The 60,948-nt window shown below is 48.1% G+C and overlaps 1 long non-coding RNA gene across 1 annotated transcript; it reads left to right on the top strand.

Annotated features, from left to right (window-relative positions):
• The first annotated feature begins 14,095 nt into the window (after positions 1-14,095).
• On the top strand, positions 14,096-42,247 carry LOC144577149 (uncharacterized). Its single transcript, XR_013520459.1, has 3 exons — positions 14,096-16,017; positions 17,670-20,744; positions 41,017-42,247. It is a non-coding gene; the product is annotated as an uncharacterized LOC144577149 (long non-coding RNA).
• The last annotated feature ends 18,701 nt before the right edge of the window (positions 42,248-60,948 follow it).

Raw genomic sequence — 60,948 nt, 5'->3', positions numbered from 1 at the left:
TACTGAGGTAGAAGCTCCCTGAATTTTAGTCAGATTTTGTTCCCATTTTGTGGCACACAGATATCTCACCAGTAAGTCTGGTGTGTTTGCTACTTCTTGCTCACTGAATGCCATCAGCAAAATGTCATAAATGTAATAGGCCAATGTGGTATCTTATATATGTGAAGAGCGATCACAGCCTCTCTGCATAAGATTATGACACAAAGCCAGGAAGTTGATATACCCCTGAGGTAGGACGGTAAGGTATACTGTTGGCCTTACCAGCTGATGACAAATTGCTTCTGGTGGGCCTTATGGACAGGAATGGAGAAAAAGGCATTTGCCAAGTCAATGGCTGCATACCGGGCACCAGGAGATGTGTTAACTTGCTCAAGCAATGAAAGCACATCTGGTGCAGCAGCTGCAATTGGAGTCACCACTTGGTTAAGCTTATGATAATCCGCTGTCATTCTCCAAGATCCACCTGTCTTCTGCACAGGCCAAATAGGAGATGTAGTGGGAATCACCAACCCTGCATCCTTCAAGTCCTTGATGGTGGCACTAATCTCCGCAATCCCTACAAGGATGCAATCTTGTTTTTGATTCACTACTTTTCTAGGTAGAGACAGCTCTAATGGCTTCCATTTGGCCTTTCCCATCATGATAGCCCTCACCCTACAAGTCAGGGAGCCAATGTGGGGAGTCTACCAGCTGCTAAGAATATCTATGCCAATTATGCATTCCGGCACTGGGGAAATGACCACAGGATGAGTCTGGGGACCCACTGGACCCACCGTAAGTTGGACCTGAGCTAAAACTCCATTAATTACCTGACCTCCATAAGCCCCTACTTTAACTGGAGGACCACAGTGACGTTTTGGGTCCCCTGGAATCAACATCAGCTCAGAGTCAGTGCCCTGTAGTCCCTGAAATGTCTGATCATTTCCCTTTCCCCAGTGCACAGTTACCCTGGTAAGAGGCTGGAGTTGTTCTTGGGGAAGGATGAGAGAAAGATTCACTGCATTAATTGTCAGTAATGCAGTGGAGTCTTTCCTCAAGGGGACCCAGCCTTCCCTTCATTCAAAGTGTTCTAGGTCTCTAAACTGGCTCAAATCTTGAAATTGAGTGAGGGACCGTGATTCTCTGTTTCTATAATTAGTCTTTTTTCCATTCAACCTAGAATTTTTCTGCCTGTATAAATTAAGTAGAAATGCAGTAGGCTTTCTATCAATTTCATTTATAGGAACACCATGATTAATTAACCAATGCCAGAGCTCTACACGAGTCAGACTATTCTGATTGCTGCTTTGCCTCTGCTTTCCATTATGATAGCTATGTCCACCATGCCTTTGATGGTTGAGTGCTGCCACTTGGCCCCCACCACCTCAGGATCTAATTATTCCCATTGTATTTAAATTTTGTAGTTGAGTGACTGCGGTTCCCACCATTAGTTCTGACATACAAAGAAGAGCAATTACAGGGCTCTTCAAAGATGCAGTTGCTGCCTCACAAATTTATTTTGCAAGGCAATGGTCCAGGGTGTATCTTCTGGATCCTCCCAGCTGGGATGAGTAGGTCTAAAGTGACTCATCCACTCCACCATCCCAATCTCCCTAAGTCTTTGGATCTCTTCCTCTACATTAAGGGAGATCAGGCATTTCCACCTCGCTCACAGTGGGCCGTCTTTTAATTCATGTTTCAGCTAACAAAGCAAATAAACTATTAGAACCTTTTTTTAATTCTCTGAGCTGCAACATTAAATGCTGAGTCCCTGCCTAGTGGGCCCAAATCAATAAATTCAGCCTGATCCAACTCTGTTTCTTCCACCATTATCACATACCCTTAACATCCATTCCCATGCCTGTTCTCCAGATTGCTGTTTATATAAATTAGCTCAAACAGTTCTTTTTGAGTGTAGTGCATTTATTCATGGGTCACACTCTCAACCTCACCTCCAGGGGCCCGCCGGGACTTTAGTCTAGTTATAGGTCTAGCAGCAAACAGGGGTGTTGGGGGTGGCTCCTGAGGAGAATCAATATTATTGCCTGGCAATTCCTCAGGGGAGGCCATCCCTGTTGCCTCAGGCAGCACAGGGTTTATCTCCTCAGGCAAAGGTGGAAAGGTTGATGGCAGTGGGTCCGGGCGGGGATGTGGCCACTACTGGAGGTGGTGAAGCTGTTCCTTCTGGCTGAAAGGGTTCATCGGAGTTTACAAACTCAGTGTCTCCGGCTTCATCAGGTTCTCCCACACATCCCCATTCCAAGTTGCAGGGTCCCATTCTCTTCCAATCAATGCCCTCACTTCAATAGTAGACACCTGGAAAGGCTGTGCATGCATCTTTCATTGCAGGTGAGCCACTCACATGATTTAAGAGTTGGTGTCTGTTTTTCCAAAATTTCAGTTCTTTCTCTACAGGAGATAAGACTCTCACTCAGGGCAACCTTAGCAGATTTGAGGCTCAGTATCTGCTTTTGAAGCCAGAATCTCTGAGTTCATCATTTTCTTTCATCGCTTTGTCCACTGAACTTAGGAGCAACCAACCAGCTTCATTATTTTCTTTGGTTCTTCACATAGGGTTAAAGGTATTATGTATAGAGTCACCGAACTCTTTGCCTCTCACAAACGGTGAATCAGGAATGTCAAATGCATTTATTTTGCCTAATTCTCTAAACCATTTATACCAAGGACTATAAGTGTTCTCTGTACTATTAAAAGTAGAGTCCTTAGAATTTTTGGGTCTAATCATATTAAGCAGCTACCTCCAGAAACCCCAAAACCAATGAAAGAACTTCATCCTTAATATCCCATTTCTCTAGAACCACTCCTGGTATCAAAATCTGTATTAAGTTCTCTTAGAGAGACAGAACTAATAGAACCTACATTATATATATATAAAGTTTATTAAGTATTAACTCACATGATCACAGCGTCCCAAAATAGGCTGTTTATAAGCTGAGGAGCAAGGAGAGCCAGTCTGAGTCCCAAAATGAGTCTGATGTTTGAGGGCAGAAAGCATCCAGCTCAGGAGAAAAGATGCAACCAGTCTCTCCTTTTCGTGCTTTTTCTGCCTGCTTTGTATTTTCTGGCAGCCGATTAGATTGTGCCCACCAGATTAAAGGTGGATCTGCCTTCCACAGCCCACTGACTCAAATGTTAATCTCTTTTGGCAATACCCACACAGACACCAGGATTAATATTCTGTATCCCTCAATCCAATCAAGTTGACACTCGGTATTAATCATCACGCCATGTTTGAGGATTCTTCTAGCTTTTGATTCTTGGTGGGAACCAGACAGCCTCAGCAGAGAACCTGAAAACTCACTTTCCCAACCTTCTTTGAAGTTGGGGCCTAGGCTCAGAAACTTGGCTCTGCTTAGCAGATAAACCCATCTTAGACTTTGACTAGGGAGTCAAGAAGCAGGTACCTACAGAGGCCATTCCCATGAGATGGCAGCAAAAGCAGCAGCTGCAACTTGTTTCTAGAGGCATCCATGGACGAGGTGCTAGAAAACCTGAAATATGGAAATATGAAAATCGGGGCTGCTGGTGGTAGTGTGGGATAGAGGCCAGTGGGACTCTCCTCCACACCCAGGGATGACAGAGTCACATCTGTGTTTTGCTGCAGTGAGGCACCTAAGAAGTTATCCCTAGGAACCCAGATGTGCACCCACCATGGGGTTGGGAGAGACTTGGCAATGTACTCTGTAGGATGAGTAAAGCAAGTGGTTACTGAAGAGAAGTATAGCAGGAAAGAGATGAGCTCTGGTCCCAGTTTACTGCAGGGTGAGGCAAAAAAAGTAGAAATCATGTAATTCTGCCGCAGAAAGCTTTTTCTGCCAGCTGCTCGTTCTCTGAGGTCCCTGAGGGCCAGGTCTGAAAGAGAATGCAGGTTTTTTAGTGGCAGCTTTGGCCAAGTTCTCCGCTGGGCCCTGCCAGGGTCAAGGCTCAGGGGATCCCCACTTCCTGCTCTTGCTCCTTTGAAGCTCTTCCTATGCAGTGTTCCTACTGGACATGGAAGAGCTGTTTCTCTCTCTCTCATGTGTCTGTATATGTCTGTGTGTGTCTGTGTCTAGGACTTTAGCCCAGTGTGGGTGTCTGCCCAACATGCAAGGACAGATTAGGGCTTCCCATTGCTTTTAGAGGTAAAACCCAAACTCTGTATGACCCAAAAAATCCTATGGGTTTGGTTGTTACTCACTTCTCTAGCCTGAAGTCTGGCTACAGTTTGCTTTCTCTCCTCAAGCCATGCTGGCCTTTCTCACAGGTCTTTAGAAAGAGGTAGCATTTGTCCTGCAGATGCTTTACATATATTTTCCTGTGGTCTGGAACACTTTTCTTGCCCTTTCATTGGCTAACTCTGGCCTTTCTCCATTCTTAAGACCTCTGCACAAAATCCAGTTTGTCTTTCTGAACCTAGTTCTTTGATTGTGTGGTTTTCTGTGCATTGAACAGATGTATTACCTTCTTTTGTGTAGGTGCTGTACTTCTATTCACACAGCCTCTGAACACTAAATTATTTTTGGTAGTAGTTTCATGGGATTGACTCAGGCATCCTTACAGATGTTGGATGTCCCTGGAGCTGTCCTCACTTTCTTTTTTTGAGTTGGAGTCTTGCTCTGTCGCCAGGCTGGAGTGCAGTGTCACCATCTTGGCTCACTGCAGCCTCTGCCTCCCAGGTTCAAGCAATTCTCCTACCTCAGCCTCCCGAGTAGCTGGGACTACAGGCGGGCGCCACCACACCCAGCTAATTTTTGTATTTTAGTAGAGATGGGGTTTCACCATGTTGGCCAGGATAGTCTTGATCTCTTGACCTCATGATCCACCTGTCTCGGCCTCCCAAAGAGCTGGGATTACAGGCATGAGCCACTGTACCTGGCCAGAACTGTCCTCTCTTTCATGGGCTATGAATTCATGTTTGCTCATGTGCAGCTCGCCTCTGAAAACAGCTGGATCTGGCTTCAAGGCTGGTCCCCATTCTGCTTGCTCTTCTTCCAGGCTCTTTGGCTTATCAAATGCAAAGCTGCTGTTTTGTGCTTCTTGCAGCTTACTCTGGCTCTCCTTGTGAATATAATTGAAATTTCACAGTCATCAGTTTTTAAAATGATTTTCTGCACTTTGGAAGTCAGTGCAAGCCACAAAATGTCTTCAGAATATTCTTCTCAAAGCTTCTTGCAGAAGTGAATCTGTTTTCTTCCTGCCTTTCCACAAGCATTTGCTAAGCCCCTACTGTGTGGCAGGCTCTGAGCTCAGTGCCTGGAGGGGGAGGGGAATGGGAGGCAAAGGAGGATGGGGCAGGGCCCCACCCTTGCTGCAGTCTTTTGGGGAACTCAGACAAGCATGGCTGCATCCAGTAGCAGAGGCCGCTGTGATAAATACCAGGCAGAGTGTGTAAGTGCAGTGGGAACACAGATCGGCAGACGGTGGGGAGAGGTGTGGGATGCTCTGCTGGCTTGATCTTGCCCTGTCTGGAAATCACTGCTCTGAGTTTCTAGGTTACAGATGTGGAGGTGTTTCCAAGCGACTGGAAAGGTTTTAGAGTTATTCTGCCTGGAGACAGGGAGATGGCTATGACGACCTTTGTGTGATTTTAGTCCGGCCGCTGCCTTCTTATCTAGACCTTGTCCGTGCTCTTGTCTCCTTGTGAGTGTGTCCACACTGGTGCTGGTTCCCCTGCAGTAGCTGTCCCTCCCTGTCACCTAGACATATCCCTCCTTAGTCCCGCCGTCTCTGGGAAGCCTTTCTTGACGGCTCCAGCTGTAGGGAGAATGCCTTTCCTAATGCTCTGGGTGCCCTAGGGGCCACTGGTCCTTTAGCTCCGGAATCCGTTTGCACTGGGCTCTGGGCTGAAACCCCCTGTTCAGCCAGGCATCATTCTTTTCCACATCAGCGACATTGACTGAGAGTCTAATTAGAGTGTGGTAGTTAAAAGCAAATGCAGTCAGATAGTAACACCTCAGTGGAGACACCTGGAAATGCCAGCTTAACCATGTGGTCAAGGTGACAAGTCATGCTGGTGTCATGCGGCCCCTGGTATGATGTGAGGAGAAGGGTGCCTCACCTCTGTGGTAGGCTTCCCTAAATCTGTAACCTCAGACTATTCATGAGGACATATCCATCAAACCTAGACAGAGGAATATCCTGTAAGATACCTGATGCTGCTCTTTAAAAGTATCAGGGTGGCTGGGCATGGTGACTCCTGCCTGTAATTCCAGCACTTCAGGAGGCCCAAGTGGGCGGATCACCTAAGGACAGGAGTTTGAGACCAACCCGACCAACATGGTGAGACCTTGTCTCTACCAAAAAAAAAACCAAAAACAAAAACGAAAAACAAAATTAGCCAGGCATGGTGGCGCATGACTGTAAGCCCAGCTACTCTGGAGGCTGAGGCAGGAGAATCACTTGAACCCAGGAGGCAGAGGTTGCAGTGAGCTGAGATTGCAGAGACAAGACTGAAACTCTGTTAAAAAAAAAAAAGTGTCAAGGTCATGAAAGACAATGAAAGACTGAGAAATGGTCACAGATCAGAGGAGACAAAGTGACATGATGCCTGAATGCAATGCGGGATGCTGGATTAGGTCCTGAAACAGAAAAAGGGTGTAAGTGGAGACACTGGGAAAATCATAATAGTATCTGTAGTTTGGTTGATAACAGTGTAGCATGTTAATTTTTAAATTTTGACAGGTGTGGTGGCTCACACCTGTAATCTCAGCACTTTGGGAGGCTGAGGCAGGTGGATCATGAGGTCAGGAGTTCAAGACCAGCCTGGCCAATATAGTGAAACCTTGTCTCTACTAAAAATATATTAAAAAAAATTAGCTGGGGATGGTGGCAAGAGCCTGTAATCCCAGCTATTTGGGAGGCACTCACTTGAACCTGGGAGGCTGAGGTTGCAGTGAGCAGAGATCGCACCACTGCGCTCTGGCCTGGGTGACAGAGTGAGACTGTTTCAAAAAATTAAAAAAAAAAAATTGATGAAATACCGGGGCTAGATGAGAGCTGAATATTAGAGGAAGAGGGTGAAAAGCATGTGAGAACTCTCTGCCCTGTCTTCGCAACTTTTCCATAAACTTAAAATTATTTCAAAATAAAAAGCTATAAAAGGGCTGGTGTTCTGAACTAATACATGTGAGGTCAAATCCAGCCCCTCCACTTTCTGGCTGTTGGACTTTAGACATGAAATGCAACTCCCTAAGCCTCTGTTTCCTCATGATGAAGCAAAGGCTATTTTTCCTCATTTGGAAACAGTGCGTCTCTCAGTAGGGTTGTTGTAAGGATTAACTGAGCTAATTATGAGATACGCACCTAGAAGTGCCTGGCACAGGAGAAGCAATCAATAAGGTTTTGCTATTATTATTGTTATTGATGAAGAAGCAAGTCCAACTTCTACCAGGTGGGAGGGATGGGGAATACGCTGGGTGACAGAATTCAATAAGGTATGAATAATTCAACGTGATTCAATTAAATAAACATCTACGAACTTTGTCTGTGTGCCAGACCTTGCACGGAGGAGAGAGAAGCCAGACCTGGTCCTTGCCCTGGTGGGTCTCAGCCATGAGTTTGGGGAGGCAGATCTGGATGCAGACAATGACACTGTCGGGCATGTGGAGTCGATCAGAGGCAGATTGAAGGGGCCATGAGGTCAGAGGCAGGAGCTCTTTTGGAGTCTGAGACTGGGTGAGGAATCTGAGAAGGGTTCATGGATGTGGCAGCACTTGAACTGGGTTTTGATATATGAATAGGAATTTTCTAGTGACACGCATGTGGGCGTAGAGTCCTATTAAGTACATTATGGGTAACTTGAGGCATGTGCTTGATACCTGACCCAAGTTATTTCAAATCCTCTTGACTATGCTGCTAAGTGGGTACTTTTATTACCTATTTATAGTTGGGGCAACAGAAGCCCAGGGAGGGAATGGGGTTTCTCCGGGTTATAGACCACTAGATTCCAACTCTGTCCATCTGACTCCCAAGCCACCTGCCATGAGGAAGGAGCAGTGTGCCGCAAAGCATGGCACCACTAGGAGAACAAGTGCTGGGTGTGGTGTGATGTCATCTTCCAGGGGAGGAGGAGGAGGAGGAGGAGTCGGAGTGGGGGGGGGAGGTGGGGGGAGACAGGCTGGTGAGACAGGGCTGGGCAGCGCCTGGGGGACCCCTGCTGTTCCCAAGAGTTTGACTTTCTGATAGGTCTGGGGAGCCACATAAGGGTTTCCCTGGGGTCACAGATCTGTGTTTTAGGCAGCACACCTTGGCATCAGTATGGTGTGCTAGGAGGCAGAGCGGAGGCAGGGACACCAGGGAAGAAGGGGAGTGAGCTGATGGAGAGGAACAGGCGATAAGAAGGCAGCATCCCAAGAGACTCACCCCAGTGACATGAAGGAACGTGAGAAAAATGTGGCTTTACAAAAACAACCGTGAAAAAACACAGGGGCCTTAGGAGACTGTGAGCTTTGTGTGATCCAGCCGAGTGAGAGGCAGAGGGACCTCTCATAAACAGAAGAGGAGGGAGGTGCTGGTCCTCTCTTTCTTGTCACCGGCCACTTCTAGCTCTTGAGCTCAGTGCGCCTCGCTGTATTCTGCTGCTCTACTCCAAAGGGTCCAGAGACACAATGGGGGCTGTTTCACTTGGGGGTGGCCTTCCAAATCACACCCAGAAGGGGAAGTTAAAGAACTTGAGTGTTAAAAGCAGAAGAGAAACAAGTTAGCAGAAACAGAGCAGGGGGTCTGCCCCAGAGGACCAGCGAGGGGTGCGACAGTGAGTCTGATTTGGGATTTCTCTGAACTCACCTCTGTTCCTTCCACTTCATGCTGCTTTCTCTGAAGCTGGAAGTCCTTTGCTTCTGTGGTCTACGGGGCAGGTGGAAGAGGCCCCGTCCCACAGTTTCTGAGCTCCAGGTGCCCAGTGGGACTTGGCCTCCACACCACTCCACCTCCAGTTTCCCATAGTCCTCAGGGAAGGGACTCATCGGTGCAGCTGGAAATGGGACTGGAGAGAGGACCCAGCAGGTGTGACATAGCTCCCCTATCTGAACCCCTATATGTGAACCCCTCCCTCTGGGCTCTTACTGAGTTCATAAAGTCTAATCACCAACCCGAAGTGGTTTTGCAGGAGGAGGTCTGGAAGCAGAGGGTACATCATTCCCTGAAGATCTGTCCTGCTTAGAGAAGTTGAGACTTCTCTTACTTTACATCAACATTAGATAACAGTTACTCATTATGTGCTCATTTTCCAGGACTGGAGACATTTCCGATGATCAGATACTGGGACTCTGTGTCTCGAGAGTCAGGGCTCATGTTTGGGGAGCCACTGTAAGCCACTGGCTCTGTGGCTCCTGTGCTCCTGGCCTCTCCAGGGTATGGGGTTGTGATGCTAATTAACTATAACGAGTGGGCTTGAAATTGGAATTTTTCTAGGCCCCCAGGTCCCTGGTCACGGCATCTGATGCTCATTAAACCACAGGTAGATGAATTGGCTCTGTGGATGCTGACTGTGCAACCTTAGGGAGGTGGCGGCAGCAGCTGGGATTCCAGCTCCGTGAGGTGCTGACAGAGTAGCTGGCACAGGCATGGCATGGTCTCTTGGTCTCATACAATGGGCCCAGATCCTGATCTCTCTCTGTTTCTCCTCCCTGCCCCCACCCCCAGCCCCCAACACATACACATACAGTCCTGGGAACTGGGCATGAGGGATCCTGGCTCTCACTGTTCTCTAGCTAACTAGCTGTGTGTCCTTGGGTAGCCTAAACTCTTGGGGCTTCAGTTTCTACAAGCTGAGGAGTTGCATGGGAGGATTCCAGAGCCTTCTCAGGCTAGGGCTTCCCATGAGATGGAGATGCCAAACATCAGACCAGTCATGTGGAGGAGGTTCCAGAACCCGAACCATCCAGACTGTATCAGCTGAGGAACACAGCCACCCTATCATTAGTTTTTGGTTCTAAGAGCTGCAAGCTCTATCTGCTTTTGGGGAGGGCTCCCCTTCCCCCTGAAGTCTCTCCTAGTTGGACAAGATTGCTCTGTTGGGTTGCTGGGGGCAGCAGGCTCTTCGATCTATGCGTTTTCTTTAACTCTGTTCTTCCTGGAGAAGCCTTCTGTGCACTGCCATTTGCATGTGGTAATTGGCCTCTGCTACTGTGGCTCCCTTCTCAGTGTGAAGATCACTTCCAGGGCACTCTGCCTGGCACAGCTGGCCCTGCTTCTGCTTCACCTCTGCTCCATGTCCCTTAGACTCTGCCGCAGGGTACCAGAGCCATGGTGGAGAGAAGGCCCACCTCTCCTCTCCTCCTGTGTCAAATCTTGCTGCACGGGCACCAAAGCAGCCCAGCCTGGGCCCAAAGTCTCACACAGTCCTTCATGAAAACAGATCCTTCATCTTCTGGGTCTTCGCCCCTCTCCACTGAATTCAACCTCAGCCCAGCAGGCGGGGCTAGGGCAACGGATGCCATCTCACCCCATGCCTCTGCTGTCTTCTCAAACTTCCTACCAATTCAGAAAAACACTAGACGCTCCGAGGCAGATCAGCCAGCGGTGGGAAGGGAAGAGGTGATCAGCGGAGCTGCTGCACTCACTTCCAGTATCCTGCCCTAGCTCAGCCCTGCCTGGTCACCGCTAGTCTCTCTATTCAATTTCTGTCCCAGTGTTTACCTCAATCAGAATTAACCAATGTTTATCGAGTGCTTATTGTGTAGCCAGCATGGGGGAAATTACTCTTTTCTTTAAAAAACAAAAAATTTTTTTTCTTCTCTCTGATTTTTTTTCTCCAAGATTTCTCAGCTTTTTGGAAGGGCTGCCTTGAATTATTCAACCTGCAGTACAGATCTCTGGAGAACATAGCCTCGCGGCTACTTTAATCACTAGAAAGGTTCGGAGTCAGTTATAATCAGCTGGAGTCAACGTGGAAATGCTCATCTCTAGCTTGAAAATAAGATCAAAAGGAAGACCAAGGAGCAGATAAAATCTCAGGGGAGAAATGAATGTTGGTTTCCAGAGGCTCTTAGGTCCTTCTCCTATTTCCAAAGGGGGTTGCAGACCTGAAACCCCAGCCCCTGGGAAGTCTGCTTTCCTCGAGGCGTATCACTGTGGATTTCTCTGACCTTTTCATATGTCATTGGGAAGCCAGTACAGCATTGCCAATTCAGGAACACATTGAGTGAGATGGGACCTTTCTTTGATGGGGGTTTGGTGGACAGCTGTTATCTTCTAAGCAAGGGTCAGTAGAGGGAGGTGGAGATGAAGATGGGGACGAGCAGCAGACGGCTCTTTCTACCTTGAGCTAACCTGGGATCGGTGTGTTCAGGCAAGGGCTCAGGGCTGGAGGGCTGGAGGGCTGGAGGGCTGGAGGGCTGGCTGGAGGGAATCTGGAGGCATTTCCAGGGTGGGAAAGCATCCCAAGGGAGGGGAGCATGCCAGCTTGCTCTTAGGGGAGGGGCAATTCTGGGTGCTCACCTGAGTTCCTGTCTGAGTCCTGGGAAAGTGATGGCGGAAAGGCCTGAAAAGAGAAACAAGGAAGTGTGTGTTAGTCCATTTTCACACCACTATAAAGATGTAGCCAAGACTGGGTAATTTATAAAGAAAAGAGGTTTAATTGACTCATAGTTCCATATGGCTGCAGTGGCCTCAGGAAACTTACAATCACTGTGGAAGGGGAAGAGGCATGTCTTACATGGTGGCAGGCAAGAGAGCTAGCAAAGGCAGGGAAAACTGGCTTATACAACTAACAGATTTTGTGAAAAATTCCTCACTATCATGAGAACAGCATGGGGGAAACAGCCCCTATGACCCCATCACCTCTCACTGAGTCCCTCCCTCAACACTTGGGGATTATGGGAATTACAATTCAAGATGAGATTTGGGTGGGCATATAGCCAAACCATATTGAGGTGTTTTGGCAAAATCTCTTAGGCTCAGGACAGTCTGCTTATGTAATCTGTGTCTGACAGTGTGGGTGCTGTGGTCCCCAGCTTATCTTGAGGGCTTCAGAGAATGCAGAGCAGCACTGGTGGGTTGAGGGCCCAGGTTGTTTGTCCCACTGATGGCTTAATGGTGACAGGCCATCACCTGCAGCAGCTGGGGAGGGGGGACCTGCAACAGCTGGGGGGGGCACTGAAGCAGCTCAGGTGGGACTCAAGGAGACCTCTCCCCTTCCCCCCCATTGCCCACCATACTCCTCCCTAAGATGGGTCAGCATTGAGGGCAAGAAACTGTGCCCCCTCTGCTGCCTCCAAAAGAGAAAGGATGCTTGTCACTTCAGTGAAGGAGCCCCTGGAGGCCACAGCCCTCTTCTCTCTTGAAGAAGATAGGATGGAGTGCTGGGCAGTGCTGTTTCCAGTGGACGATCCAGTTCTCTGCCTCTGTTTCTCTTCCCTCCACTCTCCCAACTATCAGGTCTTATGGGGGTGGAGTGGGGGTACTCTCCCTTACCCCCATCTCACTTCTGCTTTCTCTCTGGTCCTTGAGGGCAGGGTGGGATGGGGCTTGTGCTGGAGCCAGGTCTTGTCTCATAGTAGTGAGGTCTGAGGTTAGGTTGGGAAGCAGTGACTTAGCCTAATTTAGGGAAAGGGGTCCTGGGTGGGTCCAGCCCAGTGTGCTTGCTTTAGGGGTTGGGACTGGAGCCCTAGGAAGGTGCTGGCTCTGGGTTTTCCTTTGTATGTCTCTTTTCCCTAAGGACCTTTCAGAGGGAAGTAGCCAGGCCAAGGCAGGATTTGGGAATTCTGGACTGGCTTTGGTGTCATCCTAATAATTCAATCTCAGGAGCACTCTACCCCAACCCAGTGGTGGTAGAGGGTGCTGGCAGCCTTGGCAACCTGGGGCAGCAGCATTCTCGGCCCCCATATCTGTTCCCTCTGTAGTGGATATTGGCCATGGTCACAGAGTGTGGGCAGCAGAGGTGTGGTGGCAGTGCTAACTGATGGAATCAGGTCAGAAAAGGTGGCAAATGGCAGCTGTAAGGTGGCAGCAAAGAGGGTGTGTCTGTAGGCACATGTGAGTCGCCCATGGGGTGACCCCAGGCTGTCTGGGGTCAGTCTCACTCAGCTCTGTCTCTGACCAGCTGTGTAACCCTATCCTCTCAGTGCCTCAGTCTCTTCATCTGTAAAGTGGACAGAGGATTGGACTCTGGATTAACAAGCGAATGCATGCAAAAGCACTTGGCAGAGTGCCTGGGTTGTAGAAAACCCACAGCGAACAGCTCTTCAAGCTCAGTTGTTTCTCTGTGTCCTCTTAGAGACTGACAGCCCCGAAGCAGCAGATGGAAGTTAGGGCCAGAGGGATGCTGCTTGTTGCTATGATTGTAGACTCCTTTGTACCCTACAGGCTTGGGGGTTGGCTAGGAAATATTGAGTAATTAGAAAAACATTTTTTTCTTTTGCAGAGCAGTGAAGCCACAGCAAACGAATGGGCCTTGCCCTCAGCATTTCCCCATTTCAGTAGAATCAGCAAAAAGCCAATTAGATCTTATTATAAACATGTACTGCACAAATGAAACAATGAACGCTACAGAAGGGTATAGATTCCTCCACCTTGGGAGGCTGTTGACAGTTTGATGCATTCCCTTCAGACCTACCCTTACATGTATGCAAACGTATGTCATATGCAATCACCATGCCTCTGTTCCTCCCTCTTTTCCTTCCTCCTTCCCCTCCCTCCTTCCTCCTTTCTCTCCCTCTCTCTTTCCTTCTTTCTCCCGCTTTTTTTCTCTCTCTCCCTTTTCTCTTCTTTCAGGGAGGGCTCATACCACAATCATATTATTGACATTGCTCAGTAATGTGTTCCCCCACCATTATTGTGTCAGGCATATCTTAATACAGATATTTCTATCAAAATCACCCCCACCCCCGTATATACTGCCATTCTCAGAAGATTTAAGGAATAAAAAGGGGCCACAGATTTTCTTAGCCTTCAAGGGACAATCTAAGAAAGAAATCACTTTTATAAGTCTTTAAAAATTATTTTCCCTGGTGAAAACATTAATGTACCTTTAACCCCCCTCCTGGAAAAACCATGTGTGTCTTATAATCTCACCACTCTGACACTGTCATCAACATTCTGGTCTTTTTTCTATGTACACTTTTTTTGTGTGCTTGTGTGTGTGTGCGTGCTTGTGTATGTATTTAAACAGATTACAATCACACCATAACATTTGTAATTTGTGTTTTCTACTTAACATTATTTCATAGATGTTTTCCCACACAGCTGTATATTATATGGGCCCAAATATCTGGCAGCCAAGCATTTAAGGGCCCAGTTTTCCAGTCTGGAAAATTTAATAAAAAGTGTTAAGGCTAACTTCAATATATGAATATTTAGCGGCAGAGATGAAATCATCAAATGCTAACTGACAATGTTTAATTGACAAATTCAGTTACACATAGGCATTTAAAACCACATATAGAATATATTAAATTGAGAAAGATTCATTTTTTCCATTTCACATTTCACCAGCTCTGCTAGTGTCTTTGACATCTGTGCTTCCATCTTCCCTGCGGCTGCTTTATGAATTACCCAACATAGCTGTCCAGAGAGCACATCGTTTTCCCCTTTGTCTTACTTGCTCAAGATTAGGATGCAATGCTTTATAAATTTGTGTACAATGTTGCCTCTGGCAATTGTGTTTTAAGCTACGAGTACCTATTTGCATAACATTAGGGCAGTCTTTTCATACTTCCCATAAGTGTGTATTAGCGATACCCACAACATAACTGCTGACTGGATTGCTTCTAAAAGTGATCTTTAAAGGCTTGTTTACAACCACAGCCAACACTTGCAATTGTGAGGTTGTAACCCTAAGAATAATTACTAAATTTCTGTTAAATTCCTTTGTCTCCTTTTAACCAGTTCCGGCAGGTAACCTCTATAAACATCCTACACTAGCACTGATTGAGGTCAGGTGCGGCTAATGTGATTTCCCCAAACAGTACTTCGTTGTTTAAAACAAGAAAGAGTAGGTTTAATAGGAAAGTCATTGTAAGAATTTGAATTTAAAGAGATTTTTGTTTTTCTGAGATAATTATGGGAAGAATCCCCATGTTGCATTTGGAAATACGTGATGTATTTTTAAAGACAAGATTAATGGAAACGTGGCTTTCCATCTTGTGGCTGCATCCTAATTTATTTAATCGTTTCTCTATTGTTGGACAGTTCAATTATTCCCACTTTTTTGCTGTTATAAATAACAGGGCACGTTCTTGTACTTATATCTCTGGCACATTACAGATTATTTCCTCAGGACAAATTCCCACAGGGTCAAATGGTGTGGATATTTTTAAGAATCTTGATACGTCATGTCAAACTGCCCTTCAGAAAGGTTGTGTCAATTTATAATCCCATCAGCAGTGAATAGCGGTGGGCATATTATAATAAATATGGAACATTTCTGAAATTAATGGGAAAATGCCTCTTCAAAAACTCATTGGACTTTTCTGTAAAGTCAATTTATTGGAACTATTGGAGTCCTTAGAATTTACCTGGTCCAGCTGATTTTCCAATGGGCTCGTGTGCCTCTTGTAAGGGGAAACTCTTGACTCCAAGGGAGCCCCTGCTAGAATTGGATGGTTATGCCCTTCTTTAGTTCAGCCAAAGTATGCTTCCCTATAACTTGCACAATTAAACAGATATTTACTGTGCTCCTCCAATGTGCACCCAGCCTAGCTCAATGTTGGGTGCACCCACTCACTGGAGATGGGGGATAGGGAAACTGAATCTAATAGATACCAGCTCTGGAGCCAGGCACAAGAGCAGGCACAACTCCATGAAACTGAGGTTATTGTCCCGTATTTTAGGGATGGAGAAATTAAGATTCAGAGATGTTAGGCAACTTGTCCAAACTCACACAGCTGGTAAGTGAACGAGCTGGGATTAAACCCAGATCTGTCTTATTTTCTAAGACCCCATGTTGGCTTTTCTAGGTCTTCTGTTTTGGAGCTGCTGGAAACAAGTTTGCACTGTAGGATAGAGCCTCCTTACCCCCACTTTCTGCCATAACCAGAGAGCATACATGCCACTGTTGTCAGGACAGTCCTGATTTCAAATCTCCTGCCATGTTGTCCCGTAAGTACTCCAGCTGTTGTGGTTTGTACTGAGTCATCTTGGTTAATCTGCACTTCCCCTTTCCTGTACAGACTCAGGTTAGAGCTGGCCAGAGAGGACTGGAAGGTGGGAGGGAAGCAGCAGCCATCCCTCTCTGAGGTCACCACAGTCAGATGGAGTGACAGATGAAGAGATACCCCGTGGGTCCCAGATTGTCCTCACTCCTCCATTTGTCTCCAGCTCTTCTCCCTGGAAACCTACTCTGTTGGCCCATGGTGGCTTATGCTCATCACCAGGTGTGTGGTTGCAGACACACAGAGCTGGGAGCCTTGCAGAGGCCCGGGCTCTTCGCGACCCTCTCTGCCAGCACCTGTTTCATGGTCCTCCTTTGACACTGGGTGTGCTTGGCTTCTCTAAGTGATGGGTTAGTGGCTCCCTGGGCCTCCAACTGACCTTCCAGACCTTTGCTTCCTCAGCTTCCCTCAACTGTGCAAACTCTAGGTCTGGTTCCTAGAATAAGAACTGGATCTTAGAGCATTCACAGGATTCTGCTTCCCTGGCAGAACCCTGGTGGAAGTGATGTCATATGACTTCAAAACTAGGCCTTAAAAGACCTTGCAGTTTTCCCTGTCCTGAGGCCACATCATGCTATGAAAAGACCCAGCTTAGCGGAGGAAGCTACGTGGAGGAGAGTGGAAGAGCCCTGGTCAATACAAACAATTGTGAAAAAAGAAATAACTCACTGTAGGCATTTTTTTTTAGGTTGAGAAGATATTTTTCTCTTAACTGGTTGATCTGCCATTATATTCCATTGCATAGTCAGTGAAAATACACTAAGTAAAGTTTAGTGTAACCGTATTAGAATAATCTAAATGTGAAGATATTTATTAGCTTTATTAAGTTACACAAAATAAAATTCACTGCCTTTTTATAATGGTAAAATATAGACAGCAAACAATTGACCATTTTAGCTGCTTTGCTGCGTGCAGGTCAGTGGCATTAGGTGCAGTCACATTGTTATATAGCTATCATTGCTATCTATCTCCAGAACTTTCCATCATTTCAGATGGAAACTCTGTAGCTATTACACAACAATTCCCCATTCCCCCTCCCCTTAGAGTAGAGTTTCTTTTTTCCATTTTTTTTGAGACAGGGTCTCGCTCTGTCACCTAGGCTAGAGTGCAGTGGCAGGATCATAGCTCACTGTAACCTCCAAATCCTGGGTTCAAGCGATTCTCCCACCTCAGCCTCCTGAGTAGCTAGGACTACAGATGTGTGCCACCAAGCATAGCTTTTTATTTTATTTTGTAGAGATGGGAGGGAGTCTGGCTATGCTACCCAGGTACCCTCAGTGCAGTTTTAGACCACTAAATTTTGGGGTGCATTGTTACACAGCAGTGGATAACAGAACACTCATACTTGGTGAGGTCATATGCTCTAATTTTCTAGTTTAAAAAATAGTTTCTCAGGCAAAACTACAGAGACAGTGAAAAAATTCATGTTTGCCAGGGGTCCTGGGGGTGAGGGTGGGAAGGAATGAGTAGGTAGAGCATAGAAGATCTTTAGTGCAATGAACATGCTCCATATGATACTATAATGGTACAACACCTAGAGTGAACCATGATGCAAACTGTGGACTGTGGACTCTTGGTGGTAATGATATATCCTTGTAGGTTCATTAATGGCAACAAATCAAATTCCTCTATACCAAATGAGTTACAGAGGAATGCTGGCCTAACAGAGGAGAAAGGTGCCCAGAGAGAGGGTCCTAGGAAAAGCATCTGCAGAAGGAGTTGGGTCCAGTCCTCTTAGCTTTGAGGAGGACAAGATACACAGGTGAGCCTTGGATGTCAACACAAGGATTCAATAACCCATTCATTCAGTATTTCTGTCACATTCATTCACCATTCACAAGGATTCACTAACCCATTCATTCACCATTGCAATTCACATTTATTCACCATTCATAAGGATTCACTAACCCATTCATTCACCATTGCAATTCACATTCATTCACCATTCACAAGGATTCACTAATCCATTCATTCACCATTGCAATTCACATTCATTCACCATTCACAAGGATTCACTAATCCGTTCATTCACCATTGCCTTGTGCAATGTTTGTTTCCTTCTGAGCTATTTGCAGAATGCTTACTGAGCCCAGAGTCTTCTAACCCTCTGGTACCCTGGTGGGGGGCATTGATAATGGAAGAGGCCATGCATGTGTGGGGGCAGAGGGCATATGGGAAATCTCTACACCTTCCTCTCAACCTGGCTGTGAATGTAAAAAAATAAGTCTTAAAAAAATAACAACAACTAAAACATAGTTGCCCAGACTCTGTGTCTCCTCTTCACCAGCCCGAATAGCACGGGAGTATTTTCTTCAGCTACTTCCCACATGGTGAGCTTTCTGATCCCCTCTGCCCTGGTCCTGGGCCTCATCGATTTGCCTTAATGTGGGGCCTGCAGAAGGAACATGAGCCTCTAAGGAGTGCGTGCTGGAGCAGCACAGTCCAGGGTAGTTTGTAAACTGATGGCCTGAGGCCTTGTCAAGCCCACAGATATGTTTTATTTAGCAAACGCTGTTGACATGCATAATGGCTGAAAATAATTTGAATTTGTTTTTGATGTTTAAAACTCTAGAGATTCAGATACACATCTGGATTTCTCGTTTCTCTTAAAAATAAGAAGATTGGGCCACACTGGACATTCCCATAAGATAGAGCTCTTGGCTAGCTGAGTAGAGGTGGCACCTGTTGGGGTAGAGTTGTGCCCTCTAGGCTTTTCTAATCTAGACCGGGCCTAGCTGTGTTGGCTTCCCAACCCCTTATACCAGCTCCTTTACTCCTGTGCTCTACGTGCTGCTTGGCACTTGGGCATTTGACTTTCAGCATCTAGTCTAGAGGAATAATCACCTCCCATGAGTGGGCCTGTGCTTCTGTTAATATGGCCTTAGGGTTCTAGCTGTTTGGTCTCTACGCTCTGAGCTCAGAGTCTCCTGACCTCTGAATTTTTCTTGGAAACTTGTCCTGTGACATCTTGGGCACTGTATTAGTCCATTTTCACGCTGCTGATAAAGACCTACCTATCTGAGCCTGGGTAATTTACTAAAGAAAGAGGTTTATTGGCCGGGGAGGCCTCACAATCATGGTGGAAGGTGAAAGCCATGTCTCACATGGTGGTGGCAAGAGAGAGAATGAGAGCCACATGAAACAGGTTTCCTCTTATCAAACCATCAGATCTCGTGAGACTTACTCACGACCATGAGAACAGTATGGGGGAAACTGCCTCCATGATTCATTTATCTCCCACAGGTGGAGTTATGGGAATACAATTCAAGATGAATTGATGTATTGAATTATGGGAGTACAATTCAAGATGAGATTTGAGTGGGGACACAGAGCGAAACTATATCTGGTACCTGCTTAAGGGTGGACATAGGGGAATTATTGAGGTTTCCACTTTTTCTTGGAACTGAAGGAGAAAAAGGGATTGTGGCAAGCAAGTGCCTGGTTGAGGTTTTGTGATGAAGGCAGGGCTTTGATTTCAGGACCAGACTCTGGCCTAGATCCTGGCCTGACAGCTCCTCCCACAGCGTGTCTAGGCTTTACTCTAGGCGCTGATCCTGGTTTGGGATGAGTTACTGTTACCACGTCCAGGGCTCCCCACTGCCCATTGCACTGTGAGCTCCAGGAAGGCATTATGGTTTGTGGTTTATCTTTGATTTCCTAGAGGCTGCCATGCAGTAGAGTTGTTTTCTCTTTTTATATTTTTATTTTTATCTTTTGAGATGGAGTCTGTCTCTGTCACCCAGGCTGGAATGCAATGGTGAGATCTTGGCTCACTGCAACCTCTGCCTGAGTTCAAGAGATTCTCCTGCCTCACCCTCCTGATAGCTGCGATTACAGGCATATGCCACCACACCCAGCTAATTTTTGTATTTTTAGTAGAGATGGGATTTCACTATGTTGGGCAGGCTGGTCTTGAACTCTTGACCTCAGGTGATCCACCTGCCTCAACCTTCCAAAGTGCTGGGATAACAGGCATGAGCCACCGTGCCCAGCCATTGTAGTGTTTTAATAAGTGCCCAAGTCACATGTTCAAAAGGGGAAACACCTGAAAAGTCACCAGTTCTCTTAGCATTGAGGGGGTTGGGATACACAGGTGAACTTGGGACGTAAACACAGGCTTCACAAACCCTTTCCTGCATTTGTTTTCAGCTATGTGCAGAGACACCACTGCTCCTGTACGTGGGCACTGACACTCAGTGATGGGCAGGGAAGGTCCACTTTGACTGAAATGAAAGGTCTAACAGAGCAGGAGGCTTCAGACCCATGGAAATGCCCACACCTTCTCTTGGGAGCTTAGGGCATTGATGGGCATCTAGCCAAGTGTTCTGAGTCCTGCCTTCAGAGTTAAACATTCACGAGTAAGAATCCTTGTTCTGTCACTTTTTAGCTGTGTGACTTTTGGCATATCTGTGAGCCACAGTTTTCTCACCTGTAAAATGGGGGAAGTACTCACTTTCTGGGTAATCGGGATGATTTTCTGAGATATTTATTTAAAACACTCTGCAGGGTGCCTGGCCTGTCCCAGCCCTTCCATCAATGATGGCTTTTTGTTTTCCCTGCTGCCATTGGAAGGCAGGGGGAAGATGATGAGGAACCATGGCTGAGTGGTGGGTCCCAGCCTGCTGGGGAAGATGAAGGATGTGTCCTGGTGCAAATCATCACACAAGCCCAAAGGTGGGTGACCAGAAGATGGGAACAGCAAAGCCTGGACACTTGCTGGGCATCTCATTTGGTTGGACAGAGAGGCCTGAAGAGGTCTTGCTGTTTTTAGTTTCTCTGAGAGGAGAGGGAGTGGCCAGGAGGAGCTGCAACTCTGGTCTAATTCTATCCAAGATGAGTGGAATTAGCGATGTGGAAAAGGCACGAACTTGGAAAAACAGGAACAAGTCAAAATGTCTTCTGGAAAGGGGAAGGTCAGACCTACGAGGGGGCTGCTGGGAAGCTCAGAGACAGGTTGCACGCAAGCCTAAGGCTGAGGCACGAGAGGGAGGACCAAGTGAGACAGCACATGGGTCAAGAATGGGATCCTGGGCTGGGCATGGTGGCACATGCCTGTGGTCTTAGCTACTCAGGAGGCTGAGGCAAGAGGATGGCTTCAGCTCAGGAGGTTGAGGCTGCAGTGAGCCATGATTGCACCACTGCACTTCAGCCTGGGTGACAGAACCAGACTCTGTCTCTATTTAAAAAAAGAATGGGATTCTGCTCACACAATGGAGGATGATCTCATGAGTGTCAGGGTGATCAGTGGTGTCCGTGCCATGGGGCTCGGCTGTCTCGTTATTGACCCCTCATGGGCATTGCTCAGTGGGGAATACGTGCCACAGCCCTCACTACGTAGACCTCTGGGCCTTCCCATTTACACAGCTAGAGGGAGATCACAAATAATCCTATTACTCAGCATCTCCTTAATCTGCACCTGCCGGTTGATAATCCCTCTCCAAGTGGGCACTTTGCTCAGGCACAGCTCAGGATCCACTCATGCAGAGAAAGCATGGTTCTAGCCCTGCCTGCCTCACTAAGCATGCATTCACTCCTCAGGTTTGGGAGAAACTCTGGCACCAGGGCTGGCATTTCCCAGATGAGGCACATGAAGAACGAGAGCAGGGGTTGTCCTCTCTTCTTCCCAGGATGGCCTTTTTTCCCCCCCATATTTTCCTAAATTGTATTTTAAAATCTTATTTATGTTATTATACGTTTGCATCATGAAGTCTTAAACTTTTTTATTTCCATACATTTCTAAGGAACAGGTGGTTATTTGGTTTCATGGGTAAGTTCTTTAGTGGTGATTTCTGAGATTTTGGTGCATCCATTACCCAAGCAGTATACACTGAACCCAAAGCGTCAGAATGATACAATGGACTTTGGAGACTCAGGGGAAAGGGTGGGCAGGGGGTGAGGCCTGAAGGACAAGAATGACCTTCTACAAAGTGTGGCACCCACTGTTTGGGAAATGAAGGAAGTACACAAACAGGGTGTCCAGCTCTCTCCCTGTACTCAGGAACTCTGCAGGGGACTCTCCTATCCCTCCACCTTCTCAGGGGATCCTGCCAGCTGTCAGCAGCTGTGTCTGCCTCTTCCCTTGCTCCTGTCTCCTGCCCTAGACCCCCTTTGTAGAGGGATAAGGAGCAGGTGTTCACAGTAGAAACCATGATGCTTGTGCGTCTCCCCTCTCTGGCCCTGCAGAGCACAGCCTCTCTACCTCGCTGATCTCCCGATTGTCTCAGGTCCCTACCAACCTGGGGGAAGAGTAACCAGGCTGCTCACTGAGCAGATTCTTCGTTAGTGGCTGCAGCATGTCTCCCCGCCCTCCCCATCTTGACTGCGGAGTTTGGGGCTGAGGGGTGGTGTGGTGTTCCTAGGCTGATCCTGCTCTGTGTTGGACCCTGTGGCTTAGCTCTTTGGGATGAGCTTGGATATTTCCACTCCCAGGAGCCATGTGGATATGACCTTAATGGATGGGCGAAGCTATGTGAACCCCTATGCCAAGGCCTGGACCAGGCCTTCTTGCTGACTCTCTTTCTTTCCAAGCCATTATGCCAGCTCCTTTCTGCCCTCCTCCCCAATTAACACCATTAGCAGTGAGAACGGAGGAGGTCCTCCTGGCCTTCTGTGCAGCCTGATCGTTCACAGCAGCTTTTCAATGAAACCCCCTCCTACCCCACCCCACACTCTGTCTTGCTTCTGCTGAGACTGTTCCGCCAGTTTTCCTTCTAAACACAGTAAGGATGCTACAGTTTTCTCCTGCCTTTTGATGCATTTTCAGAAATTCAACTTCCAAGTCTCTGCTACTATCCACAAGAAAAAAATACCCATTCAGGTGCTCTAAAGCAGCTGCCACAGGTGAGGAGGAAGTGGCTTGAGCCCACGGGTAGGCTCTGCTCCAGAGTTTGAGAGAGTTTCTTTTATTTCCACCAATTCTCAATCTCAGGAGCGCACTCCTCTTACATCAGGTGCACAGTAGGGACTTCCTTTTCTAGGGATTGTCCGCCTCAGTTATGAGTACACTTAGCTTTCATTACCTTTGGGTGCCATTGTGGCCTTATTATTTCTCTTTCTGGAGTCACTCTTTGGGTCCAAACCCATAGAATGTATGACACCAAGTCAAGTCTCTTTCTGGACTTTTCCTGGAATCTTCCCAACATCCTGGAGAGAGTCACCCTAACTGAAAACACCTTCCAGTCACTTGAGCCTCTGGCCTGCATTCCTGTCTCCATACTCTCTGGCGGTGCCTCTGGGATTCTCTCCCCCTCCACCAGCACCAGCACTCCATTACCCCTGTGAATTCTTTCCTGAAGAAGGCTCACGCATGCTTCTGTCTTCTTTCAGCCTCTGAGATCACAAGACTCTAATGCTGCCTTCTTTCTCCTTTAACCTCTCTCCCCGACACGGAGCCTTTTGGCTCCAGAATGTTCCCCTAAATCCCACCCTCAACTTAAAAAAAATAGCGACAGAGTCTTGCTCTGTCACCCAGGATGGAGTGCAATTGTGTAATCATAGTTCACAGCAGCCTTGAACTCCTGGGCTCTAGCAACCCTCCTGCGTCAGTCTTCCATGTAGCCAGGACTACAGGTATGCACCACACACCTAGCTAATTACAAAGGTTTTTTTTTTTTTTTTTTTTTAAATAGGTAGAGACAAGTTCTTGCTATGTTGCCCAAGTTGGTCTCCAACTCCTGGCTTCATGCAATTCTCCTGCCTCAAACCCCCAAAGAGCTGGAGTTATAGGTGCGAGCCACTGCACTTGGCTCTAAATGCCCTTTTAATCGCCAAGTTCAAATTCCCCCAGAGATGACTGTGGCCACCTCCTAGGATGGCTGGCTGGCTGGTGGAGTCAGGCATTTCCTCTCTGACCAGACAGCTGTGGCTAGATGGTGATGATATCATGTGATACAGAACATGGCTGGTCCCACTCAGTAGAAGCATGGGAGGCCAGTGATGATGAAAAGGAACCAAGGCCAAGCATGCCCTCCAAAACCCACCAAATAGCCAGGGCACATCCTGGCTCCTTCCCCCTTTCTGCTGACAGAGATAGGGCCTGAACACTTCCATGCTCCCAAGATAGGATGGTAGCAGAGCTGAGAAGGATCAGGCGTGTTTCCCCCAGGCCTCAGAAGGGGACACGGAGGAGTGATTCCAGGAGATCCTGAGCATATTCACCCTGCAGACAGGGACTTTCTGGTAGGCTTGTGGCCATGGTCTTCCAGTGTCCGTGCAGGACACCTGCAAAGGCCCAAGGCCTGATTTAGTCCTGGAAACCAGAGGCACCTACTGGGAGGCCTGAGTAGAAAAGGGCTGGCTTCTGGAATGGACTTTAACAAGGTGGCAACTGTCTTATTTGCTGAGTAGGGTTGAGTTGCAGAGCCGATGACCCACCCAAATCTCCTCCTGCCAGCGTCTCTAGGAATGGAGGTGTCTGATTCCCTCCAACACATCCTACTTTCTAGTAACCACTTCCTTCTACAGAGGGGCTGAGGCAGATCCCAGCCCTTAGGGCAACTGAGCGGGAACTCCAGGTTGGCTGTGGAGTAGGACATCCCAGGCTTTGCTTATTTCAGGCCTGGTTTTCTTAATATAACTCACAAGGCGGTTGGAATACTTTTTTTCTTTCTTTCTTTTTTTGAGACGGAGTTTCGCTTTTGTTACCCAGGCTGGAGTGCAATGGCGCGATCTTGGCTCACCACAACCTCCGCCTCCTGCAACCACCGCAACCCATTCAGGCAATTCTCCTGCCTCAGCCTCCTGAGTAGCTGGGATTACAGGCATGCGCCACCGTGCCCAGCTAATTTTTTGTATTTTTAGTAGAGATGGGGTTTCACCATGTTGACCAGGATGGTCTTGATCTCTTGACCTCATGATCCACCCACCTCTGCACCCGGCCCTGGAATACTTTTTACATTTCTAAGCTATTCTTGGAATGTGACTGGTGGTTGCATGAAGAAAACCTTGGTCCGAGGAACACGGACATGGGTTCTAGTCCCTGATCTTTCAACTCGTGTGATCCTGGGAAAGTCCCTTCCTCTCTCTGAGCTTCCATTTTCCCATCTGGATAATGAAGGGTTTGCATGAGATAAATCTGTAAGAACCTCGCTAGTGCTCAAGTGAGCATCATCACAAAATCATTTGTGATTATTGAATGTTTCCACGTGCTATATATGTGTTTACCTGCCTTATCTCACTGAATCCTGTAATAATTTGCCCATCTTTTTTCAGAGGAGACAGTGATGGCTCAGAGATGTTAGGTAACACACCTAGGATGACACACAGCCGGGACATGGTGGACCCTTCTAGAGGAAAGGGACTGAAGACCTGGTGTCTCACTCTTGAAGGCATCAACGGCTTTTGGGGCTGCTCACTGGGCTCCAGTGCTGTCCTTGCCACTTACAGTAGGATGGAGTCAGTGCATTTAATAAAACGCTGAGGGTTTTGAATCATCTTGCCCTGTCGTCAGATAATGGATAGTCCACAGGCCTGACAGTCAGACGTCATGCCGTCCCTGAACCTCGTTGAAGTCCTCTAAATGCTAGAGCTGGATGAGGTCCTGTTTCTTTCATGGGGATGCCCAGCATCCTAAGGAACTGCAGTCAGACGAGTCTTGCAGGCAGCAGTTTCTTCATAATCCTCCAACATGTGAAATGGCCCTTTCACCACATGCTGGTGCCGGGGATGTTTTCTTAAATTAAGAATTTGATACATTCCTTCAGTTCCCCTCTAGGGGTTACAGAGAGCAGAGAAAGTGATGCCTTGTGTTAATGTGCAGGTGTGGTTATGCATTTTGAAGGAGCTCTTGACAATCTCCAAGAAAAAAAAATGTCCCTAAATGACCCTCGGTTTTTGGTGAAAATTGCTAACTTGTATAAGTGCTGAAGGGACATGCAAAGCCTGTCAGTTTAAGGGTCAAAAGACAAAATAGAAGCGTGTGTGTGTGTGTGTGTGTGTGTGTGTGTGTGTATGTACATCCCTGTCTGTGTGTAACCGTGTTATTAAATGTACACGAGTGTGTTCTTGTGTATGTGTATGCACATGTGTACACACCAATGCATGTGTTTGCAAGCTTGTGTGTGCACTGGGGGGTGTAGTGGCATTGGGACTGATCTATTCCTGGTGAGTGCTCTGCAGAGGAGGGCGCACTACACAGGGAATCTGGTTTGCTGGGTCAATGACCTTGCAGCCTCCCATAGGGCTGTTGTGAGCCATCTTTGTCATGGCTCATGTGCAGAGGTGTCTGCCATACGGTACCCTGCTGGCTGCTCTGGGCTGGGGAATGAGTCACCCTTCCTTGGTGAGGGCAAACATTCAGGGAAGGTAGAAGAAGAAAAAGCTGGTCCTGGGGAGGGCGAGTGGCATGAAGTAAAACAAATGCGAGCTTTCTCCTGGCTTTGGCAAATTACATGGCCTCTTCATGCCTCAGTTTCCCCATCTGAAAATGGGATATCACTAGTCCCTACGTCTCGGTTGTTAGGAAGATTAAGTGAGTGCTGATGGAAGTGTCTGGCATGTGGAAAAACATTATTAATTTTTTCCATGCATGAGTTTTTTTAATTGAAACTATATATATATTCATATATATATGAATTAATGTGAATTAATTAGGAATTAATAGGCTTTATTGTTTAGAATGCTTTTAGGTTTACAGACAAATTGATCAGAAAGTAAGGAGAGTTCTCATGTCTCCCCTCCCCACCAGTTTCCCCTGTTACTCACATCTCGTATTAGTGCAGTACATTTGTTACAGTGGATGAACCAAGATTGATACCCAGTTATTAACTTAAGTGCTTAGTTTACACCAGGGTTCACCCTTTGTGCTGCACATTCTACAGGTTTTGACAAATGCATAATGCCATGTCTCTACCATTAAGGTTTCACTGCCTTAAACATCCTCTGTGTCCTTTGTAAATCCAAGCAGCCTAAAAAATTAAGGAAAAAAAGAAAAATAAGGAAAACAATCCTCTGTGTTCTACCTATTCATTCCTCCTTGCCTCCAACCCTTGTAACCCTTGGCAACCATTGATCTTTCTACTATCTTATAGTTTTGCCTTTTCCAGAATGCCGTAGAGTTGGAATCATACAGTATGTAGCTGGTTGGGACTGGCTTCTTTCACTTAGCAGTGTGCATTTAAGATTCCTCCATGTCTTTTCATGGTTCACTAGTTCATTTGTCTCCATTACTGAATAATATTCCACTGTATGGATATACTATGGTTTGTTTATCCCTTCATGCCAAAAGACATATTGATGGCTCCAAGTTTTGTCATTATTAATTTTATAACGTCTGGCAGGCCAGTGTCCTGGTTTGAGGGCAGGGACTTTAGAATCAGACTGAATGTCTTCACACTCTGCCTGTGCTACTAGCTGGGTGATCTAGGGAGTTACTTAATCCTTTTGACTTCCTTCCTCTGAAAAATAGGGATATGATAAGGCTACATTGGCGTTGCACAGACACCTACACTGAGATGGCTCAAGCCTGATGGACATTTTTTCTGTCTCAGTTAATAGTACAGGTGGGGTGGACTCCAGGTCAGCAGGGGCCACTGCCCACACTGGGTCAATTCAGGGACCCACGGCCTACGTTTCAGCTTCAGGCTTCCACAGTAGCTCTGACGGTCGCAGTCCCAGCCAGAGGGCAGGAGGTTAGAGGGTGGGGAATTCACCCACACTCTCAGCTGCCCTTGCCTGGAAGTGGTGCACATCACCCTTGCTCACACGCTTTGGGCAGAACTTGGTTACGTGGCCTCACCACACAGCAAAGGAAGCTGGGAAATGTAGTCATGTGTCCAGCTTTAATCGTCATTAAAGGAAGGAGAGAGTAGCATTTGGTGGGCAGCTGGCAATCTCTGCCGTGTAATAAAACCTACTTTGTAGGTTTGTGATGAGGATTAAAGGAGGGAATTTGTATAAAGCTCCTACTTTAGTGCCTGGTGCATAGTTAATACTCAATACGTGTTAGTTTTTTCTGTGATTGTTCGGTAGGAATTAAAGGGTCACAGCATTTCTGAGCTGGGGGCCTGTTTCAGTCTGTTCAGGCTGCTGTAACAGACACTCCTTGACTTATGATAGGGTTATATCCTGATAAATCCATTGTAAGTTGAAAATATAATAAGTTGAAAATGCATTTAATGCCCCAACCTACTGAACAGCACCGCTTAGCCCAGCCAAACTTAAAAGTGCTCAGAACATTTACGTTTGCCTGTAGTAAAACAAAATCATCCAACACAAAGCCGATTTTATTAAAAAGTATCGAATATCTCATGTAATTTATTGAATACTGCACTGAAAGTGAAAACCAGAATGGTTGTACAGGTACTCAAGTAGAGTTTCTACTGAATGCATATTGCTTTTGTGCTACTGTAAACTCAAAAAAGTAATAAGTTGTACCCTTGTAAGTTGGGAACTGCCTGTATCCTGGACGGGGTGGCTTATAGTCAACAGAAGTTTATTTCTCACAGTTCTGGAGGCTGCGAGGTCCAAGATCAAGGCGTTGGCAGATTCAGTGTTGGGTGAGGGCCCGCCTCCTGGTTTCTAGATGCCGCCCTCTTGCTGTGTCTTCACGTGGTGGAAGGGGTAGGGAGCTCTGTAGGGTCCCTTTTATAAGGGCGCTGATCCCATTTATGAGGCCTCTGTGCAAACCGTTCAGTCTACTGGGGCCTTTTGAAGTGATCTAGCTGGGTGGGCTTCACACTGTGTTCAGATGACGCCTTACAGACCTCTCAGAGACTCCCTGGGGGTTGCTGGAAGACCAGTGAGAGTCCAACCGCCACCTGGTCTCAACCAGAGATGCTCCTACCTTACCTATTTCACACACTGGGTTCTGTGTAAGATATAAACGAAAGAAAAGGGTCAGCAGCTTAAGAAAATGTAAAAACACTGGCCTAGGGCACTTTTCGGAAGTTAAGCAGTGGCCTCTCCCACCTACCTGTGGGCCCCAGCCTCACTTCAACCTTGCCTCTTGGTTGGGATGGTTAAGGGCTGGCTCCAGCTTCATCAGGACCACTAGGGGAGACAGGAGTTGGGGACAGTGATGAGGACAGAAGACACAGGAGAACAACAGTCCTCCAAGGCTACAGGCTGAAATCAGCTTGGAATTCATCTCCAGTTCCCAGCTGCCCAGCCCCCAGGTGGGATGAGGACTTATTAACCTGATTCTCCTGGCCCAGGGCCAGGGCAGGCAGGCCCAGGCTCTGGAAGCCGCAGAGTGCTCAAGGCCCCGGGCAAGCCACACATTTCCTGCCTGTCTTTGGGGAGGGCTTTCCTCCCAAGTCCAGGACTTCACATCTGTGCCTGATACATTCTGCCCTGGCATGCTGGCCCCATGCCCAGGGCACCAGCCTATCCAGATGGCTTGAATCAGCTCGACTGTCCTGAATATTTGCTTTGTCTTCCAGCCTCATGGCATCTGTGAAAGTGATGAACTTGCCTCCCTGTCATCTGTGCTAACCAGAAGGCCGCAGGGCGCAGTGGTTAGGAGCATGGGCTTTGGGGTCAGGCAGACTCCGTTTCAGATTTTGGCTTGCCCGCCTCTTTGTGTGTATGACCCTGGGCCTTCAATTCCTCATCTGGGAAATGGGGGTAACGCTACCGTTCCCAGAGGGTTTGTGATTAAATGAGATAACCTGTTTGAAGCCTTCAGAGTAAGTGCTCAGTAAATGGCAGTTCTTGTCAGTGATTTATGAGCCTTGCCAAGAGAGATGCCTTAAAATACTAAAAACTATATTATAATAAAAGTACAGACTTGCCGTAAGATACCCGGAGGACATAAGTAAAAGTCTCACCCCCGTCTTGTCTTTTCTTATCCACCCACCTCTCTCTGCATGCCTCTCTAGAGGTTACACTTCTTAAATCATCTTTAATGAGCCAAAACCCCTTGGTGACTGTCCAAGAACCTCGATACACTTTACCTTATAAACTCCCTCACCTCTGGCCCTGGCCTACCTTTCCTCTCTCACTTCCTGCCAATCCTGTCCCCTCCCTTCTCCGCATCTTCCTTCAAGTTCCAGCTACCTCGAACTGCTGTTCCAGATGCTATGTCTTTGCACGTGCTGTTGCCTCTGCTTAAAATGCCTGTCCTCCCTTTTCAGCAAACTCCTACTCACTCTTCAAAACCCCGTCCATGTGTCTCCTCCTCGTTGTGAAACCATTCTCCACCTCCCTTAGGCCCCCTACTATGCTGTTCTGGAATGGTCCGATATAGACCTCTTGACCCCCACTTGGCCAGGGGCTGCTCCAAGGCAGGGAGCTGGGTCTAAGCCTCTTCCCTTCCCCAGCTTGGAGCCAACCCAGAGGAGATGATCAGGGAGAGCCTCTGAAGGACGAGTTTTCTTGAGGTTTGTGTTTACATACTTACCAAAAGCCTTGTTGGGTTCTGCCCCGTAGTTCTAATTTTTGTTTTGTTGGAGGGACTGCTGAGCTAAGGCCAGCCCCAGCCCTGTGGCTCTGATGAAGCCAGTTCTTTCTGGAGATGGATTGGGGTAAATTTAGAGAAGTTAATGGCCAGGGAGATATAAAGGACTTTGCTCCACAGAACAACTGGAGTGTGGACTCTGTCTCTGTGATGAATGGAGGGCCCCCTTCAGTGGAGCCATGAAGGAAATGTTGGTGTTTCTCCTTCCATTGCCTTTGGGTAGACTTAGCTGGGCGGGATTGCCCTGGCCCTTAGAATGGGACTTGTGCTTGTGACTCTGGAGTTTGGAAGCAGTGCGTGGAGATGCAAAGGTCTAGAACTTTCTTCCAGAGACCCTGAGGGCTCAGTTGCAGCTGACTCCTCCCTTACAGCCCCTCTTACATGGGTCTGGAGAAAGCCAGGTAGGCACACCCCAGGTTGCTCTGGACACCTCGGCTGAATGCCTGTGCTCTGTCAGCTTCTTTGGCCCTGGGACAGTGAGCTTGCCATCTGGTGTGTTCTTCTCTTCCAGGTCATTCCTGCCATTTCTGCGTGTCCTAATCCACTCATATTTTAAGACCCACTTCAAACAGTCTCCACTGTGAAGGGCTTCCCTGATTTTCCTACCTCTCTACCCAGACTGGGATAGGTTTTTTCCTTCTATCAATTCTTAGGTGACTATACTTTGGGTATTTATGACCCCAAATCTACCTATGTTTTTAAGTTATAAAATTAATGGCAACTTATTTAAAAAGTCAAACAAAATAGAGATTTATATAATACATTTTCTCCTCCCACTTTTCCTGCCTCTTCAATTCCTCACACCTCAGCCAAGTCCCTGGTAACCTTATTAAGGATTTTGAGTGTTTCTTACATATCTTTCTCCATGATTCACATGCATTTGCACATGCTTGTGGACACACACACACAGTGGCCAGCAGCTTCTGATGTGGCTCCCAGTGATCCGCACCTCCTGGTATCCATTCCCTTGTGTTATCCCCTCTTCTTGCATGTGAGCTGGACCTAGTGACTTGCTTCTAATGAACTGAACACTGCAAAATTCATAGGATGTCACCACTGTGATTAGGTTACAAAAATCTGTGACTTCTGTCATCTGGTATCTTCTCCCTGGCTCTTCTCATGTGCTTACTCTGACAGAGAGGGCTACTTGGCATGGAGCTGAGGGGATCCCCAAGCCAACCATCAGAAAGGAACTGAGTACTTCCATCCAAAGGCCCTTGAGGAGCTGAATCCTGCCAACGACCACATGAGTGAGCTTGGAATCAGATCCTTCCCCAGTCAAGCCTTCAGATGACTGCAGCCCCAGCAGAAATGTTGAGTGCAGCCTGTGAGAGACCCTGAGCTAGGGGACTCAGCTAAGTTGTTCCTGGGTTCCTTACCCAGGGAAGCCAGGAGATAATAAATGTGTGTTGTTCCAAGCTACCAAGCTTTGTGTTTTTTTTTTTTTTTCCATGTGTGTGACAGAGTCTTACTCTGTCACCCAGCCTGGAGTGTGGTGGTGTGATCTCAACTCACTTCAACCTCTGCCTTCTAGGTTCAAGAGATCCTCCCACCTTGGCCTCCCAGATAGCTGGGACTACAGGCATCTGCCACCATGCCTGGCTAATTTTTGTATTTTTTTGGGTATAGATAGGGTTTCACTATGTTGCTCAGGCTGGTCACAAACTCCTGTGCTCCAGTGATCCTCCTGCCTCAGCCTCCAAAGTGATGGAATTACAGGTGTGAGCCACCACCCCAGGCCTGGTGTGATTTATTAAGCAACAATAGATTACTAATATATCTTCTATGCTGGTGCTTTTATTTCTATAGGAAAAATTCATAACAGTGGGATTGAAGAGTCAACATGTATGTATTCTATTAACAGATGGCATAATATTTCCTTCCAAAAATGTTAGCAATTCCTGTTTTCACCGGTTCATGCCTTTACATCTTCCTCAAAACAGAATATTATCAATCTTTTATACTTTTTGCTAATCCAGTGGGTTTCATGACACCTTACCATTGCTGTAGTTTGAATTTCCCTTACTACTAGGGAAGTTGAGCATTGGGAGCATAGAGAGATGGACAACAATTATTTTTTTGTTATTTTTTGTCCATATATATAGTCCAACTATTTATATATATATATATATCTGTTTTTCTTTTTCTAAAAAAAGAAAATAGGATCTATGTGCTGAATGTGCAGGTTTGTTCACAGGTACACATGTGCCATGGTGGTGTGCTGTACCTACTGACCCATCTTCTAAGTTTCCTCTCCTTGCCCCCCACCCCCCACCAGTCTGTGGTGTGTGTTGTTCCTCTCTGTGTCCATGCATTCTCAGTGTTCAGTTCCCACTTATAAGTGAGAACATGTGGTGTTTGGTTTTCTGTTCCTGTTAGTTTGCTAAGGATAGTGGCTTCCAGCTTCATCCATGTCCCTGCAAAGGACATGATCTCATTCCTTTTTTATGGCTGCATAGTATTCTATGGTGTCTATGTACCACATTTTCTTTATCCAGTCTATCACTGATGGGCATTTGGGTTGGTGTCCAACTATATTTTATTAGACAAACATTTGTTGAGCCCTTACTCTGTGCCAGGTACTGTTATACAATTGACATATTACTAAGACACGGACCTTGCCCTCAATGCTTAATGGGAAGATGAACATATAAAATATATGAAATATCATAATTGCTGAAATACACTTTTGCAGCCACTGTTCTGGGAACACAGAAATCAAAAAGACCAAAAATGTCTGGGCTTGCTTAAAAAGACAGGTGGAGGAATGGGCATTTGAACAGGGTACGGAGGGAAATGTAGGAGTCTGTCAAATGGGGAAGAATTCAGAGCATGGGCAAAGACCCAGAGGCATGAACATGTTGATGTTCAACATGGCTGGAATGGAGGAGGCAGGGTGATGGGAGAAAAGGATAAATGGGGCAGCAGTGAGATGGAACAGGTCAGTTATGGCTGATGGGGAGAGGACCTGGATGCTAGGCTTGGGGATTTGAACACTGTCACACAGGTTGTGGGGAGCCCCTGAAGACTGTTCAGCAGAAGAATGACATGACGGATTGACATGACTTGGGTTTATTTGTGCACATGCCACCTCTCACTGCCTAGAGGATGTGTACGTCCCGTTCTCTGACTGCCCCCAGGGTCTACATTGGTTTCACCTCTACCTCTCCCAGCACGCAGCAGTCATCTGCGCAGACTTGTGGACTGGATGAAAAATCAGGTCCTGACCCATGGATGGGACTGTTCAATGTGGGCTGAAAACATCAGTGTGGCTATGAGTTAAGAGCCATCAGCTGGGACATGAGGGAGAAAAGGAGTCTGGAACCAAAAGATGGTGGAGAGCTTGGAAAGAAACCCTGTCGTCCGGGGCTCACGTGGGCCTCCTGCAGCTGAGCACAGGCTGGAGTACTCTTGCTGCTTTTCACATGCACACACATGGGCTTCTGTCCTTGGAGCTCCTTAGGGGTGTCCTGCGGTCTTGGCCCCAACAGACAGATGACTTCCTTCTTCTCCTTTGCCTTGGCATCTTCTCTCCCCAGCCAGCCCCGATGAAGGTGAGAACCACCCTTTTTGTTATATCCTTAATAAGACTAGATGTTCACGAGGAGGAAAGAGGATGAGCTGAAAGACGCCCTTCACATTTCTCTTATGCAAAAATCCTCCCCTGACAAATACAGTTCTTTCCCCTGTACATGAACCCCATTCGATTTTCCTGTCATCAGAATCCCTCAGGTGTTGCCAGCCTCCTAGTGGTAACTGCTGAGGACACACTGGGCTCCTGTTAGTGGGACTGCTGATGGCCCTGGCTGTGTTTGTGACCTGCTGCTGCATCATAACAATTCTGCCAGCAATGAAAAAGCTCTTATTTCAAGAGCGCCCACTGCATGCCGGGCACTGTGCTCAGTGCTTTACATTGGTGACCTGGTTCGGTCTTCTTGATAGTCCTGCAACATTTGTATTATGATGATCAGCACTCCCACTTCACAGGTGAGGAAAGAGAGGTGCAAGGAAGTTAAGTAACGAGGCCAGGGTGATGCTGCTTCCAGTGAGCAGGTCAGGACCCATGCTGGTCATGTCACCTTGCTGTACAGAAGCCCAGTGCTCTGTAGATTCACACAGAGGCTTTAACCAATTCAGACTCTCCATGGTTGGGTCTCATCAGTTGCCTTAAAAAAATCTGTTTGCAGATGGCAACAAGCTGGCCATTGGTGCAGTGTTTTTGCATGAGTCTCCCCTTACAGGGACCAGGGGTAAGGGATTGGGTTCTTGCCCTGCTGTTTTGTTCAAAGAAAGATGAACGAAAGAGGTTGGTCTGAGCCAACAGCCTTGATGGTTACTCTACCCTTCAGCCAGAAGCAGGGTGGGATCGTGATCCAGAGGTTTAGCTGAGCCTTAGACACCAGAAGAAAGCTGGGGTCCCAGAGGAGTGAGCCACAGGCAGGAGAGCAGGGTCTGAGGTGAGTCCTGGAATCACAGTCAGGGGTCTGTCTGGGGCAGTGGGCATGGATAAGGGCTTACAGATTCCAGGTTGGAGGAGCAGCTCAGAGCATCTTGTGGAGCAGTTATCTTCATCTTCATGTTTCTGATTTAGCTTTTCTTTCTCCTTCTGTCGTCCTCTCTGCTCTCTTCTTCCTCCTTCTCTTCTTTCAATATGGAAATATTGTTTTTCTGAACATAAAAGTTCATGCTCTTTGTAAGAAAAACCCCAGACAGTATAAAAGTTGAAAGACAGATGTAAAAATAATCCATACTCCCCACCATCCAGAAATAGGCCCCATGGCATTTGAGTGTGCAGTCATTCAGACTTTCCCTGTTTGCCAGAATGGTGTCAGATCACACAAACTGGATTCCATCCTAACTTCTCACTTTGCAACAGACTGTGATTGCCCCAGCAGTATCTGTCGATGTACCTTGTCATTCCATGGTGTATGGGCTTCCATTTTTGGATGCATCGTTGTTTATTTAGATATTGCTGGATCTAAAATACAGATGCATGTGTTTCAAGGAGCTTGGTATGGAAACTACTCATGTCCTCCAGCCCCACACATTTCATCTTCCTCCTCTCTGAACTGTCCCTGGATAGGGGTCTCCAGGGTTCGAGGTGGACAAAGAGAGGAGAGAGAGGCTCAATGTCTTCACTGAGCAGGGGAGAGGGATAATGAGAGAGTATTCCGAGCACCCAGCTGGCAGGATGACTGGGTGTAGGCGAGGGGGACATTGGGAGGCGTTACTTGAGTGGGCAGCAGAGCTGGGGCGATGCCCGGGCTTTCTTGGGCAACTTGACATTCTAGATGAAAAAAATTCCTGGGCCATGAGGGAATGAGATGCCAAACTTCGCTTCATCCATCAAATATGCATCTACATCCATCCAGGCTCGGCGCCAGGCACCAGAGATATGGAATCGAATAAATCATGGTCTGTACAAAGTGCCGCATGGGAATGGAGAGAAGGGATGAATTGTGACCTCCCTGGGGTGTTAGGGAGAACAGCGTTTGAAGGAAGGTGTGGAGTGGAGAGGGCTGGAAATTCCAGACTAGAAGACCAGCCTAGATTGGCAGTTAGATGGAAAAGCAGAACTCATGACAGATGTGGGTGAGGGTGAGGAGGATAGTGGTGGATGGCAGTTAATCAATTTGGGCTGATTAGGACTAGGTCTAAAAGGGCTTAAATGTCATGCTAAGGGATTGATTCTGTTGGCCTTAGGGAGACTTTGAAGGATTTGGAGCATGCAAAAGATGTGATCCCTCTTGCCAGGCACATGGAAGATGGTTGGAGGGAGGACCTGGGGCCGGCGGACCAGGCTCATGGGTCTGTATGGCTCTCTGGAGAGAGTGAAGGATTGGAACCCAGGCACATGCCTTGGGGGTAGAGACAATAGGGCGAATAGATGAGGACATAGTGAGATAGAGTGGACAGGTTTCAGTGACTGAGCCTATGTCGGAGGCAGGGAGAGGGATGGACGGATCCAGGCAGGGCAGATTTTTGATTTTCTAGTATGGGAGCTCCTTGAACTGAGACAGATTGCTGGTTGGTGTTCCAGTGACATGGCAGCAGGGATTTTGCTGTTCTCTCTCATGGTCTACCTAGGGTGCTAAGAGTCAGCAAATGGCCAGTCTTGGTTTGTGTTTTGCTTTTTTTAAAAAAATTATTTTGTGCCTGGGCACAGCGGCTCATGCCTATAATTCCATTACTTTGGGAGGCCAAGATGGGTGGGTCACAAGGTCAGGAGTTTGAGACCAGCCGAGCCAATATGGTGAAACCCCATCTCTACTAAAAATACAAAAAATTAACTGGGTGTGGTGGTGTGCAGCTATAGTCCCAGCTGCTGGAGAGGCTGAGGCAGGAGAATTGCTTGAACCCAGGAGGCAGAGGTTACAGTGAGCCGAGATTGCCTCACTGTACTCCATCCTGGGTGACAGAGTGAGACTCCATCTCAAAAAAAAAAAAAAAAAAAAAAAATCTATGTGCAAAGAACTAGCATGGTTTCTTTCCTGGAGTGGGTGCCTTGGCTAATCTACTCAAGCCAGCTTCATGAAGCCTACCTATATTCTCCAACTCCTCCAACAGAAACAGCTGCACACGTGGAGGCTGTATTTCTGGACCAGACTCTGCTGGTTTGAGCAATGTGACAAGAGCAAGAACCCTGGCTGAATTTTTGTTGGTGGCTCCAGTAGAGCTGCTGGTGACCCACCTTGCTTCAGAAGTGCAACAAAGCAAAAGGATAAGGTGTGTTTTGTGTTTGGACTCTCATAGACTCAGAGGCTCACTATCAAGGGGCCATTGGAGTTCACCCCTTCATTTTATGGATGAGGAAACTGAGACCCAGAGAGGGAAGTAATGGGCCCAAAGTCACATAGCAAGTCACCGGAAAAGTGGAGGTCACATCCCAGACACTGGGATTCCTGGGACAGGCCAGTTCCAGCTCACGGGCTGGTACCGTGACCAGCTGCAGCCGTAGCTGTGGGTTCTGGAACAAGATGCACCTGGCTAAGATCTGGGGTCTGATGCTTACCAGCTGGCAACCCTGGGCAAGTGCATCACTGCCTCCCCTCTGAGCTTCAGTGTTCTCACCCTTCCGGTAAAACGAGCAGTCCTCGTCTTACAGCATAACTGTGAGGACTGAACAAGACCCGGTAGAAAGGTGCCGTGTTTCACACCCAGCCCATAGTAAGTGCTCAGGGAATGTTTTGCTTCTCTTCTCTCTTCCCCTCTTCAAAGTTTGGCCTCCAGATTCCCAATCTCCCATTTCAGGGCCGACATTTTCACTTTTAACCAATATCTTACAAAGTCTTCTGAAATGGCCAGGTTTTGAGTTACCTTAAACTACATATCTTCAGACAAGCTTCTTTATATTTCATATATATTTATACATTTATTTTTTGAGAGGGAGTCTCACTCTGTCACCAGGCTTGAGTACAGTGGTGCAATTGTGGCTCACTGCAACCTCCGCCTCCCAGGTTCAAGCCATTCTTCCACCTCAGCCTCCCAAGTAGCTGGGACCACAGGCGTGTGCCCGGCTAATTTTTTTGTATTTTTAGTAGAGATGGGGTTTCAGGTTAGTGTTGGCCAGGTTAGTCTTGATTTCTTGACCTCATGTCTGTCCACCTCAGCCTCCCAAAGTGCTGGGATTACAGGTATAAGCCACTGTGCCTGGCCCAGACAAGCTTCTTAAATTCCCTGGGACTCAGTATTCTTATCTCTAAAGTGGGAAAAATAGTCCCTACTTCCCAGGAGTTTTTGGGAATTAAGATAACGCAGATGAGGTATGTAGTGTGATGCCTAGCCCATGGTAAGCACTGCATGAACAGCTGCCATCTCTGAGTAGTGATAATTTAAGCTCCCAGGAGGCAGAGGCGAACTCATGGATGCCCCTGGTGGGGCCACACCTGCATCAGAAATCCTGGCAAGCATGTGCCTGGCATTTCATGGGACCCTCCAGGGTGCCCTGCAGCAGTTTAAAAAGGCTGAGTTAGGGGGAACATTCTCCTCTTTGCTGTCTCTTTTTAACTTGCTTTGCTTTGATTTCTCCATTTGCTACTAACCATGTATGAGTTACCTGGCTCTGTGATCTGAACATGAAATACAACCGTTCAGTGTGAGGACAGGGCTGTGTTCATTCATTCATGCTTTTTGTCTTTTTCTTTCTAATAATAAAAATAGAGCTTTTAACATCCTTTGGGCTACTGTGCAATCTATTGGTTTTTTTCCCTATCTCAATAGAGTTGGAAGGGACTTTGGGGTGGTCAGCGACCTTGGACACTTTGGACTCCTCTGCACTCTGGATGATCATGTTTGAATTTCACACGGCAATTGACATCTCCTATTCTGTCTGCTGTAAAGAGCAACCTACCCTCTCACACTGAGAATAAAAGCCAAAGTCCTCAGCCTGTTCCATTCTCACGGCCTTTGAATGTGGTCCCTCTTCCAGGAATACCGTTCACTCAGATAATCCTACAGCCGGCTTCTTTATTTCTTAATAAATATGTATAATATTAAATATTATTTATGAAGTTGTAACATAAGCGTTATTTATAAATAAGACATATTTTCCTATTTCTTATTAGTGAGGCTTCCCCTAACCATCTTATCTAAACCACCTCTCCCCTCCCCTCCCCTCCCCTTCCCCTGGTTTACCCTGAGAGTGTACTGTCACTGCCGTCATCCCACTGTATTTGATTATTGTCTGTCCTCTAGACTCTGAGTCTGTGAGCACGGGAACTGTGGCTGCTTTTGCTCACCCTGCTATCCTCCGTGCCCCAGCCAATGTCTGGGCCAGAGTTGATGCTCATGAAATCATTGTTGAACGAATGCTCAGCTGTGGGACTTGTGGGTTGGGTGGCTGAGGAATGGCACCTGGGAGGGGGTGCTGAGGAGAACGTGGGCCCTGGAGATTTCTCATGGATGCTTTTCCCACTCAATCCTCGGGTCTTGGAAAGATGGGAAGTGGCAGATGACTCTGGGCAGCCGTTTAAGTCTGACATACCAGGAGCCAGAAAAAGGGGTGGCAGTGCATGGGAGGCCCTCCTATCTGCCAGTCAGATGCATTGCTGCAAGGGCAGGGAGGGTCCCTGGGGCCAGCCTACCTTCTCTTGCCCCATGCAGTTCTTTCTTTATCTTCTTTTTTCTTTTATTTCTGAGACAGAGTCTCACTCTGTCACCCAGGCTGGAATGCAATGGCACGATCTCCGTTCACTGTAGCCTCTGCCTCCCAGGTTCAAGTGATTCTCCTGCCTCAGCTTCCTGAATAGCTTCGACCACAGGTGCCCCCCATGCCCGGCTAATTTTTGTATTTTAGTAGAGATGGGGTTTCACTATGTTGGCTTGAACTCCTGACCTCAGGTGATCTGCCTGCCTTGGCCTCCTAAAGTGCTGGGATTACAGGTGTGAACCACCACACCCAGCCTATTTTGAGAATTTTATGTGATAAAATTGGAGAGCTTCTCCAACATTTCCACTAAAGCAAAACCTAATGGCAAAAGAGAGTATAAGCTGGTATCCTGGTGGTTTGAGGGTGTAGCTTAAAGCAGATCGCCACAAGCTCAGAATTTATTTTAAGTCTACTGTAGTTTAAAAATTCATGTGCATTTTGCATTCTGCTCCATAATGTGTCCATGTTGTTTCTTTTAACATGAAGACGGTGTTTTAAGTTACTTACCATTGGGTCATTTCAACACCAGCGAGATGGGCCGTGCTTGTCATGTGGCTCTGCGTCCTCCCTGGCCCATGGGTGGTAGGCCCCAAGGGTTGTGTGTCAGTTGAAGAAGCATTTGTGTAAGTAAAAGTGCTCTGGAAAGAACAGAAGAAAAGTGACATAAAGGTCAGAGAGTTTTAATGTGAATGTTGGCAGTAATGGAAACACATCCATCAGTGAGCAAGACGGATAGAGGGAAAATGAGAAAGGGAAGGCAAAGGGAGAGGTGGGAATAGAGATGGGGTGGGGAGGTGGTCAGGCAGCGAATGCAAATCCCAAATGGGCCAGGCTGTCTCCAAAGCAAAGGGTGGGTTGGAGCCCAGGATACTGGTCAGCAGGCACTGGGGGCCCCTGGTCTGTCCTTTATACCATCAAGGAAGCCTTTGGCTTCCTACTGTTACAGCGAGTCAGATACTTACTGATATATTTGGCTTAGTATGGCTTTCCTCTAAGCTTTCCTTCTCCCTGCTCCTCCCCAGAGTGTCCTTTTTAGCACAAGGGGTGGTTTCTCTCTATTCCTTTCATGGCTGTGGGGCTTGTTATGCAAGGTCCCTCTAGCAACTCCCATAGTCCTGCTTGCTTGGAGACCCTTCCTGTCAATGCTCCCTGGAGAGTTATGGCAACCCCCCAGAATTCCTCAGGCGGGTATGCAGATTAGGCTTTGCTGTGACCTGGGCACAGGTGCAAACCTGTAGTCTCCTCTCCTTTCTGCCCCTTTTGGTATCTTTTAAAAAATTACAAAGCTTCCATGCAGAAATATGCACACGTCACAATATTACAAAATGTCTGAAAGCAAATATTTCCCAAAGAATTGTGGGAACACAAGCAAACACCTTTCTTTCTTTCCCTGTTATTTCCAGACGAAAGCAGATAATGAGTTACCCTTTTCACAATCAGTGTTCGGTGAAGTTTTGGCTACATTATTCGGAGCAAATATAAACAGGGTAAGTTAAAGGCATGGATTATTGCAAAATAAAATTGGGATACATGAAGCTTAAAAGTCTTAATTTTAAAACTACTCCTCACAATAGACCAGAACTTGATCCTCTATAATTCTTTGCAAACAGCGTTTGCATTTTATTATCGAATGTGTCTTATATCGGCGTAGGATGAGATTTGGCTCATGTTTTTGCATAAATATAATAAAAGGAGGCTTCCCAGTGAACACAGATTTGGGAAATAGTGTTTACTTATTTCTCTCAATTCAAAAGAGTGTGAACTGGAAATTTTTTGTTTCAGTAATTTTTTCTTTTGACCACAAAAGCTGTGTATTGTCTCTTTCTACAAAGAACACAAGCCAATCTGGGGACGATTATGGTTCTGTATTTCTCTCTGGGTAGCAGAGGCCCATACTATGAACTTGCCAATCAGCAAACCAGGCTCCATGCCACCAGATGGGATATGAACTTGGCATGGAGATGATCAAGGTCCTGGGCTCCAGGCTCAGGACAGGCAGTTAGCCTCCTCAGGGGCAGGCAGGGACCAGAAGAGCCTCCAGAGGGTCTTGTAGAATAGAGGCAGAGGAGTAGGGGACAGAAAGGACAGGGAGACAGCCACAGTATGAGGTGGGATGTTCTAACAGTCTTCTTTGTGCTATTTGGTCCTTCTAGGAATTGCAGGTAGGGGAGATGCTGGTTTTGGGTTAGCTCTGGAATTTCAAAGGGTTGCGTAGGGTCTAGAGCAGATAGGAAACTGTAGAGACACAGTGAAGGGTCTGGAGTCACCCTGACCTAAGCCAGACCTGAGTCATTTCTCTGCTGCTCATGGTAGCTGTTGACTGTGGGCACTTGATGTCAATCTTCGAGCCTCCGTTTCCTCATTCTGTAGAATGGGATAGTAATAGGACTTTAGAAGATTGTTGTGAAGGTTTACAGGAGAAAAGAAAAATGTATAAGAAACACTTTACTTGGTGCCTGGTCTCTATTTTCCAGCTCTAGGGTGTTAGTTCAAGCTGAGCAGAAGCACCCACATGCAGAAGGGTTCGGCAGTTCTGGACCTGGAACTCAGTCTACTTTGCATTGGAGTAAATTATGTATTTCTGTTGTGATTATCATCAGAAGCTCCCAGAGGGTTGGAAACTCCTAGCTCAGATACCTTGCACTAAATTTAATTCCTCTTTTAAAACAGTAATTCCCAACCCTCCCCACCCCCCCCCACCGCCTGCCCCACTTTTTTTGAGACAGAGTCTTGCTCTGTCACTCAGGCTGGAGTGCAATGGTGTGATCTTGGCTCACTGCAACCTCCAGCTCCCGGGTTCAAACAATTCTCCTGTCTCAGCCTCCTGAGTAACTGGAATTACAGGTGCCCGCCACCACACTCAGCTAATTTTTGTATTTTTAGTACAGACGAGGTTTCACCATGTTGACCAGGCTGGTCTCAAACTCCTAACCTTGTGATCTGCCCGCCGCAGCCTCCCAAAGTGCTGGGATTACAGGTATGAACCACCGTGCCCTGCCCCCTTTTCAGGGTTGTTTCTGGCAGAGGAGGGTCCAGGTTCTTGACCATTTGTTTCCCTTTTAGTACACTCTTCCTGCAATATGCACTCATTGTCACCAGGTGGCAGTAGAGTCCCAGGCCGCTTTTGGGAGCCAGGCCATGGCAGAGGATTTCCATCCTTGGGAGACATTTAAAAATGGATTTCTACTTATTAAACCAGTTCAATGAGATTAACCTACTTACCACCCTCAACTTTAAGCATGCCAAGTGTCACAGCAGCTAATGAGACAAAATACAAAGTGTTTGGTACACTCAATTATCTTTTCTTGACTAATCCCTAAAGAGTGTCTAATCCGGTGCTCCCATTCCTTAGGGAAGGATTTCTGTTCTCTCAACACTCAGGTTCACTCCACTTGGTGCCACTGCTCCCTGTAGCTTCCTTTTGCTCTGGCTTTTGTTCACTCGTTCAAGCTTGAGGTGCATCTGCTCCAAGTGGGGCCCCATGCAGGGGTTGCTCAGCCTGGGGAGGGAAGGGAAAGGGTTATAGAAACAGAGAGAGGGTCACAAATCCAAGTGCCTCCATGGCCAGGGTGGTAGTGGAGATGGGGAATTGGGTCTGGGTAAGAAGAACAGGGAGTTGGGGCAGGGTAACCTGGAGACATGGGGTCCCACCTAGAGGGTGGCAGCTGCCTCTCAGTTCCACCTCATTGTTGCAAGGTGCAAATGTGGCCTAACACTGCCACATCTTTCCATTCTTCAAGACAAATTAAATGTATAGATTAAATGTGTGTGTGTGTGTGTATAAAAAACATCTTTTACTTTAAAATTCCGGGCCCAGTTTGGCTCTCGTGCTGTGAATTTGAGGCTCTGAAATAGAGGCTTATGGCACAGTGCGATAGAATGGTAAGGAAGTTGTGTCCAGAGCGCTGTGGGAGCCCAGAGGAGGGAGCCCCAGCTCTGTCTGGAGCATTCATTCATTATTCATTCAATACATATTTATTGCATTCCTATCGTGTGCAGACTGCCCGGGCTTCAGAGGCGAACAAGATGCACAGAATCCTCACCTTCATGGCATGCACAGCCCAGTAGGGGAGGCAAATACCAAACACTGGATGACGTTATTTATGATTTGGTTGGAAATTGTGTGGAATTATCTGAGGGAGAAATGTACAGTGCAATGAGGGTCTGTGGGTGGGTCAGGGAGGCCTTCCCTGAGGAAGTGGTGTTTGGTCTGGGATCTGAAGGATGAACAGGAGGGTAAGTTGATCACTGACCAGGCCAGTCACTGGCCCTTTACTTTCGGAAATGACCTAAATGTCCACTGGGGAGGGTCTAACTCAGAAAGGGCCATGATCAGGAGAAGAGGCCACTTGCTAGGATGGTGTTCCAGATGGTCAAGGTTGGACCCTTTTCCTCCATAGAATGTGTGGGACAGAGCAGTAATCCACTGGGGATGAGAGGAGGGAGCAGAGCAGCTGCCCTGCTTCCTTCTATCTGGAGCATGTCCTGTGGCAGTAGTGGGTGCCCAGGCCAGCAAAGGAGAGGCTTCGGGAGGGTTTGCAGAGAGTGGACAGCTCCTTCAAAGACCAGAGAGAGGGTCTCAGGCCAGCGTTTTGGGAAGGAAAATTGGAGCACAGAATGGAGGCCCCCAGCTCTCAGGGCAACGAGATTCCAAGTTCCACCTTTGGTGCCTCAGGAGGATGAGCAGTGCTCACAAGGGAGCTGAAGGCTGAGGACTCCAGGGCTGAGAAGGCCTTGGAAGTCAGGTGAGCAAAGTTTGATGTGTAGGGGACAAAACTCTCCTGATGGGGTTTTGTATTCTGTCTCCTGCTGATGAGCTGTATGATCTTGAGCAACTTACTTCAACTCTTTGAGCTTCAGCATCGTCATTTGTGGGATGGACATTCTCTGTCTTCTTTGTGGATGGGGTGATTAAATGGGATCAAGGCCTGGAACTGTGCCTGGCCTGCAGTTGATGTTCAAAAAGTTTGTATTCCATTCCGCTGTCTCCTGCTCCTCTTCCCAACAGAATAATTGCTGCCAGGAAAACTCCCATCTTCTGTTGCTCTCACATCCACCAACCCCAGGGCACAGCCCCCAAGACCTCACGGTCACACATCCCCACTCCTGCCTGTGTCTCCCCTCCATCCTCTGCTTCATCCAGCCTCACCCTGACCACTCCTTTTGCACATTCCTTTTTGAAAAATAGACTACGCATTCAACAGCAGACATAATCGTACGTTTCCAGAATATCCTCTTTGGAATAGAGAAGAATAAGTCATGCTCTCCTCGGTCCTGGATCTCTAGGAGCATGGGTGGGGAGGAGAATTGCACTGAATCCTGGCTCTGACGTTCCCCAATGTACAACCTTGGGCGCCATAATACGCAGGAAGGTGAAACACTATAGATGCTACTGTTTTTATTTTGCAGGATGTTTTCTGATATGAATACCGAGATCATGAGGTTTTCCTTAGCACTTATTACTTTTTTCTGGTAAGTGGAGGACTTGCGTGGTTTCCACCCATGGACCTGACTGTTGAATGAATTTAACAGTCTCCATCAGTCTGCAAGCAAGTGCACCCTGGCTTTGCTGTCTGCTCAGCTGGCGTGAGGCTCCAGGGTGAGAGGCAGGCAAAGGAGATATTCTTCCTAGAACCTTCCATCAAAGAGCCTTCTGGAAGGCAGGCCACAGTTCTAATGCTGGATCCTCTACTGGTTGGTGGGACCCAAGGCACTTGGCTGCCCAGCCCTGACCCTCACCTTCCTCAGGGAGGACTTCATGTTGTTACAGACATGATGCTTACATTAGGGGCTCAGGAAGCTGTTGGCTTTCACTACCACTATCTAGAAATTAGATCATGTGTGTGAATCACATGCACATACTTTGCACAGAATAAGGGATCAATTTGCAGTAGTGATTTATTTATTTATTCCGTATTTATTTATTTATTCCATACCCGTCACGTCTCCCCTTCCTAACCTCAGGTAACCACTAATCTACGCTTTATCTCAATGAGATCCACTTTTTAAGCTCCTACCTATGAGCGAGAGCACGTAATATTTGTCTTTCTGTGTCTGGCTGTTTTCTATGAACATCATGACCTCCAGTTCCATCCATGTTGCTGCAAATGACAGGATTTTATTCTTTTTCATGGCTGAATAATATTCCATACTCTGTATATTCCACATTCTCTTTACCCATTCATCTCTTGATGGGCACTTAGGTTGATTCCATGTCTCAGCTACTGTGAAAAGTGCTGCAGTAAACAGGGAGTGCCGATTATCCCTTTGAGGTACTGATTTCCTTTCTTTTGGATCTATACCCAGTGGTGGGATTGCTGATCATATGGTGGCTCTATTTTTAGTTTTTTTTGAGGAACCTCCATACTGTTCTGCATAGTGGCTGTACTAATTTGCATTTCCACCAACATCTAGTGATAGCTATTTATAATAATCATGCTGGTAGTCATAATAAATAACATACTCAAAGTGCTTGGTGGGTGCAGAATGGGTCCTCGGTAAAGATTCTTAAGAAAAATCCAGGGGGATTCTGCGTGCAGACCTCTTGCTACAGTGCCCGTGCCTGCTGGTGGTGAGTGCATGGTGGTATCAATACCGATTATCAAGACATGAGACTGAGTGTGTGAAGCACTTGCCACAGGGTGGGGCACATGCTGGGTACTGGGTGCATGTTCCTTTCCATCTCCCTCCAGCACCAGGGGCATGTTCCTCAGACCAGAAAACTGCAGAGCCCCAGGCTGCAGCATCCCTTTTAGTAACTCCTGGGCACAAGGCAGCCACCCTTCTCCTGCATCCTGGCTGTCTCCCCGTCTGGCTCTTCTGGCCCTGGCAGACTCTAGGCTGGTTGGGCGGCTTGAATGCTGGGTTGCCCTGCTCCTCTCACCCCATGGCCATCTTCAGATAGACATGGCTCTTGTAGGCTTTAGTGTCAACCTGGAACTGAGTGCCCCTTCTCAGAGGGGGATCTTGAGATCATCTAGAGCCGTGACTCTGCACCCAGAATCTAGACTGGAGGGAGGGGATCTCTGGCCACCGATGCCCCCTTCCCCATTCCCAGTCCCCAGCTGAGGGTGCATTCCCCAGCCTTCTGGGAACCTCCTGGGTGTTGGGACAACCTTGGCATGAACTATAAGAACCTAAGGGCCTGTGCTTAGGGCCACACACACATTTTCAGGGGTCTTGGGGACTGCATGAAAATAATCACTGGTGGAGCCTGGAGAAGCTGCTTTTGTCAGTTAGACCCACTCTGTTGCTCTTCAGGTAGACATGTGAATGATCACATACATGCGGCACATGTACACTCTTCATCACACGCACAAGAATGTACCCCTAGGTCTTTCCCCAGACACACCTCACACACCCAGGCCTTCACCTAGGGGCACACACACACATACACACACCCAGGACCTTACCCAGGGGCACACATACACACACACCCATGTCCTCACCCAGGTGCACACACACACATACCCAGGCCCTCACCTAGGGGCACACACACACACACACCCAGGACCTTACCCAGGGGCACACATACACACACACCCATGTCCTCACCCAGGTGCACACACACACACCCAGGACCTCACCTAGGGGCATACACACACATACACACACACACACACCCAGGACCTTACCCAGGGGCACACATACACACACATGTCCTCACCCAGGTGCACACGCACACACACCCAGGACCTCACCAGAGACACACACACACACCCAGAGACTCACATACATCCAGGCTGTCACTCAGGGACACACATCACACATCTAGACACACACACACACCCATGTCCTCACCCAGAGAGATACACACGCACATCCCTAACAGGCAGGCACACCCACACTCAGGCATACCCACACTCTCTCGGACACTCAGCTAGGGACACACACACACCCACAGACACACACACCCAGAGACACACACCTAGGCCCTTATCCAAGCACACACACACTCACACACCTCTCCTCTTATATGCTTGCAGAAGCTCCAGGATCCTGAACATGTATCTGAACCCCACTACCCCAAACTTATCTCCTTACACGTCACAGATATTAACACCCACCCACCCTTGCTCACAGGCACACATGTGCATTCACACATACGAGCACACGTGGACATTCCCACACCCTCCTGGACACCCCTACACTCTCCCCAAGGACAGGTACATGCAGGTACACCCCCACGCACCTGTGTGAACCCCCACACTCAGCCCGAACTCACATACCATGGGCACACCCCTCCTCCCGGCGGCAGTTCTGGACCTGCGTGTGCCCCGCCCCCGCCACCCCATAAATGTGCAGTCATCCCGCGTCCCCTCAAAGAGTACGCTTATAAAAACGTTCTTCCTGTGATGGAGTGCTTCCTTTGGGCTTCTTCAGCTTGTAACAGATTAAAGGCGAACAGGCATTTGTCACGGGGAAGTGTACCCAGTTGTGCTGGAAAATGGACTTTTCGATGAGCGTGAGAGCTTGAACCTGTCACAGAGGGGAGAGCCTGTGTTATTGCAGCCTGCCGGGCTGCAGTGGCCATCGCGGCTTATCGGCTGTGGCAGGCATCACCTCTAACTGAAAGGATCCCATTACGGTAAGTAATGGCTTAATCACAGCCAGTTTGTAATGGAGATGACCTCTCCTCGTCCCGCTGGCCTCCTCGGATGGATTGCACCTCTCCACACCGTGACTAACAGCACTCTGTTCTGCTCTCCCGAGAAAGGGCCACAGTGCCCAGCCGGACATGACGCAGATGGCTCCAGGGAGGCTTCTGCGAGGGGAAGCCAGGGCAAGGGCAGGGGGAGGAGGAAGGGCACAGGCACTGGGCACCACCAGGCCCAATGTCTCACACAGGTGGGAAGCTGAGACTAGGAGAGGACAGGATGCCACCTATGGCCCCTGTCTTTCTGAGTGATAGTGACAGTGAGAGCTGTCATTGGACAGGTGCCAAGAGAGTGTTCGCATTTCCCAGGCCTTATCTTACCCCAGTCTTGGGAAGTAATTACTATACCCTCTTTACAGATGAGGAAACTGAGACCCAGAAAGAATAAGAGACTAGTGCAAAATCATGGAACAGACAAATAACAGAACTGTGGCTTGGCCTGGGGCTAGGCATCCTTGGAGCCAACGTTCTTGGCCACTGCATCCAGAGGGAATCATTCTGCTTTTGGGTGGGGGACCTCTCACCACCTTCCTTCTTCAGCACGTTCCTTCTGTAGCTGAACCTTCCTCGTCGGTGTGTTCTTGTATGGGAAGCTTCACTTTCTGCCTGTTTATTTGTGTGTGTGCCACATGTTTGAGTATCCTTCTGCAGCTGGCCACTGTGGGAGGCTGAAGGCCACTGCAGCCTCAGCCCGAGATCAGGAGCTCCATGGTGAGCACAGGAGTCTGTCTTTGGATATTGCTAGACCGTGTGTCCCAGGGGTTGACTTGGGGGGATCCTGGAACTCCAAGTTAACGGCCTGTCCCGTTTCCTCCACTAAGTCCTGCTCCTGCCACTGTGGCAACAACTCAGCTGGGCCCAAGACAAAGCGTCTGGGGACTAAGTGTGAGTGTAAAAGGACTCCCTTCTTTCCTGCCTTTGTTCGTTTCCTCAGAATCACATTTAGCTCCTGGAGAAGAGGGTGGAGCTTAGAGAGATTTGGAGCTGAGTCCAGGCTCCACCAGTGGCCAGCAGCATGACCCTGAACAAGCCCTGAACCCCCTTGAGGCTTGACTTCCTCACATGCACAACTCCTAAACCAACTCACAGAAGCACGAGGCTTAGATGCCATTGCGTGTATTGAAGGATCTGAAAGTGAACCTGCTACCTGGTTGAGACCGAGGTAAAACACCTTTAGCTATGCTTGCTGGAGAGAGGACAGGAAGCAGTGGAGTTGTCCCAGGCATGTGGTCGTCTATGTGTGGTCTTGATAATCCACCGCAGAGGATGGTAACCACAATGGTAATTAACATTTGATGAGACCTTACAGCAGGACAAACCCTAGTGCTTCCCATGGATTTCTCATCTAATTCTCCCCAAATTCCAGGTGATAAGGAACATTCTTATGATTCCCATTTGATGGATGAGTCAAACAAGATCAAAGATCCGGCCAATGTCACGTAGCTGGGAAATGGAGCTCCTGGATACAAACCCAAGGTGTCTGGCCAAGTGTCAGTGCTTTCGCTACTGCACTTAGCTGTGTTTGGGGATTATTCAGAAAATCCCAAAGCCTTCTCCTTTTGCTTCTGAAATACAATGCAAGCACTTCTCCCATTGCCTATGAACTCCAGTGTGTCCAACATTCCAGTTCAGGGCAGGGGCAGGAGACTGGGGGCAGCTGGAGGGACAGGGCTGAACCCCAGCTACATTCAGGAAGGCACTGGGCCACAGAGAAAAAGGGACATTTGGTGGAATGCCCTGACTCTAAGGCAGAAGGCAGAGAGAGCTGGGCTCGGAAACTCGTGAAATGGTGTCTGGACATGGGGTCTTCAGAGAGCACTTTGTTTCTCAGACTGATTTTGCTGCTTTGCTTATCTGCAAGGCTTCCTGAGAAAAGGCTGCTGCCCTGTGACAGGAGGGAAGTGGCTGCCGAGTTTCGTTTACTTAGCAATATCTATTCAAGGAATATTTATGAAGTGCCTACTATGTACCAGGCACTGGGCCAAGCAGCCATTGAGTTTCCTTTGCTTAACAGCATTTATTCAATAAATATTTATTAAGTGCCCACTCTGTACCGGACCAGGCACCAGGGATTCAGTGGTGAGCAAGACATACATGATTCCTTCCTAGTTGGAGGTGGGCCAAGGAGATGCAAAGAAATCCCAGCTCAGCACCCTCAGAAGCATTCATCAAGGATGTACTCTCTGCCAAAGACTGGTGCATCACCTGGTGTCATCCCTCATAACAACTCCATAAAGAAGTACTACTGTGATGTCCATTTTCTCAAATGAGGAAGCTGAGTTGTAGAGAGCTTTAGTGACTTCCCCGGAGTTGCACAGCTGGTAAGTGACAGAGCTAAGCCTTGAGTCCAGCTCTGCTGAAAGCCTATGTTTTAACCAATGTGACTCTCCTGTCTTGTCTACTGGCAAGATGCCGCAAATCCAGGACCATCCTGGGATGTGGAGTGGACGATGGGGATAGGGCTCTGCCCTCTCCACCTGGAAGGCTGCTTTCTTACTTTTCTCCCTCCCATCCCTCCTCCAACGCAGCTTTCCCCAACCCCCAATGCCTAGGCCTTGCCTTCTCTGCAGTTGGGGAGAGCTTATTCTCATGCTAATTGCAAAACTAATTGTTCTTATTGCAAAATCCATTATATAGTATATTTATATTGCAGATAATGAGCTGTTTGGATTAAATAGCTCACTAAAAGTCAATAAAAAGAAATTTGCTTCCCTGTTCCTCCCCTCATTTTTCACCAGTACCGTTAACACAGCCGTCGTTCTCCCTGAAGGCTGGAATTCATTAAAGCGCCTGGAGCTGCAAGGGGGTGTCGCTGTGTGCTTTTTCCCTTTCCCTTTGAAAAGGCCTTTGGAGGAGAGAGTTGGAAGACAAGACGCAGGTTCTTTCCCCTGGTTTAGTGATGCAGGGGTGACTAACCAAGTAGAGTGCATCTTAATTTCTAGCAGAATCTAAGAACATGATTTCTCTAGAACAAAAGCCAGGGCTGGGGTGATGGGGCATGTGCTGGGGGAGTGGGCGTGTGGACCCAGGAGTGAGCTGACAGCCACTGCCAGCTCAGAGGAGGGGGAAATATCCAAGGGCTTAGGTACTGAGCTCTTTGCTCCCAAAGGGCTTGGGGACAGGAACAAGTCAGGGAGATGACAACCCCAGGTCATGCTCTGGGAGAGTGAATATCAGATTTGAAGCAAAGGGTCTAGATTTCCAGGTTCTGGCCCTTTTTAGCACCATCTCTTATGGGATCCTAGAATTTTCCTGGTCTACCCTTTTCTCTGGCCTTGGTTTTAAAGGTGGCTCGTGCAAGCTGAGACCTACCAGGAGGAGGGCTGGTCTGTGAAGTTCTGGGGTTACTGGCACAAGTCTTCTGCAATTACTGTTTTATTTCATAGAGTGTGGATTTTTCAGGAGGAGCTGACATCAAGACTTGAATCTAGGTCTGTGCACTTGACCTTCCATGGCACGGCTCTGAGTAATCAAAGTGGGGCTGAGAAGAGGGGCTGTTTCTTATCTCTTCTCTTAGGAGCCAGTCTTGTGTTTGGTCTGGTCAAATGGCATGATTGGAGTGTAGAGATGGCCTGGCTAGGGCTACCAGCTTTGTCAAACCCACAGTGATTAGCCTTTTCTCAGCCCTTCCTTCCTTCCTTCCTTCCTTCCTTCCTTCCTTCCTTCCTTCCTTCCTTCCTTCCTTCCTTCCTTCCTTCCTTCCTTCCTTATCAGTGATATGTATTGAGTGCCCATGAGGGTCAAGGTGGTGGTTAGCACTTGGTGATGACTCTGAATAAAATCAGGTAAGGTCTTTTCTCTGTATCATGAAATTGTGGGGGCAGATACTAGCCAAATAGCCACACAGATGAGTGACTAATTAAAACCAAGGCCAGTGCTTTGAAGGAAAGGAGAACACTTCTAAGAAAGTAATCCTAGGAGGACCTAACCTGGATGGTGGGGCCAGAGAAAGCTTCCTGCAGGCTGGGCTAGGTGGGCTGAGCTCTGCGTGGTGAATTCCTCAGACAATGAGGGAGGAGGAGAACATTTGAGCAAAAGTTCACCCCAGAGAGGGAGCAAGGAGCAGTAGTAGGACAGCAAAGAGTGTCAGTAGGATGAGGCTGGGATGCCAGCACATGTGAAGCAGTTAAGGAGCTTGATTCTTTACAGTGGAAGCAATAGTAAAACATTGAAGGGTTTAAGGCAGAGGAGTGGTGTGATTTGTGCTTTGAAAACTTTTCTCTGGTTTCCAGTGACGTGTCAGAGGTAGTGTTGGAAGCATTAAACTGCAAAGAAGGGTAGAGGAGCCTGTGGAGAGAGGAGAGGGGAGGGGTGGGGGGAGAGAGAGAGAGAGGAGGAAGAGGAATAACCTCGATAAGGATGGAGAAGAGGCAATTTGCCCAGAGAAAATCAAAGTTGTAATAGAAAGAGGAGAAAGATGCTGGCCGTCTTCCCTTTCAGTGAAGAACTGAGCAGACCATAATTTGGGGGCTGATTTTAAACTCTCAGATGACAGTGATGTGGCACCTTACTCCAGAACCATGGAGAGTTCCTAAAACCATTCACGGAAACTTTGGGGGGCATTGGTTACAACCCCAGGGATGCTCAACGTAGTGCTTGGAGAGCTGCCAAAGTCATTGCAGAGCTGTCTTGTGGGAGCAAGGCAAACAGAGATGCTGGGTCATTACTGCACTAATGTCCTGGACTTGTGGAAGGCTTGGCATTGGCCAGCCTGGAGCAGGGGCTTCAAGAACCCCCCGATGGAACAGGCTAGTGGCAAAGGGAAGGCAGCCTGAGGAGGTCTCACTCCAGGCGGCTGAAATGGCTGTAATCTATCGCCATCTTTACTTAAGGACTTCAAAGGGAGACGAGACGATAGAGAGAGGCAGCTGGATGCTGAAGCAGCTTGAATGGACGGAGATCAAAGGCAATGGAAGGTAGTTCTGGGTACCTCCCCAGTCCTCTGCCCCAGCCTCAGCATCCACAGGGATGCTGTCATGGAGGGATCTCTAGGAAGGAAAAAGAGACTCCAGGAAACTGAGTCTAGTAGAAGGGGCACAAGAAGCCCCCCACAGACCAGACAGCCCCTCCTGGGGCAGGGATCTGAGGAGCTTAGGGTTCCTGCATTCTGGGGCCTCCTCCCCCAGGCATATAATCAAGGACTGCTAGGAGGAAATAATGACCTCTTTGAGCCATGTGGTGTCCCCTGTGTGGGTTTGTGCATGCCCCTAGGTCCCCTCCAGTCCTTCAGAAAGTTATGAAGTTGGCGTGGCAGTTGGTATGTGTCAGGTAAGTGGGGAACCAAACAGACCTGGTCAGGAAGGGCTGGTTATCTTTGCTGCATCTCGGGTGGGTGCAGAGATGGAGGCTGGTTGGAGGTTGCGCCCTTTTTCTTGGCAGGCTTGGGATCTGTCATTCTTGGGAATAGGGGCTTGGACCAGATGGTCCCTTATTGGAACTTTTTCTTCCTAGATCTTTTTTTTTTTTTTTTCCTTTAAGACGGGGTTTCACTATGTTGGTCAGGCTGGTCTTGAACTCCCGACCCCGGGTGATCTGCCCGCCTTGGCCTCCAAAGTGCTTGGATTACAGACGTGAGCCACCATGCCCAGCCTTTTCCCTAGATCTTTTTAAAAATTTATTTCTATTTTGTGTAGAGATAGAGTGGCACTATGTAGCCCAGGCTGGTCTCAAACTCCTGAACTCAAGTGATCCTCCCACCTTGTCCTCCCAAAGTGCTGGGATTACAGGCATGGCCCACTGTACCTGGCCTCTTCTTAAGTCTTGATGGTGCCCCTGGATCGGGGCAGGAGTCATTGCCCATTGACCTGCAGCCAGCAGTGACTTGTTCCTATGTCATATCTCTGCCCCTAGATCTGGCTGTTCTGTGAGTTTCTGGGTCTCCATGGAGAGCAAGCTCCATGAGGCAGGGTCCTCGGTAGAGGCACTGATCATCCTTTTGGACCCAGCTCAGGGCCAATAATAAGAGTTTGAGTGAATAAGTGAATGAGTAATGACTGACATTTTTTAATCCTGTTTTTTGTGTTTTTGTTTTTTATGTATTAATCAATATCACAAAGAATATTTTGTCAGAAAACCTGGATTCCTGACTCTTGAAAAATCAGAATTCCTTTTTTTAAAAGTTACACTTTAAGTTCTGGGGTATGGACATTTTGATTGTGCTATGACAGGTGCAATTCAGGAGTAGTTCCCTTCTGGGAGTAGGTAGGGATCTGAGTCCCTAGGTTTCTGGGCTTTGGGGAGGGTAAGACATTTAAGGGGTTTAGTTTCTAATAACCAGAAGCCAGGATGGAGGCTTGGAGGAGGGCCAAGGGCTAGGTTTCTGGCAGCACAAGGTAAAACCTCCACGTTTATGCAGATGACCAGGATAGGGAGTATGGGGGAAGTTGCGGGTAAGGAGGGCTTAGGAGAGTGAACAGGGCAGAAACTGAGAGTCTTCAAGTGCTATTGAGGCAGAAGGGGGCAGCTCAGGATAACTCCAAAGGCTTCAGTGAACCAGGGAACTCACATAGCTTGTGGGTCTGGAGGACTGTGTGTGTGTGTCTCATAACAGCTCTCAACCTGGGAGAAATGCATGAAGGCTCTGCATCTGTGACCCCAGGAGGCATTTGTAGGGATCTCTGGGAGATGCTGTGAGAACTTGGAGTAGAGGGGGCTTGGTTCTGCAAGGTGAAGAGGTGCCTTGGGGTGCCTGGAGTTCCAGGGAGGGCAGACAGAGTCTCTGGAATATTGGGAAAAAGGCATTCCTTCAAGCTTTGTCTTCCCAGAACTAGTTGGAGTGACTGGACAGGGAAAGGCTGGGCTTGGGGCTTTCCCCCCTTCAGTTGGGATGTAAGAGAATTTCCTCTTCAGCAACTCTGCATACTGCAGAAAGCAACTCACAGGGCACATGTGAAACCACATATACCCAACTGGTAAGGCCAGCAGAGGTAACTGGGGGAGCCCACCCTGAGCTCACCTTGGCCTTCCCCTCAGCCATTTACCTGCAGTGTGGGGGACCCAACACAAGAGATAGATGAACAGGTACCTGCCTTATGGGGCATGGGGGTGAACTCACTGGGGTGGAAGAGGGGCCCCTGGGGAGGAGAAGCTCAGGGCCTGGTAGAGCTGGACTTCAGGGAGGGTCTGAGAAGTGATTTTCTCCCCCAAGAGAAAGAAGTGAGTGCTCAGAGCCCTGACCTCAGTCCTGGAGGGGCTCACAGCTCTGTTAGGAAGGCAGATGGGAGCTTGGGAATAACGTGAGCAAGTAAAGGTAATGAGAGCAGATTTGTGCATGTGTGTGTGTCAGAGCAAGTGTGCACCTGTGGGTGTGTATGAGCAAGTGTGCACCTCTGTTTGTATAGGTGTGTGTTTCTTGGTGTGTAAGAGTAAGCGTATGTCTCTAAGTGTGCACCTCTGTGTGTGTGTAGAGTAAATGTGCACTCTTACATACTCTGTGTAGAGGAACATGTGTGTACTTCCCTGTGTGTGTTAGAGTCAGGGCGCACCTGCACACCTGCACATGTGCATGCGTGTGCATCCTAGGTGGGGTGGGAGGGAAGCTGTGAAGGAAGATTCAGTGCAGAGTACTTGTTTGTGTGTTTGAGGGTTTGAAGTGTCTCTCTGAATGTGTCTGGGACACTTGGGGTGTGTGTGTTTGTGAGTGTGTGGGCCCCTGATGCATTCTTCAAGGGCAGTATGAGTTGTGATTCTTTGGAGTGGAGGGAGAGACCTGGGTAGGGAAGGAGTGTGTGTGTGTGTGTGTGTGTGTGAGAGAGAGAGAGAGAGAGAGAGCGCACGAGCGTGCCAAGTGGCAGGAATGACAAATGATTAATCTATAGAAATCTATATTCTATTCTTCCATGCGTCCACTCCGCCCTTCTCAGGCGCCCATACATCACCTCTGGAAATCTATCACGCGACTCTCAGCCAAGGACAGGCTGCGAGGAGCGAGTGCCTACCTTATTGATGGACTTGCCTGGTGCTTTTTACACATTTGGATATGTGAAGAAGGAAAGCTCACTCTGGCTGTGTCGTTCATGCTCTTAGCCACTTATTCATTCAGTCATTCATCCAGCAAATAGTTCTGGAGTGCCTACTGTGTGCCAGGAATGGTCCTGGGTGCTCAGGGTGTGATGATAAATAAGGCATTTCTGGCATTCAGAGCTAGTGGGGGTCCCAGACAGCACATAGGCCATTTTGGTAGAATGTGCAGGCGGCTCTGGAATAATAGAGGGGGGTTTGGAAATTAACCTTGGGGCAGGGGGTGGTTCACAGAGGCTCCTAAAGGAGGTGACATCTACGGGAGCTCTGAAGGGTGATAGAACCGAAGAGGAGAGAGAGGAGAGGGTGCACCAGGAAGAGATTAGCATCTGCAAAGGCCCAGAAGCAAAGAGATCTTGCCTTGTGGGGAAAGCCCAGAGTGGGTCAGATAGCTGGGGTTGGAGCGTGAGGAAGAAGTGGTAAGAGATGCTGCTGCAGAGGTGGCTGGTGACTGTGAGGAGCGTCGAGTGACCTATGAAGGAAGCTGGGTTTCATCCTGGGGTCTAACAGGCATGATGTGGTGTTGCATTTTAGAAATGCAGCACCTCATTGACTGATGGTGGGGAGGCTGGACTGGGGGCAGGGAGGCCAGTTAGAGGCTGTTCTGGCAATTCCTGGGAGGGATGGTGGTGGCTTGGATTCCAGTGGTGGCAATGCGGGTGGAGAGGTGTGGCAGAGTCCAGAGGTATTTTGGAGGTGGAGCTAAGAGCTTGGTGATGGAGGGATGTTGGCATGAGAGAGTGACAAGTATGACTCTAGACTTCTGGGGAAGTCACTCGACCTTGCTGAGGCTCTATTTCCCCATCTCTAAAATGGGCAGAATAATTCCTGCTTCTGGGGGTTGCTGTGAAGCTGTTTGGTTCACACACAATGGACCACTGTTGGAATTCACCTTGGAATGAAACGTCTAATCTTCTCCTTCCATTACATGAGCCACCTCCAGGTCTTCTCCAGAAAGCTTTGGGACAATCTACCCCCCAGTGGTAGATCACATTCTAGGCAACCTCTGGACTATGGGACCAGTCCCAAAAGCCCACTGCTTTGAACCCCTGAGGGAGACTTGGAGGTTGTCCAAGCCAGTTTCCTCTTCCAAGATGGGCAACCAGGCACTCAGAGAAGGAGAGGACCCTCTCAATGTCACTCAGCATGTCATTTAAACTTGCCAGTGTTCAATAAACCGCAGGCCATTCTCAGGTAGTCTGAGCCCCTAAGGGTCATCATGTCCCATCTCCTGCCTTCGGACCCAAAGTATCTCCTGCCTGTTCTTGGAGGTTGCTTGGGAGCTAAGCTTCTTTGGCCAAAGTATATGGTTCCTGGCTGTTCTCAGGGAAAGGGCACTGCCCAAAGTCCCAAGAAGGCTTCCAGGGTGGCTCATTTCTCAACTCGTCCTTGTGGGGTACGAGGAGACGTCCAGACATGAATGTTTGCTTCCACTCCCAGGGCAGCCAGACAACTTCTGATCTTGGAAACCTCCTAGCTTCAATCTATTGCTTTTGTGCATTTGGATAATGTTCCGTTTTGCAAAACAACAAGTTCTCTTTAGATGCAGGCAGAGCTGACAGTTATCACAGCAAAAGCATTATTTTGTTTCTCTTTCCTCTCCCTCCCTCGCTCCCTCCTGAGTGAGCATGCACGATGGCATTAGAATACTGCAGTGCAAAGGCGTCTCTTCGTCTCTTTGGAGTGTGGCACGAGAGGCGCGGCTGTGTGGGGGGCCACAGGAGGGCGTCTTGGCCAGCATTCCCGCCTGAGCCTTTGATGCACTGCTGTATTTGCGGAGGAAGTGACACTGGTGACAAAAGCAGACCGGCTCTTCTCGGGAAGAGCTGAAAAGTGCCAAGGAGAAGACCCTGCACACTTAGAGTATTTTCAAATTAAGTGACAGCGGGCACAACACGATGGGGGAGACGGCTTGTGTTTCTTTGGAGCATTCAGTCACAATTCATCATTATCCAATTTTTTTTTCCCTTGAGTTTTCTCTCTCACACATTTTTTATCCCAATCTGACAGCTAAATGAGGAATCACACTGCCTACATTATGTGTTTTGTTCAGGAATTAACCCGTCATCAAACACGGGCTGGCAAGTGGTTGATGTGAGCAGAGAGTGACTGCGCCGGCCCCAGGTGGCCCCAGTGTCGCACCAGCCCGTCCAGCTGGCCATCCTGAGGATGTGCTTGGAAAAGGTGGCCAGCAGGAGACACACCAGCATCTTGAGAACGGCTGAAGCCCAATGCGGAGTTCTGTGTGTCCTCGAGCACCAGGCACAGGCTCCTCGGCCAGAAGAACTCTCCGGGTGCCTTGGACGGATCCTTTGTCAAGTTCGTGGTGTCATCAGATGTGAGTCCATTCTGCCACTCCAGCTTTGAGAACTGAGGCATCAGCCCCTGACCTCTATGAAGGGGTTAATTCAGCTAAGCTGACAGCTCTCCTTTTGGGGCATCCTTGAAATACTTAACTCTTCCCTACTGCAGTAGGTGTACTTGGTTTACCTTCTCAGCACATTTCTGGGAACCAAGTTAAACTTCAGCCCAGAGTGAGAGGGAAATGAGGGGACTTTGGGGGTACACCTGGTCTTTCAAAAATGGCTAAGTTTGCCAGGCACAGTGGCTCACGCCTATAATTCTGGCACTTTGGGAGGCCAAGGTGGGTGGATCACCTGAGGTTGGGAGTTCAAGACCAGCCTGACCAACATGGAAAAAACCCATCTCTACTAAAAATATAAAATTAGCTGGGTGTTCTTGTGCATGCCTGCAATCCCAGCTACTCAGGAGAATCGCTTGAACCCAGGAAGTATAGGTTGCAATGAGCTGAGATTGCACCATTGCACTCCAGCCTGGGCCACAAGAGCGAAACTCCATCTTCAAAAAAAAGGCCAAATTTCTTCCCTTCTTCCCTTTTCCCTTGTTATTTCCCTCTCCCCTGATTCCTTTTCTCTTGACTTCACCTTCTTTCTTTCCCTCCTTTCCTTGCCTCCTCCTGTCCTTTCTCCTCTCCTCCTTCTTTCCTCCTCCCCAAAGTTTTTTTCTACTCCAGCAATGAGTAAGATCCTGTGGTGGATAAGATAGACCCGGTCTTTGCAATCAGACAGTTACCAATGGGGTGAGTTCTGAGAATGAGAGGTGCAGGGCACTCCTTGACTGTGTTGGGGTGTGCAGCTGAAGAGAGCTGCAGGAAGCCAGGTGATGGGCAGGCAAGGCTCGGGCATGTGGGGAAACCAGGCAGGGGCACCCTCTCCAGGAACTCGGCTCTGCTGGCAGGCACACCTCGCCCACAGTCTGTTAGTTGAGTGAGAGATGAACCATGCCTGGCTTTGTTCCTCCAGGTAGCCCAGCTCCTAGCACAGACCAGGTGGAGGTGCTCAGTAGGCACGCTGGGCATGAGGTCAATGAGGAGACAGGAGAGTGATGGTGGCCGTGAGCGGTGGTGCTGACCACACCCAACACCCCCAGGCTCCTTGGTGGCTGGAAATTTCCAGCCAATAACTGGTGCTCCCCAAATCTCATTGCTTATAGATGTCACCTTGAATGGCTCCCAGCTTGTGTTGAGGAGGAGATTGTTGTATACTGGAGAGAGGGCAGTGCCCACAGCAAAAGGCACAAACCTGCAGCCCTGTGGTATGGCTCAAGTCCAGGATCGGCTACTTCCTGTTTGGAGGCTTTGGGCAAGACCTGTAATCCCACTGAGCCTCAGCTTCCTCCTCTGTAAAATGCAGATGATGAGAAGAGGCTCTGTCTCTTAGAGATGGGATGAGGATTAAATGAGATGATGTGTAGCTGGTTTGACACACACCTGCCATTTTATGCCTATTTTAACTGGGGCACTGAGAAGTTTGCCCTGGCCTCCTCTCTCTTGCTCTGGGCCCCAGGGTGCTCTTGCCCTTGTCCTTCTCTGGCCAGCGCAGTGATCTACCTGTCCACATGTCCTCTCCTTCCTTCCAGCTTGGCTAGGTGGGGATGCTGGTGAAGAAGCAGATGGCAGCTGGGGCTGAGTGTGACCGTGATGACACTGTGAAAGGGTGATAATTTATTCTGTTCAGCCTTGACTTGGAGTTGGAAGGAGAAATCTATTACTTCTGAAAGGCAAGTCTGAGGGTGACCTTCTTTTCTGACCTCTAACAGGCAGTTGGCCATTGCTCTCCTGGCTCCTGGAGAATAGGCCTGGAAGGACCCCTGGGGGACCTTCCCTGAGCAGGAACTTATGGCAGGGATTGGAAAGTGAGGAACGGGCTGCAGGTTCAGCCCCACAGAGAGGAGGCTGGGAGGCAGCAGGACCCTGGCCCCATGTGGCAGGGATGCCAGCTGCAGGAGCGGTGCTCTGAGCGTCTCTGACTTGGTCTGGGCACTGGGCCGAGCCTGGCCTGCACATGGGCCTCTTCTTCATTCATCCACTCATCTTTCTGGTGAGTGGCAGATGCCTTCCAAGCATTGGGGAGAAAGACGTAAAACTAATCCCCACTCTGATAAAAAGTCTCCCGATTAAATATGTATGAACACATATTGATTTGGGGATTAAACAGAAAAGAAAATTGAGCCTGTAATTGAGCCAGGGAACATGTACGGGGTGAGACTTTGGATGTGCTTTTCCAAACACACCTGCTGGGGCTGGGTTGGAGCTGCCCAGGCATAGGGAAGGTGCTGGGAAGCCTTGGGTGCTCCTTGC

This window comes from Callithrix jacchus, chromosome 7, assembly GCF_049354715.1.
Source record: "Callithrix jacchus isolate 240 chromosome 7, calJac240_pri, whole genome shotgun sequence".
In the NCBI taxonomy this organism is placed as follows: Eukaryota; Metazoa; Chordata; class Mammalia; order Primates; family Cebidae; genus Callithrix; species Callithrix jacchus.
Note: the sequence above shows the minus strand (reverse complement) of the source record. Positions and strands in the feature narration are given on the sequence as shown.